Here is a 72,089-nt window from a genome sequence, read left to right as displayed (position 1 = left end):
TAAATGAAATCGTTCTTTTCTGTGACCTGGTTGCGGAAATGCATTCAAATAAAAACAAGAGTCTTTGTTCCAGGAGATTCAGACAGCCAATGGTAATTAAAGTGCATGCGTGGAAATTCATACACATGTTTCAGGAGTATCGGACGATTCGCTATAATTGAAGCGTATAAAGTAAAATGCTTTCTCATGTTCCAGGACAGGTAGAAGATCGATTGTAATTGAAGTGTATTCGGGGAAATTTACACCCACGTAAATCCATACAACCTTCAACAAAGGGGAAATGTTTTAACTTTAGTAACTCAATTTTTTTTCAAATTGATCACATGATTTTGAATTTCTACTGAAGTATTCAGCAAGTAAGTGAAAAATGTATTCATTAAGATAATTATCAGTATAAGTATCACGTTCTAATAAAAAACCACCAGTCAATTTCTTTTTATTTTCACCAGTCAATTTCTTTTTAGTTATTTATGTGCCCCCAGGAGAAAATATTTTCGAAGCGACAGCAACTTTAGACTAAATAATTGATGTTAGATCACCAGCTCGTAGAACTTCTCTGCTCTCCAAAATCAACCACTGTTTCCTATAAGCTTTATAATCATTTTAAAATGCCGCAATCATCTATTATTCGGTTGCAGAAAAAAGATTTTGCCGTAGTCATCTATTATTCAGTGACAGAAAAAGATTTTCCAATCCAAATCAACAGTTCTGCGGTCGAGGTCGTGACCCAGTGTGGAATAATTATTCCCCTGATATTTAACTGAGTCACGCACGGTTCACGCAATCATATATCCCACGATATTTAATTAGGAACTCATTCTTCTGTTCCTGTAAGGCAAAAAATCACGTTATTTCACGATAATAAATCTAAATATCATTGTAAGGAGAAATTTTTCATTTGAAAAACGATCCAAACAATTCATGATTCGACTGGTATAAATAGGTAAGTCAATAAACTGATATTTATGAAAAAGTTTTTATACTAATAATTGTATTATTATTATACTAGTAACCAAGAAAAAATTAATGCGAAAATAAAATTATACCATTATACTATCAATGATGATATTACATATTTTCATTAAATGTGTACTTATAATTGAAATTTTGAGATTGAAAAGTCATGCATGGAGAAACTTGGACTAAGGTTTAGACTTGGACTTCTTACATCAAACAGCAGCGCGCTAAAAAAATGTTAGAAAACACATCAATTCGTAATATATATATATGAAGATGAGAATGTGATTGCATGTTCGCGGCATCATAATTACGAACATTATGTAAAACTTCCGATTTTGACGTTTTTATTGGAAACAAGGAAAATATTACAATTTTTTTCTCTGAAAAATTAGAGGGCATATAACCTCCTGTGCGTTTACATTTCAGTTTAGTTATATAATCAAATTTTATAGTACTTCGCTCATTGACATATATGGTAACCGAATTAGCAGGATCGTGGTTCGCCGTGCAATAACAGCGAACGCAAGTTTATTCAACTGAGCCAATGACCAATAATAAATATATCGAACTGCTAGCAATCACCCTATATATCTGAATGATCTCTAGTCGCCAAGAAGGAATCATTCGACCGAACGCCAATCACCAATTAGTAATTATTCAACTGATCACCATCCACCAATGAGGAATAAACACTTGTGTTGAAGTTAAAAGTTGTTTACGGTGTAAACAGCGTGTAAATTAAAACCCTTAATCAGCAAGAAGCGTATTTCTGCGAGAGGCTTTCTTACTAATAAAATGTAACAAAAACTTTTTTCTTTAATAGAGACTAATTCTCTACAATCCTATATAGATTTGGATGGCAGAGAAAGTCCGAATGCTTCCGAATTGGAATGAAATACCTATTGTAAGTAATTTAAAATTGAATTCGTAATTTAGATGGAATCGTACCGTAATTTATACACTTTTAAAGTGAAAATCAATCAAAGTGTTATTTTTATAATTACCTTTATCTGGGACGTCATTGACAAAGAATTTTATTCGAGACCAAATCAAACAGGCTGCTTCTCTTTAAATAATTGTAAATCGGAGATACAAATTTGAAACTTTGTATGTTTTACATGTTCTTACGGGTCTGTTGGATTCAATGATATTTAATTCAAATTACCTTAAATTTTATTCTATTGCAATAAAATCGCCTAAGGGCTAATATGCCAATGTCTGACATGTTTACTCGCTGAAATTAACCATTCTTTTGAGTTAATTCCCATGTTCTTTCGAAGTAAAATGACTTTGAATATCCAATCTTGTTGAAAAAATTCTTCACTGCTTGGTTAAAAGTCGGCAGATCGGTAACTTATCGGTAGTCAGATACCGCGGTTCGTATGTAGCGTGAAATCATAATTTGAAATATATGTTTTGATTTTTTGAGTCGACATCTACGGTCCTTGGTGCGTAAGCCCAAGGGCGGAACTTTTACCTGAAATCTCTTACTTTTACTCGCCTGTGAAAGCAATCTGATACCCGAAAAAGTTTCGGCGCTACACTCAAGCCTGAATATCAAAGCCAGCTGCTGCAAGTTATCGGGTTTGACTGTTTGCATTCGTTTGACATCGCGGGATACAATTTTTCCACTATGAGTGGTCCTGACCCGATAACGACCTATGACCGATTTCTCTCAGTAAACCATGATTGGTGGCTGTGAGAACATATGTTCGAAATAAATAAATGAATGAACGATGCCAAATGTTTGATTTACATAATTATATTTCACGAGACTATCGCAATTGTTAATGATTTTCTAACAAGATAAAGGTACCAAAAGTATAACATTTAATGGCGTTGGCGTTAAGTCATCGCGAATGAAGGCGAGGTTGTCATATCCTTCATGAAAATAATCATTTGCTCCATGCCGATTTTCTGCCCAGTTTTGTCTTCAGTGCCGTCACTGCTTAGCAGCAGTCGGCTGCTAAACGTAGTCAGCTGGTTCCTGACAGGGTTTAAAAGTATCCAGCTTTGTTTCAGGATCCAGCTGTCTCTCAGGATCTAGCTAGTTCTCCAAGCCAGCTGGGTTGCAGGATCCAGTTGGGCTTCAGAATGCTGCTTGTTTTCAGGAACCAGTTGGGTCTCAGGATCCAGCTGGTTGTCCAAGCCAGCTGGTTCCCTAAGCAAGCTTAGTTTGCTAAGTTTCAGGATCCAGTAGGATTTCAAGATCCAGCTGGGTTTCAGAATGACGCTTGGTTTCAGTATCGATCCTGCTGGTTTTCAGGATCCAGCTGAGTTTCAGGATCCAGCTGTAATGTGTTTTAGAATCTCAGGGAAGGAAGGCTAACCGCCATCCGTCATGAGGGAAGGACGCCACCATGGCAAGAAGTTCCAGCTTTTTCCTTTTGCAGGCTCTGCAAGTGATGCATTGTTCCGTTCTGTTGTTCTTCCACAAAAATAAATGCAAACGTCATGGTAGAAAAAACCGGAAACCTCTCCCGCTTTCAATAAAAATCGAGGACGTTGCTAGGGTGCAGATGAAGGCCGTTCACTGCAAATTTTCAAAAGTGTGATTTTTCATTGCTGTTCCGAGGTCTGTTAAGGAAATATAGTAATTGAAATGAAATCCATCACTCGATTATTTTCCCTGAAGTTTTTTCAACGTGCTACAGGTTTGAAAATTTATGTCGTAACCTAACTAATTTCTTTCTGATATTAATATTAAATATTTCACTATAAACTTTCTAACATGTTTAACTAATGACAAACTACAGGAAATACAGGCTTTTTCTTTCAATCATATTAAATCCCATTAAATTTGAATATATAATTTCAACAAATTAATTAAGTAAAAGCATTGAGAAGTTTTAAGGTTTTACTCGTGCACCATATATTGCATTTTAAAAAAATAGATTAATTTATTACGTTTAATACTTGCATCATGTCCACATTACATAAACTGATGAGCAACAATAATTACTTAGGGGACCTAGCAGAACCTGCATAATTTCTGCAATGCTCGAAATGTGTCCGGCGAATTATTCTGCACGACACGCGCTGTCCTAATTTGAGGCTACCCTCACTTTTGTTTATTCTGGCCAGCCAGCTTATTTAATTAAAAGTATTGTCATGGCCGCATGCCGGCATCCGACTGCCATTGCACTGCTGTGCAACATATGCCAACATTGAGAATTGCTGTACGCAAACTCAAGCATTGCGAGCAAATGCATCCTGTGAAGTTTGGCCGGTAAGTTTTATTTTCTTTGCCTCATTATAGGGATGTTGCATTATCCGATTTTACTGAATAATAAGATATGAGGTGAATAAGCCATATTTGTAGACAGTTATGATAGAGCCTGATTTTATGGTATTCTTTCAGTCAACTCATTGCTCATCTCAATATATTAACAGGATTTTAGTAATATATATTATATCTAGAATAATTAATTAATTGAATTATAATAATCATTGTAAAAATAAAAATGATTGAACAAGAAAGTTTTAGGTATGCTAAATAATAAAATTTCTACCATCTAAGCGAGGGTTAAGCGTTAACTACAACAATAAATTCACGTGCAAGGAAGAAAATGATATAATTTACTGATAATAACCACTTTAATGTTGACATTTGTAAGCCCTATTGCAATGAAATCCGTATGATCAATTATTTATCAATGACATTCTTGGAAACGGTTTGATCAGATGATGAGTAATCTAAATTTTAATAGCACAATAATAAATTAACTGATCTACCATATAATCAGACTTTTTCTCCTCTAAAATGTTAACCAGATCAGTTATCAGCACCATGATCAGAAGAGACGTTATTTGTGTTACTGGAGCACATAGGATTTCCCAACATCAATGTTCCAGCGAAAATTCATGTACACAAAATTAAATTTTTAATGCATGCATCTCCATGAGTAATATCCTAATATTCAAATAGCTCTTCTCACAAATATGGATTAACCGTCGCATTTGTTGATTACGTTTATAGCCAATCGGATGATAATTCAATCTCAACTTTACGATACTTGATGACATAAAGTTACCTTTGATCTCTCTGTGATGCGTTCAGCTTACATGTTTTTTTCAATAGCAGTATTTCATTAGCGTAGTAGGCTGCTTCATTCATCACAGCTCCGCCGTCTCCATTCAGCTCGATTCTGGCGTGTTTCTTTCCTCTGGATTTTCAAGAACCGTTCTCCATGGAGTAGCTCACTTACGACTAATTAAAGAGCATTCCTCCGAGACCGCGCTCAAGCCCATCAATTACTTTCCAGATGCCTCATCAGTTACGCCCGCGATTAAACTTTCTTCCATCCATCCTTCTCGCAACCAGGCTCCGTGAGCAGGGCTTTAGTTGCATGCATCTGTGCTGCTCAATTCTGATGCACAACAACAAGAATGGGGGTAAATCAGGGGAAACTGCTGCTTAATTTGAAGCAGCGACACTGCAAGATAATCTAATGAACGTCGTTTGTATATATATGCAATTGTTCAACTGTGCAACTACCGTCATGGGATAAAACTAAGTGGGAAGCAACACTGAATTACACAATAGGACACTAAATGAGAAGGCGGCTGTACTTGAATCTGAAATATTAATTATAACGGTTCCCTGGAAGATGCTGGAATGCACATGTTTTAACGAATAATCGAACGGGTAGTTTATTAATAGTCAAGAGTTTTCATTAATAATTTGGTTAATACTCGTAATAAACTCGCTATAAACTAACCACCAATTATTCACGTGGCTTATTCCAAGAAATTCGCTTATTTCAATCGTCATCCTACCTCGAATATATGAACACTTGCATGACCAAATAATTTCTTGGGTGAATCAAAAGTTGTAAAAATACGCCTTTCGTGTGTCGTGGCCCAGCTAATTCAATCGTAGCTCGCTATTGCCGGATATTAAAGCCCGGTCATAAACTCAGGGTATCGACAAGTTGACGCACGCTATCAGGCCAGCGCTGTCGATTCCGTCCCTCCAATAAGGTGACTACGATCTTGCGCGGACGCAGCGAGCCGCTTTTGCAATGTTTGCTGTGACATCGTCAAGTCGTTTATGTCGTACGTAATGTTCACTGTACCTCATTCCTGTTAATTTTATTTTTCATGTCCAGAATTTGGCTTGAAATCTTTTCAGTGTACTCTCGAAGTCACACTCACATAAATGTAAAAAATATGGTATATATGAAAACTTTTTACATTGATGTATGTTCAAACCATATATTTTGAAATTACATATCAGTAAATAAGAAATTCTACTTACTTTATGTTCCATGTAGAAGAAGAATACATGCTTTTACTATTTATATTATCTATGCTAATTAACATTCACTGCATGATTTTAGTTGTAGTTGAAGAAAAAATATGTTTTTCTCGATGCAATCGATCAAATTGAAGTTTTAACAAGAAATTGTTTATACCATGGAAACATATTCATGCATTTTTAGCGCATTTTCTCATTTATGGAAAAATGCACTATTGTGCTCGCCATGTCCGTCTGTCTGTCTGTCCGTCTGTCCGTCCGTCCGTGACTTCAAGTTTTCGTCGACGAGCAAATGCGCTCTCTGTCACTCACTGCAGTGAGTACTGAGTTATATTTTTTTCCAATATTACAACATTAGTTTTGAAATTAGACTAAGTTAGATGGGGAAGACGCGTGTTAGAGCCTAATATACTGAAGGTTTAATGGTCAGACCTTAAGAGCTCCTAGTCATCAGTTGAACATAACGATGTAACTTCGGTGGGCTGCCCAGACTGATGAGCCTTGTCTCAGACACTCTGCATCACGTTGTCCCGTTTTATTCAACAATGAAACATGAAGTTCCTACTGGAGTATGTTGAAAAATCAATTTTGATGAATAATATTTGATAGACAGCTTCGAAAGAACATCTTTTAGCTTGAAAACTAATATAAGTGCAGAATTCCGTCTACGAATAAATCTGTTACCTTCAATTGAAAAATGGTGAGTATTGGATATTCAGGATACATTGAAAAGATTCACTGGTAGCGAGCATATCTCTGAAGTTATTGTGACGCCATTAGGCGTAGTCGAGAAATCTGGTTATTTTGAACAGCAAATCAAGACCATAGCACAGTTTTCAAATTCAATACGAAGAGTATTGGGTATAATATTTATAAAGACACCTGTAGAGGTCCTAAGTGGAAAAGAAATGAACACATGAACAAACTGAACTTTCAAAATTTGATAACAAAAAATTTTCTTTCTCAAAAATGGTTAAAGTTTGTGTTATAAAATGTTTCACATAAAAAAAGAGATTTCTGGCATTGGAGCCTAATTTTTAAAACGTCCGTAGCATGCCACTCGTGGTACTCACCCAGCCGACAAAATAAGCTTCAAACTTTTATACTGTAGTTGAAACTTTTGCGCGAGTGTCATTTCCTTTCCAAAGTAAGAGTTACATTTTACTTCGGCCAAGGGAAAACTGTCCAAAACGTGCCTCATAACCCAGCGCTTCAAAATATAAAAGGAGCTTTAAAAGTAGGACTTTTTTTCTTCCTTCTGGCGCACGAGGGCGAGAAATGAGCGCCAACTCAAACGCCGTTCAATTTCTCAGAGGATTTTCATCTCTCAATCTATCTGATGATATCAATAACCACTGAATAATATCTCGCTCTGACGAGTTAAAATATATTGCAAGGTATTTGTTAGAACTTCGCTTAATAAATACTATGAATAATTGTTCATATTTATCTACTTGATGAACAGTTCAGTTCTTAGTTCTCTTGTTGTATTATCCATTTTATTTCAGAGCTCATCGGGGAAGTTAGGCAAAAACAGAAATTTAAATTACTTATCCTGGTGAAGATTTGTAAAAATTATATGTTATCGGAAAAATATTCTGTTTATATTGTTTTGAAGATTGTGTGGTTATTTGAATTCTATTTTCTGATTTAGAGCCAAATCAACTTAACAATGTTTAACGACAAGTTAAATGCATTATTATCAGAATAAAATATAGCCAGAACTTTCATTGCTAAGATGGCTTTCATCATCTTCTCTGAATAACCAATTCAAATAGGATAATGCCAAATTTCACCATGGAATAAAAAGTCTCAGAACAAAGCTCTGTGTAAAGGGTATCGAAAACTTTAAATCTAATTGCAACCAAGACCAACGAATAAATTGTCCTCATTGGAACTCGCAGAGAACAGCGTAGATTCAGGGGTATAACACAGTGCATTCTCGGCTACTCCAGCATTGGATTCACATTGAAGATTGTCCTGGGAAAATTGAGCTGGATAAATTCTGACCGTCATTTTCTCAAATGCGGGGACCTGATAGCATCGCGGGACGCGGCTCCCTGGTAAATGCAGACTTCCACAAAACCCCCTCAGTTTCCCCTGACTTTGTGGAACTCGGAGGAACTGGGGCCTGAACTCTTTATATAGTTCTGGCGCCGACCTCTGCAAATAGGAGAAAGTTAAATTAAAGCAAGGTTCTTATAAAAATCAGACTGCATTTTTCAGATCGTGCTATTGATTCTTCAATTATAGAAGAAAGGTTTCGATATTGGTTCAGTCAACCAGAAAAAAAAACATTTAAGTCGACAGACACGAGGAAGATAGCCACAAAGCATATATATGGCTGTCACTAGAAATATTTTTTCGTCATACATTTAACAATCTGCAAACAATATCAGATCAATATATCAGATCAAGAGAGAAGTTAATAATCCATAATCTTTCGCTGACGATCAGGTCATCAGTCATCAACAGGCAGGAGTTAATGTCGTCGAAAATAAAAAAAATCTTCTTATTTTAAATAGTGTTCCTTCTAAGACAACTTATGAGTGAATTATGGAGTGATTGGCTCTCGTTCCTCCCATGATCGTTAATTTAGTCTGCGTTTACTTTCCAAATATGTGGAAAGCTGTATTTTATCAGGTGTGTTGGAACCCCTTGCAGCCTTCTAAACACTTAGTATGTAACTAAAGTTCTTAATAACTCTTCTGGAGGAAAGTACAACCTTAATAAGCTAGTGTATTTGAAAAAATTTCAAAAACTTCCTGACTCGAATTTAAGCTTGATTTTTTTCGGAATTCTCAAGGAAATCATCCAAGCAAGCAGAGCTGGTAATTGGTAGACACAAGCATTAGTGAGGATTAAAGTGCCGGTATAGTGGCAAGCAGAAAAGAAACGTGAAGTGAAATGATGTGCTATACGTGTAGTGAACTAATCTGTAATCCGTGAAATAAATATTTTTTGCTATACGTGAAAAAATTAACGTGCTATACGTGAAATAAAGTAATGTGCTACCTATACGTAAAGTTAAGTAATGTGTTAAAAGTGAAATAAGTAATGCGCTGTGCGTGACCTAAAGTAATGTGCTATACGTGACTTAAGTAATGTGCTACACGTGAAATAAAGTAATGCGCGATACGTGAAATAAAAAAATGTGCTGCACGCGAAATAAAGTAATGTGCTTCCTTGAACTGAAATAATGTGCTATACGTGAAGTGAAGTAATATGTTATATATAACGTGTTATTTGCATACCTAGCTGGAGCCTTACAACTAATTTCTAATGAAAAATTAGCAGCATAAAAAGTTGCGGAAGAAGGAAACTTTCGTCCTACCATATAGTTTATTGGGAAATGAAGCAAACGTAGCTCGTAATTGCTAAAAAATAGTTAATTTAAGAAAAGCACTGCAAGATCAATGAAATCTTCGTCGTCCTATATGCAGTTCATTATGTGTCCCAACCACCCCTCCTCCTGCTCCCAAGTCCTCGTCATGTTCAGAGCTCTAAGGCACGTCGGCTGTCTTTACCATCAGAGGATTTATTTTACCAGAATCAACCATTTACCATCAGAGATTAATCCACGCCGTCATTATTTTTCCAGCACGCTTATGCAAAGCAGCCCTTAATTTGGTGCGAGCTGCACAACCATTTCAGCTAAGGAAATTCAAAGTAATTTCGGGAGCAAGCATCATTCAGGTTCAGGTTTAAGCTCGTTCCTATGGGTTTGGCAGCAATTGCTTCTATTCTCACCCCACGGGTGAGAAATTCATGAATAATTATGTTCCCAAACCAAACCACTGTAATGAATAGAAAAAATACAGCCGCCGCAATTTGTATGCATTCATTACATTCCTCCTCGACTGAAAGGAACTCCAAACAAAAGACATCCCTAGAATAGTCTTCCAATTTTTTTTCTAAATTCTGAATTTGAAATGCCAGCCAGCTGTAATTCCGAGCGGTCGGCCAGAAAGTTTTTTCGTCATCTCTGAGAAAAGACGAATAAAGGAGATTCTTGATGGCTGTGTTGGCTTTACATTTCTTATTGCACTGAATTCCTATGCATTGAATGGCATTCGTAACACCAAGGCTTATATCATGATTCTCCTGCCTTTCAATGTGTTCAATAATAATCAATGGTAAAAGCATGAAACTTCGTTTAGAAAAATTCTGTTCAATTAATTAATTTTATAAAGTGCCTGTATAAATCTTTTTCTGTTTCATTTCGCTTCGGTTATGAAAAATATGTATAATTCAGTAACGTTAATTGCAATCCTGAACACGAGTCTTCTTGCACTTGGAAGTTCATCTAAATATTTAAAAAATCGCATCTTTCCATAAAAAAACACTAGCGTTATTTAATGAATTATATAACACTCTCCCGGCGCAAGATTCACTCCGCAGATGACAGTGACATATCAGCGTTGAATTATTCTTCAACGCCTACATCCATCAATGCGTCCACTTTGATGCTGCGATGAACTTTAATCAGAATTTATGCGCTAAAATCGTTTTCTCTGGCAAGCAGGTTGATCTGGTCAGTGAAATTTTCTAGAATTCAGGGGATTTATCCAGAAGAGATATAATGCAGTTCCTTATGCTTTTCTCTCGAAGTATATAATACTAAACCAGCTCATTGCAGCCTAAAAATATTGTATGGCTTTTTGTGCAGTCATGTGTTGTGGAAAATACGTACAGCGCTTATTAAAGTTTGAAAATACGCGTTTATAATTATCAGATCCTCCGTTGGGCGATTAAAGAGAGGACGATGGAAAAATAACGGCTGACTTGATTGCATAAATCGAGCTACGTTTCATCGAATATAAAGTGCGTCTCCAGCCCAGACGCACTATTGTAATCATCTGAGAAAAAAAGTCCGTTAGACGCACTGATTTTACTCATCAGAAGGAAAACTTAGTCGGAGCTCATGTGAATCATTAAAGAGCTAAGCTGATTGCCATCGCAAATTTTCTCTTTCAAACAACCGGAATCTCGGCAACCGGAATTGCAACTTGTAACAAGAATGAAAAATGAACACGAGCTTTGAGCAAGCCACGTTTTCGTCGTTCCTGAGAGAAAAATTAAATGAGTATGTATGCTTGATTCTGCATAACTAGATGTAATGTTTCGATGTAGTTAAATCACTCGTAAAAATGTTTGTCTGATTTTTATTGCATGGTATCAACTCGGATTCAGATGCTTCCACCAACTCTATGATGCACATATGTTCAAAATTAATTTCAAAATATTTTGATACCGAGATTTTATTGTGTGAGCAGTCAAATTCAGTGTGTGAAGAATATGTTCCAGAAAATTGTTTCCGCAAACTATGAAATATGAGAACTTCATATTAAATGAGAACGTTACATGAAATGAGAACGTTATATTAATTGAGGACGTTATATGAAATGAGAACGTTATATTAAATGAGAACGTTATATGAAATGAGAACGTTAAATGAAATGAGAACGTTATATCAAATGGGAACGTTATATGAAATGAGAACGTTATATGAAATGATAGCGTTATATGAAATGCATTTGCTGCATTTAAGATACATTTTTCGAAGAAATGCATTTAGTGCGATGGAGTTCAATTTAGAAAACTACTATAATTAGGTTAATTCGAGCCTCGTAAACGAATGAAAACATATAAGTAATTAACGATTCACTTGTCTGACATCGACGAAAAACGAGTGAGCTTTCTGATCACTTGTTATTTGAACTGAAACATTGTGGAGAAATTTTTTACAATAGAAAGCAAGTGAGTATCCGAGAAAATTACGTAAATTTTCGACCATAGTTATAAAAATTAAATATTTTCCTTACTCAAGTACATTCTTGGACAGGACCTCAAAAGTGTGCTTAAGTGAATATAATCTGATGGTTATATTCGCTCAGAAGCACCAAACCGAGCCTATACCACGAGGATGCTAAGGACTTTGGGTTTTCTGGCATTAAAATCCTCTCACTGTAATCTGTTCGCTGCTAGTCCCGTGAAATCCTACTCTTTCAGAAGCGCCGCTCTGGATCGCCTGCCATCGTTAGAAAACTCCCAAGAAAAAATTCCATCTCCTCGATGTGGAAAAAAAACAGCAGTCGCTGAGCGAAACTTTTCGAAGGGCTGTTTGTCCAAGGGAGAGTTTACTGAGGCTACAGTCAGAGATAGGGAAGCAAAACTATATAATTAAAAAGTCAATTCAGCCTTTAAAAAATGAATTGACTGAAATGTGTGCCCAGAATACGCATGAGAGGGTTTTAAATTTTCAGTTGATATGAATTAAAAGCATTATCGAAAAAAAAACTATTCTCTTTCCTTCATGCATGACATCTTTTATTAGGAATTAATATTGGTTATCTGGAAGAAAAAGTCAATAATTGTTTTATCGTGTGCCTTATTAGGATTTTCTCCATTGAACTCTCTGGAAAGCGAATTTTTAGTTATGTTCTCAGTTTTGTAACGTTTTTGTGGACTGTGTAGTGATGAACTGAAAATTTAAACCGATTAGTAATTTTAAATAAGTTAAATCCCTGCAAATGTATCCTTACATGTTATCACTGCGCTTATTATCTTGATTTTTTGAAAGGATTCTAAAGTTTATGGATTTTAAGGATTCTTCAAGGTTTACTATCATAAACCATAACTCCTGGTATAGTTTGAATACTTGTTCTAATATTCTAGAAAACTCAGCTGTGGGAAAGTTCGCCTTCTTCAAACAAAGAAGCTTTGTCCCGAAACCTTCCATGATCCATTAGATTTTCCCGACTACAAGAACAATGTCGCTGCGAAACATTTTAGTGGATTATTCCACGTCCATATTGAAGCGAAAACAGCGGACCTCGCGTTATGTTTTATATGCTCCTTCCTTCAGTAAAGCCGCAATCTGGCACATGCAGATAGCGACACATTCTTCGTGTTTGCGCGGCCCGTCAAGACGATGAGGGCCTCAGGAAAAAATGTCCCCAGTTTTCCAAGGCTTCTTCATTTGGCCGTCACCTCCACACCGTCGAATGAACCGTCACAAGGCGCTGCCACTCAACTTTAAAGACGAGACCTCATTTGCTCCACGTAAAGTGTTGAGCAGTCAGCTCACTCCGCTTAGCTGGAGAATAACCTGCAAGTGACGCAAAATTTTTCGAAGAAAGGATCAAAGTACGACTCAAAGGAGAGTCTGCGTCGTGAAGTAACCGAATTTGAGCGTCCCGAATATATTTTCACGCTGATATAAATTGCATCTGTAGTTTTTGATGAGTATTCGATGTGAATTTGGAAAATTGATCTATTGTATAGTATTTATCTATTTGGGTGATAAACAAATTATCGAAGGCGATGACTTAAAAATCCCGTTAAAAATATATCGGAAAATTCTCGAGTAAAAGCAATAAGTGCTCTACTATTGTCATGCATGAAATAGCTTATTCATGAGAAGCCGACCAAAATTGAGAGAACATTGACCCGACCGAGTGAACTGTTACCGCGGGCAGCCTTTCTGAATGCAGTGCGCAACCGCAGAATAAAATATGCAGCGCATGCACTAGGAGCCATGGCCCCACAGCATCAGTATAAGTCGTGCATTCGAGAGGTCTCTGTGTCTCACTTCTCTTACTGCAGTCTCGAAATCGTACGAAATGAAGCATTTTTTCCTATTATAGAGAAAGTCGATTGACTGACACTGATCATGGTATTTACACTAGATCTATTTATGTTCGATTTGAACTGCAGAGTGAAACAAATTCGACTTGAACCTTTCCGACTGCTGGAACATTTACAGCGATCTTAAGACACTACTATTAAGATGCTATTACGCTATACTACCATAAGATACTATTACGCTAAACTACCATAAGATACTACCTACTCAATACTACTATTTTGAGCGATAAAATTGACCACCTTTATTCACCGAATATAAATCCATGCCTATTGACATCTACGTAAATCGTAACTTATCATTTTAGTGAGCACCAAGTTCACGGATCTTTATTTTCTTATTCTGCAGCATCCGAAATCAGAACAAGAAATGTTCATTGACTCTTTCAGTTCCAATCCAGTTGGAAGAGTGATTAAATTATTACAGAATAACTTCAATTCTAAGTTGATTCCACATGCAGAGGATTAATATGAGCACGGGTCTCTTTCATTGATATTATTATTATGAAGCTCAGCGTTCTGACTGATCAACGTAATAAAACCTGGCCAACGTAATGAAATCGCAAGGAATAACTACATTGTGATCCCCTTACAGCCAGCGTGTTTGCCACCCTCAGAACCCGAGTGGCGAGGCCACGATGCGCATGGCAGCTTTAAGTTCAATACTTTCAAGGAACATTAAGTAAGACATAATTTTAAATGTTCACGCTCAAATCCCCGACTTAGGAAAAGCATGTTAATATATTATTCAACGTACAATCGTCACGCTAACTCCAGAGCTCAAGAATGCAGACCAGAAACTACAGTTCAATGTATTCAACGACGCATCACCCGGAATAAAAATTCTGATGCGTGTTCTCGTCTGAAAGCCTTTTTGAATTCACATTCTGCGAAAAATTTGCTGCAAAAATAAGACTTTTTGCTTGGCAGCGACTGAAATTTACACAGAGTTCTGGAGAATATTGCGTATACGATAGCGTGCTACCAAGATTCATACGTCATACATTCCTTGATTCTCAATTACTTCATTCGTTGCGAGCCTTAGTACTGAAGCGCTAAAGATTATTTCTATTTATGAAATATCATCTAATATAAAAAATGTATAATCAGGGAAGAGAAATTAGGGAATATACTACAAAATCAGAAGCAGTAAATTTCTGTTATCCTCTATCACCCGTGACATTTTTCTCCCTTGAAAGTCGGATGTGTTCTTTCAAACCAAAGCCAAAAGCTTTACCCAAAAAATGGACTTTTCGTGTATTGAAGGCTCAGCTGTTCCGGCGCGCAAATTAGCTCCATAAGCAAGGTAATTATGGTTTATAGGAGCATTTGCACAATTCCGCTTGTAAGATAATCATGGTTGGTATTTATCGGTTCTGTACGACTCGTATAAGATAGCAAATAAAAATTAAACCAGACGTACTTTGCAAAATGGAACGGGAATGTATTGTAAGCTAATGGCGAATAATTAATTCAACGGGTTCTTCCGAGTATAGATTTAGAATAATAAGTATTTGGGAATGGCTATCGTATTCATTTTTAAAAGCAAACGAACAATTAAACTTCTCCGAGCTGTCAGCTTTCAACAACATATTTGAATAAATTGAAATCAGTTCAATGAATTTTCTCCGTAATTTTAAAAACGAAATGAGCAGAGAAATCTCGCCAATAACGATTGACTTTAAATTTCGTGAGTAAAAATTCATTCATCTCACAATTAAACTTAGAAATGAAAATTTAACTTATTTTTAACTTTTCTTATTTATGAGCAGAGCTGGGCAGCGCTACTTTGAAATGTAGCGGCGCTACCGCTACCGCTACATGCTCTAAATGAAGCGGGTGCTACCGCTACACCCACTAGATTGTAGCGAGCAATATCGCTACCGCTACAGTAGAATGTAGCGCCGCTACATTAGCCGCTACAATGGCCTAACTTACTGGAAGTCTCTAAATATTTATTATTCTGATATTGGGATTTACTCATAAACATTTAATGATAATAAAACATTTTCATTTTACCTAACCGAACAAGTAAGAGTTAGATACAGTAAATAAAAGTTACAGTTATTTTTATGTTTTACCTTCCCTACATGGATGTGTACTTTAATCTACCAATCTAAAAAATTATCCACACATACATATAAAAAATCAGTCTTTTATTTGTATATATATGTGGATTACATTTGAGATTGGTAGATTAAAGTAGACATCCATGTAGGGAAGGTGAAACATAAAAATAACTGTAAAAATAACTGTAAGTGGTAACTGGTAACAACTTAACAAGTAACAACTAACATGTTGACTCTAGTAACAGGCTGAGGTTGACAACATTACACCGAAATCTTTCGTACAGTTTTATTCTGTAATTTATATTATGTATGTATCATGCTGGTTTTTAAATAATATTTAATACTATCAAGTAAAATCTAAAGGCTTTATCTACAAATGTAGCGGTAGCGCTGTAGCGGCAAAACCTCGTATCGCTACTTGAATATGTAGCGGGCGCTACCGCTATATTGCCTTAAATGTAGCGCCGCTACCGCTACCGCTACAGAAAATGTAGCGGCCGCTACATGTAGCGCGCTACTGCCCACCTTTGTTTTATGAGACAGCACTCACATTCATTGTTTAAAACAAGCGTTCCGCCTCAGAGGCGCTTGGGTGTCAAAACAATCATGAATACGTTAGATCCGTTCATTGAACGTCGGATGTAAGAAGTTTGTTAGAAATTTCAGTTAATCAGATTGTTTTTTTCTGTCCGAGACCAGCTGTTTATTAATTCATATCGTTCAATGAGAGAAATTTTCCCCCTGTTACCACATTTATAGGAGTTTCGAGGCCTCCTCCACCAACTCAATTTCACGATTGTGAAACTGCGTGCTACCTAGGCGTGTCATTGAGGAGATGAAACACGTGATGTCGATAATCTTTCTTTCCGTGCTGTTATTGAGTGTTTAGTACAATTTTTAGTGCACACTGAAAAAAAAAAACAATATTTGTCAAAAAAAATCCCGATACACCACATCAGATTCAATGTATGTTGAACATGAATTTTTTTCATTAATTTTTCCCGAGAAATTGCCTCAGTCAAAACGGCATCTAAACCGTTTCAAGTATTCAAAACTGTAGCGACGTTTTAGCCAGTCTTGTAAGTTTAACGTCGAACTTGAGTCTTACGCCGGCCAATTAAGATTGTTTTTCGGTTGTTATCTTGTTTTGACCTCCCGCAATAGCAAGAAAAGTTGGTTAGTTAGGCATCATTCTTGCGTAACAGATTAGAAGCAATAAATAAAGTCTTGCGGCGGAGGGCACACTCTTTCTACAAACATCGCATCGCACTCATCACGATAACAAGTATAGTTTATAATAAAGTTGTATTATTTGCAATACTATATGATGCTTGCTGTTTATAAGTTAAGCCTTCCTAAATTACAAGGACATCAATTCGAAAGAGAAGCTTATTCATTCTGAAGGCCTTGGTTGTCTCGCGTAGCCATGCAATCATCGCGATAAATGATTGTCTGAAAATAAGACCCGTTCTCAGTTCTGCTGAAGAACATTTACGGGCGGGAACTTCACATAGGAAACCCCCTGAAAAAGGAGCAAGAACAAAAGAAAATGTGTTTTGTCTATGCAACTTATTCTGAATTCGCAAAATGCTGCGGCAGATTTGTCAAAGCTCTAACCTAGATATGATGCGTAAAACGTATCAAAATATAACGTACTGTATGAAATCGCTAAGTTGAAAAATTCTGAAACTAGTCTTTGTTTCGATTTAAATAAAATTGACTTTAAATATGATAATTGAATGTAAAATAGTTTCAAATTGCAGGCATCGCAAGGTTGAACGAAAAACAATGTCGAGCAAGACATATTCCCTACATGGACGCGAAGTTCGGCCGATGCATAAAGATATAAAAATTACACCAGATTGTTGATCTTCATACATTTGCTCAACGTTCAGCTACGAATATATTTCGTAACAGTGGCTGGCGTTATTCAGAGGAACAAAGACACATTAGGCGAGTGTTTAATCTTTAATACACAACCACACTAAATAATCAGATGAAATTCAACATTAATCATTTCAATTCGATTTTCGTTTTGTACTTAGCTCGCAGCAGTGCAACATAGAGCAAGGTGTAAAATCACAAAATCATAACACCAAAACACAAAATTTTGTGCAACTCTGCTTCCATTGTTTAGAAGAGCATTCCACTCCACCCGCTCCGTGGGAAAAAAACCCGAGTGGTCTATTATTGGAAAAATAAATACCGCAACTTTTTTTTTTGTTCCTGCAAGCTTCCGAATTTCATTTAGAGGATAAGAAACGGGTGATGCGTGCCAAGACCGTAAATCATTCGACATATAATTAGGTCAGCAGAACTTGGCCTAAGAACCGGCGTTGTTGGAAGCCAGGGGCCGCATTATCAAAACTTCGTTACTTTTTGTACTTCCGACAAAAAAGTTACGTGTTACGTAAGTAAACCCTAATTTTGGCATTATCAAAACATTCGTACGTAAGGCTTAGCTAAAAGCGTACTATCAAAACCATCTGGCCAACTGACCAATCAGAGGCTTGGGATTTGTTTACATTCTGTGAACTTCGATGGCGGGAATCGATGCCTTCGATGCTAATGCTATCGACTATCGAATGCTGTCTGTCGGTATTACTCCTTGTTGGCTCAGATAAAGCCGTTCTAAAATAGTTGTTAACACTTTTTAATAAACAGCGTGAGTTGAAGAAGAAATCTGTGTCCGGAGCTAAAAATTATGGTTGGCAGAGATATAAAGTACCGACTAGAAGGAATGAATGATGAGAGTTGGGCGCGAAAGCTTGAGAGTTGCTTTTGCGCTTGTAAAATATAACGTAATATGCATTTGCTTGTAAAATATAACGTAAAAGGTAAACAAAAATCAGTTTCTGGCATTAACTCAATTGAATTTTTTTTTCAATAGCACTGTTTAGCACGATCACATATTTTGATCGTGCAAATGTTGCACGATAAAGTAGTGGAGATATCACAAGTAGAGCCATCATTCTATGCGTTTATAATCCGCGCTGTCGGATTATTGACAAAATTCTATCACAAGTCAAGGTGTTGCTACTTGCTAGTAAATCAATAGTTTCCTATCGCTTCCGCAGACACTCTAAACTTGTGGGGAACTTCACTTACGACATCTCCGAGCAGGCGTACAGTTACGTTACGTATCTTCCCGCGCAAATGTTTTGATAATACCACCTCTAGAGTTACGTCATAAAGTCAGCACTTACGCCACTCGTAGGTCGATTTTGAGTACTTACGAAGTTTTGATAATACGGCCCCAGGCGCCCAGCACTTACGATCGTGAGCCAAGAAGCCACGCTGTGAGCAAAATCAAATAAAGAATCACAATGATATATTATTAATTAATCATCATTTCACTATCAATTATAGGTTAAAAAATCAAGTAACAGAAGTGCAAACACAATTATAAACTTTACAGAACGTTGAACAAGAGCCGATTTTCATTGCGTCCGAGTCTCAAACGCATAAACTACAATTTAAAAACCCCAAAAAATTCGCTCGTTATTCAATTTTGCATTTGAGACTTGTGTAATTAGATTATTTATTTACGAATATTTGGATAGAGGTTTGGATATGGATAAGGATATTTGTATACCATAAATTTAAGAGCATGGCTGAATACCATAAATTTAAGAGCATGGCGGGATACCATAAATTCAAGAGCATGACTGGATACCATAGATTTGAGAGATGACTGAATGCCATAAATTCAAGAGCATGACTGGGATCCGACTTGATCTTCATCTACAATCACATTTTTTTAACGAATACGTCACAAAAAAACACTGATGTTATAATTGACATTTAACTATCAAGCCAAGTAATCATGAACAGCCGCAGAGTACCAGAATGCTCTTAAATAAATTATTGGCATAAAAACAATAAACAGCAACATTGTTTACAAAAACATCAGAGTAACTTTCTCAAACCCGGCATTAACAAACATCAGCTATAAACACAAAATTAAATGCTACGGAATCATCAGAATTCGTTGTTTTTTTTTTTCAAACAGGAACTACAGTAAGGATTACAACACATCAACTTTCTGATCACAGTTTTAGCTTTAAAAACACGGAATATAATATGAGCAATTAGGCTGAATGTATTTGGACGCAAGTGCACATAAACTTTGTGACATTTTCTAGAAATAAACTAATAATACTTTAACATCTGGACATATTGAGCCAAATGTATTATTTTTGGGATGTGAATAGATGAAGTAGTCGATTATAATCTACGTGAGCTGCAACGTGCTTTAGAAAAAAATCTTTTGAGAAAAATTCAGAACGTGTCGTAGTGCAAGATGAATAGCAAGTTATACGGAACAAAAATTAGTAATTCAATCCTCGTTGTATCTCCGACACACAATAAAATCTGGTAATACGCCGCACTTACAAATAATGGATACCTGAAAACACTAATTAAAAGTTCCGCTGAATGAATTAGGTGGCTAAATATTAAATGTATTACCGGAAAATAATTGAGAATTTTCTGAAACAACGAAAAGGACTAGGTAGTTGTTTTTGGAGCTGATAAATTGTACAGATGAATTATTAGAGGAACAAAATATCCAATAGTAAAAGGGAGGAAATAAGTGAACGAGAACACTGAAGAGGGGAACCCCAAATATCAAATAGATAATTCGTTGAGGACAAATAAATAAACCTGTCACTAAAGAAAAATTATCCACCTCAGCTCGTAAAAAGGACTAAAGGACTAATACTAGTCCTTTAAGACTTGTAAAGGACTAATGACGTCTTTTCTTGTGTTGTTTATACACGCCTCCGACAAAGGTCATTATATATCGCATCAACTCAGCACAATAGAGCGAGATGCTGTCTCCAGCTGCACACGAAACTATTACCTATATATAATCCCTGCGTTTGTTTTCCTGCCTTATCTAAAGTATGAGGCACAATAAGCAGCGCTACATCGTTTTCTATTTGACAAGCAATTAACGTCCTAACTTCGTCGTTCATCGAGACAGTGTATGAACTATATACACAATTTCATTATAAAACTATTCCTCTTGTATACAATTTAAGTGACCTGATTCGTGCAGTCAGCATATCACTTTAAAAATGAATGAGAATGGAACTCATAATGGAAAAGAATAATAAATATGCTGATTAATCGCCAAATAATACATACCTACATTGATAACATGAAACTTGCAGATGAGATCCAAATTGAACAAGGAGAGAAATGCTGATAAAGAAGGATAGGTTGTGGTAGGTATATCTCGCAAGCCCACCAAGTCAATGGATGCACTGTGCGGTATTAATAAATTTTTCGCTAAATTCGTAAAATTCATAAGCTAATGATCAATCAGTGCGGTGCATACTTGTCGTGATAATCGAGTATTTTTAATAGAAATTCTTTGGAAAACATAGAGCTCCTCGAAAAAAATCTTGATGAGAATCCTCATTTTGATATAAAATTGAGATCAACGTAAGATATAATGTTAAAAATCATTACGTTATAAATAAATTCTTCAAATCAACAGCATCAAACTTCATGAAATTTGCGACATGCTCAAGTCGAGCAACCAAAAACTGCTGACTAGAAACTTTGAAATTATTACCTTTATTACAATGGAATCAATATCACAGAGACACAACCAGCTGTTGAATATTTAAGACGAAGCCTCTGACGGCTCTTGCGTTAAAAAGTGCCACGTTGCATGATGCAGCACACGTGTTATCATTACGCTTATAATAATAATATATAATAATAGCGGTTTCAGCGTTTAGTAGGACGTAGGCCTGTCGCCAATTCTTAACATCGCAGAACGTTCACAGCATTTTGCGGTCTCGAGCTTGCAACTCACTGCTACAATTCTGCTGTGCTTAACCGCCCGGCCTCCTTGCAGATTCTGACCAGAAACTGGCGCACAGAGCTGTGATCGAACCCGTGCTTCTCTGCTCCAATCCTGGTACTCTGAACCGTAACAACTGGGCCACCTTGCCCTTATTAAGCAACTCCTAGCTTCCCATAAGTAAAAAACTGTTGCTTAGTCAGAGATAAAACTATAGACAATAATCATTGACTTCAATATCTCATCACCGATAATTTCACCAGATAAAACCCTAAATAAAGACCATTGGTAGGAGGAAAATCTCGTTTGAGCAGAATATCTGAGCATGAACTGTATGTATCATTCTTTTGAATGCAAGGTCTTTTTGTACCACTGCTTTCACTCAAGTAATGTATTATTTATTCAAGTGTAAAATTCAAATTCTGTTGAGCGCAAGGTTGGTTTTGCACTAATGCTGACTGCTTCAGTTATGCAGTATTTGTTCGAGCATTTACGGTTACATTCTGTTAGGCGCAAGCTTCATATTGTTGGCGTTGTCAATGAGCTCATCAATTTGGTCATCAGTGAGGATTCCAATTGAGAAGAGTGCCATGATGAGCTCCTGCTTAGCACATCCAATGAAGCGGTTGTTCAGGAACGCTGGCAGTCCCCCATACTTGTTGTTCATTGTGTACAGCGGCACGCGCACTGTCCCGAATACCTGATGAAAACGTACAGGTTTTTGACTACTATAGCTGATAGGTAATGCAGCTCTTATTCATGAGTAAGCCACAGAAATGTATAAAATACAATTAAATTCTTATTACAGCCCTATTCTGAATTGTGCACAGTAACATATATGCAAGTTTGATTGAAGACCAGAGCATGCTTTTTATTAACAATCTTCTTGTTCGTTTTTTCAATGAGTCGAACCAAATTTCTTGCTGGCGTCGGGAGATCAAAAAGTAACATATATATATACAGGCATGAATTAGGGACTAATAATGCAGAATGAACCATAGATAAATTATTAAAAGACGACAGAAACCTGATTCATAATATAGAGCATTTTGATAGCAACCCAATACCAGATGATACACGGAAAAAGTGCATTAACAGAGAGTACAGCAAATATTTTTGTTGATATTGTATTTTATGTTTATACAGGTATTTCATATTTTTGTTTATTTTCATATTAACTTTCATTGCTTTTCCATGGCAAAAATTCGTTTTTTGAAGAAGCCTAAAATTTTATTTTCTATCCATGCAAGGACAAAAAATACATGATATTAATTCTTTCCATTAGGAAACAGGAGCATTGTTCTAATGCTTAGAAAATACCTACCTATGCAATAAATTGAGCACATGTAATTTTTGTTGAAGAAGTATGGTTTCAATTAAAGCAACATTAATGAGAATTTTTAATAAATTGAGGTGAAATTCCATCCACAAGCAAATACTTCAAGTTAATTCAAATCAAGTGAAAAGTTCAATCATGGTCAAGTTAATTATAACAAGTTTAAAATCTCCTGCACCCTATAAGACGTCGACTACGAAGTGGTACATATGCGTACCACGAAATGTATTTCTCCAGGACGTAGTGATACATAATTAAGGTTGCCTAAAATTGGCCAAATCCGAGAAGAAAAAAGGCCAAAAAAGGCCGATAACTCAATATATACCAGTTTAATTCTAGCTTTTGCTATAAGAATTCTATTTATTTTCTTTTTTCAGTATTTAAAATTCAATTAGGAAGTACCCCCAATCATAAATTTTAGCCGGCCAACACAATTGAGGGAAACTAAATCACGAAATTTGTCCGGAAAAAATGACCGTCTGGCAAAAATGTTTTAAACTGGTACTAAAAATGAAATAATAGCACAAGATGAAGCAATCGTAGTCAACGTGTTAAGAAACCAAACACTGAATGGCATGCTTTGTAATGCAACTCACCTCAACGCCATACTCTTCAGCAGACGTAGCGTTCTTTTCAAGAGACACAAACTGATCCATGGACAGTTCAACAACAAATAAATGCAATACTAACAACTTATCCTCAACGATCTGTAAATAAATGGTATGAATCAATAACAATGTACAGTAAAAATAAAATTACAATAAAACTTAAACTGGGATAATGAAGCAAAATTGTATGCCATGAATTTATTCATCATGTTTAAAAAAATATAATTCAGTACTCACTGCAGTGAGTGACAGAGAGCGCATTTTCTCATCGACAAAAACATGAAGTCACAGACGGACAGACAGACAGATGGACGGACAGATGGACATGGCAAACACAATAGTGCATTTTTTTCCATAAATGGGAAAATGCGCTAAAAAAATGAGTTTTTGCACCAAGAAATGAAAGTTTAATGCAAGGTAAAATACATAAGCTAGCAACATGAGGCTCATAAATATGATGAAATTGCCAAGAAACCAATCTATGTGATGCCCTGTTTTTCATAGCTGTCTGAAATTGAATTCTTAAGAAATCTCGGGTAAACCATAAATTAAACAATTGCCAAAAGTGGTGTTTGCTTCTCACCCTGGAGCTGTGATAGTCATCGTAAGTGATGGGCTTGTGCACTGCAGGATTATAAGCAAGCTCTTCCTTCAATTCTCTTGTTAGGCCATCAAGAATGTCCTCACCACGATTTATTAGCCCCCCAGGGAATCCAAAAGTTCCATCAAATCTCAAATGCATCTGAAAAAAAACTATGAATAAACAAGAATCAAATATATTGATATTACAGAATATTTCAACAATATATTAATGCTTGCTACAGTTTGTTTGTGTGCATTTATTTGCAGAAATAAATAGATCCGCAATACTGATGTGGAGTGATGTGGTCCTCAATTGGGCATTACCCAAGAATATAATTTTTCAGCAGTGAAATTGTGCTAAAATCATTGGAGGGAGGGTGGAGTCAGATTGAAAAGAGAAATGGTACATTTACTTTGGTAATTGTAAATTTTATTTACACAATTGGAGGTTTCTTATTGTAATAAAATTTATTGTAAATGTTAGAATGTGAATTAACATAGAGTTCTATGCTGAAAAGTTCAAATTAGTCTTTCATTAATAACCAGTACCTAAGCAAAAAAAAATTTTATGGGATTAGGGGGAAAAAATTATTCAGGCAAACATGAACATTGAACAAGATTCACAAATCTTGCACATTATTCAGCCCAATCAATGCTAGGTTATGCTGTTAATAACATGAAAAAATTTTTCCCACTTGTTCCAAATTTATTGAACAATTCAAGTAGAAGCAACCTGCTCTCCCTCTATATGTACGGTATATAAATATTCAACACATACAACACAACACATATTGAAATCTCAAAAAATTATTTCATGATCAGTAATAATGACAACAATAATTCATTATAACCAGATTTCTACTTAAAATTTCAATCAATATCTCAAGTATAATATGACTGGTAATATCCATGATACTTACTGGTCTACTTATAGGGCTCAAAAATGAACTTGAGCTTAAGGAAGGGCAACAAAAAAAATGCTCTCTGTGGCCAGAATGGCTACCATGATTAGTTTCTTACCATAACAGCTGCATTGTAAGTTCCAAACATTGTATTTTTATAACATGGAGCCCAGAAACAAACATGAGCAGCAGGTTTATAGAAACTCAATGCTGAAGCTTCTGCAAATGTCTTCATTTCTCGTTTGACTGATCGAACATTTAAACTCCGAGGAATCTGTAAAAGCCTTGGCATTATAAACAGGAAATATAATTTTTCTGATACATTATTAAATCTCACAACCAATTTAGTAAACAATTGTCACTTTTATAGTAGTTTCTGAACAGAATTAATGATATAAATAAATTATTTGATAAATAATTAATCATATCAATCAAATAATTAATCATATAGGCCTAAATCAAACACAACATTTATTATTCTTTAACAATACAAAACACACACAGGAAAATTTGAATGACAACATTATAATGTAAATGAGTATTGGGACTGTTCAACTATTCTTCCTCTAGGCTCTAGGCTCTAACCTTTTCTTTGTAGGCTACACCACTTAGTAGCTAACTTATTCTGTAAAATAACTCACTGAAGGTAGTGGATGTGATTTAAGATCATCCATGCAGCTGTAACCGCTTCTACCATTGGCAGTCATTTTGGGTTTTGGCTAGGTATTTTCTAGGCAGTTGGGGTAAATCCTGTTAAAGTGAAAAATCAATACTACAATTTTCACAATGATGCATTTTTATTGATTGGCATTTTCATTTTTACAGCATTTTCATTGATTAGCAGCAAATTCAGTGTAGCAGAATTTGCAGAAACTTCAATCAGTTGAATGATAAGTTAAATGCAAAATCAGCTTAGTCACTACTCACTAAAAGTAAAAGTCACTAGGTATTGATTGCTATTGCCAGTAATAAACCCCTGCAGATTGCTATTGCGATTTGCGAGTATTGGTGACTCATGCCGTCATGCGTCATTCACTCATGTCATTGACAGTTCAACTTCAGCATAAATCTCGGAAAAAGACAACGTTCTGAGCACCATTTAGGTAGGTATTATCAACTAACTTCCTATATTTCAAGGTAGAACAGCACTAATTTTCAAGGCACTGGTGGCAGTGTTATTGATAATAAAACAGTAACATACTATTGTATGAAGCCTCTTGGTGAGTTTGTGTCTGCAAGTGCAACGGGAACGGGTGACCTTCCTAAGCCGGAATTTGTCAATGGGTACTCACGAGTCATTGATCCAACTATCAGGCGCAACGTCAGGTGACCTCACACAACGTAAACATAGTAGGTTTCGATTCCAACTGGTTGAAGATGAGCATGAAAAATGAGTTTGTGTTGTCGTGATACATATGTATGAGGCACTGATATAATGTCATTTGTATGCTATAATATTGAATAGTGTTGTTGACGAGACGAAGGTGAAGTCGACACGGAATGAGAGCACTTGAAAAGTTGAAATACCTTGCCACGACCCTGCAATGACTGTTATTTGTTTGAGTTAACTTTCTGTATTTGTTTCATACTTTTATTGACAGCTGTTCGCCTAATAACTTACAAGTAATCAACGATCTCAGGTGACGTAAATTAACACGAATCAGGTGCAATAATGGAATAAAAGTGAATTGGCAACAAGCCAAAGCGTCTGTTTTTCAGCGCCGACACTAATATATAATACAGTAGTAACAGTATATATACTAAGTGAGCTTATCTACGTAAATAGAATATAGACTTTCAGTTCGAGTGAGATGGGCTGCTGTCGTTAGCATTGTGGAGGGGTCAGTTGGGGACGCAGACATGGAACACAAATTTACTCTTGAATTAGCCCTGGCACGAAAGTCTGGCCTGGGTCGCCTGCCGAAGACCACGGGACGACTGAAATAATTCAGCATTGCCCAATACCAGCATAATTTTCATACTTCACCCCGTGCGCAAGCATGCTGCAGAGCAAATTAGCCAACATGATTACTTGCTGAAAGCCATAGGGACTAAATTCCTTCATGGATGTAAACCAGCGAGCCAATGACCTGCAAGCCGCCAAAACAATGGTCGTAACCCACACGCTAAACCCCAAAATAGTTCTATTCCATGCAGCCTAGCCCCTTCCCCACTTTCGATAAAGAACGCCCTGCGCCACACTGCTACCTCTCCAGCCTGTCCGTTCTTCTGGAGGCTAAACCTCCACGCTTACCCCCTGCTCCCCCTCCTTTCGGTACGCCCTGCGCCACACTGCTACCTCTCCAGCCTGTCCGTTCTTCTGGAGGCTAAACCTCCACGCTTACCCCCTGCTCCCCCTCCTTTCGGTACCAGCTTGCGGAATAAATTTAACCAAACCTAACCTAACCTAACCCCTTCGCGGTATCGCGGAAAGGTGGAGAGAATGGGGTAAGTGTGGAGGTAGAAGATGCTGGTGAGCGTTAGGGCTGGGCTTACGCCTGCGAAGTGGGTAAGGTGATGCGACAGTCCGGTGCGGTCTGCGGACCCTGTGGCTTACGGCATTTGTAAGAAGTGATGGTATGGGCTTAAATTATTGGTGTATGAGCTATTGGGCGTAATCCGTTTGTAGTATCAGTTTGTGGGATGATGCATTGCTTGTTTCAAGCTGGTGTGGCGAGATGAGGCAAGTAAGAACAGCTGCATAGGTATTAGACTGACTATTTCTATTGCATGTAGAGGGTTGGCATTGGCTTTTGGGCTGATTTAAGAGTCAAATTTTTGGGCTACGGCAGCGCTCCCAAGACCACCACTGCCCTGGATGTAATGGACTATCATGATTCCTGCCTTCCGGAACGTAGCCTTCAACACTTCAAGCCGTCCGTATCTAGGCCGTGGGTCGAACCAGCCGTCGGTCGAACGGCCACTTGTCGAAGGACGATAAATTTTGGAACAGAACTATGCTATCTGAAACCTAACCTCAGATGCGGTGAACGTAAAATTACGTAATTTAACGATGCCCAGAAGTCAGATTCGATCCGCGGCCTGGTGGTGCACGGCAGGTGGTGGTCAAGGCCGGATGGGGACAAAGCCGAGTGGTGCACGGCTGATTGGTGGATGGATATCCGGAGAGATCTAAGGCGTTCGATTCAGGGCTTATTGGTGCCCAAAATTGGTGGTGCACGGCTGCGCTCACGTCTGGCCTCAGCATGCAATAACTACAACACAACCTCACATGTCACAGCTACCTAGAAGCGGCAGACAGTGCTAGGCAGCTGGAACACCGTAATCCTGACCGGTGATAGCGCTTCCAGATAATACTGCCGTAGGCTTAGCTAACATAAAGCAACACTTGAGCATGCTCACTCATAAAAGACAGTTCAGCATGCAGCTCCACCAACTCCGTCTTTACTTCTTTTGCCTTCTTTTTACGGTGCCCAGAGTCGCGACCGGGAGCGCAGCCGTGCACCACAAATTTTGTGCACCAATAAGCCCTGAATCGAACGCCTTGGATCTCTCCGGATATCGACCAATCAGCCGTGCACCACTCGGCTTTGTCCTCCTCCGGCCTTGACCACCACCTGCCGTGCACCTCCAGGCCGCGGATCGAATCTGACTTCCGGGCATCGTTAAATTAAAAATAAAGGTTTCAGATAGCATAGTTCTGTTCCAAAATTTATCGTCCTTCGACTAGTGGCCGTTCGACCGAGGGCTGGTTCGACCCACGGCCTAGATACGAACGGCTTGAAGTGTTGAAGGCTACGTTCCGGAAGGCAGGAATCATGATGGTCCATTACATCCAGAGCGTTGTGGTCTTCGGCAGGCGACCCGTCGCAACCTTCTTGCAGCCGATAACTGGCTCATTGGGCTCGTCTCTACTTCCTGCAGCCGATGGGTTTAGGTTAGGTGCGCTCAGGTTATTGTTGGGCGGAGAAATGTTGCAAACGTGAGTAGGCAAGGCCGGATGCTAAATGACAATGAAGGTCCTACTCGAGCGGTGGCAGTAGACATACCGCACAATGACCATAAACATCTTGCTTCGTAAGCTGCTACGACCTCTAGCGTGCCTGGGCAAAGCTGTCCTCCATTTTCTAGGTCGAGCCCCACACGCACAGATATGACGCCCTAAGCATACATGCTTGATTTTACCGCTTATGGCTCCAAATAATTCTGGACGTACCCATGGATAAGGTGTTCCATCGTCTTCGATCTCTCAGTGGAAATGTCGGCCGAAACCGACAAAAAGAACAAGTCCCGGCATGAACCTGATGAGGAAGACTTACGAAGAATAGAGCCATTGCAACACGATGAGAATGGCTAGCAGTCAACGGAAGTGGAGACAAACATCAGCTAAGAGAAAAAAATTCTCATCCAATGAATAGCTTTTTTAAAATTATCTACATCAAATGATTAATTATGAACATCATTTCCCTAAAAATTCAAACAGACTTTCATTTGCAAATTATTCAATTCATCAGTATCTTCATTCCTTATTTAATTTTTTTCTTCGTCTTTAGGTCAATAATAACCTTGAATACGAGTGATTTTAATCATTGAACAGATGCAAGATGACGTCAGTCTGATTTAGTTTTTAATGCCTCTAGTTCAAATGCGCCTTCCAACTTAATCTTCCACCTTGCTTGATTCAATAAGGACACGTATTTGAATTCAAACGAGGACAACTTCCCATATACGCTACATGGAAAGGTAGAGGGAAATAACAAGATTCGTATTGCTTAAAAAAATTCCAACTGAAAAATATTGAACATTTAGCTTTACCAGTGTAAATAAAACAGAGAGCATATGCAACCCTCTTTAAATAAATTAAGACAAGATGACACCAGTAAGAATACGAGTCGACCGAAAATAAAGATAAAGTTACGTCATTCTTTGTTTTTTTTTTAATATTACAATCTCATTTTAGGTAAATGTGCTTGACCTCTATAAATTGCTAGCTCGAAGAACATGGTGGGTGGAGATTCTAGTTCAGCACGAGTAAATGTCCGGCCGAAAATCCGTACAAACCTACATCGGCTATAATAAATTATGGGTGTCAAAATTCCATACTTCACAGGCAAACCTATACAATTATCCACAATATTCATTCAGAACATAGTTTTCAGATAAGGTCGAACACTCTCATACACTTCACAACAATTGAATGAAGAAAGCCCACTCATTTCCACGAATAAAAAAGCAGCTGTGGTAATATAAGCACGGAACGGATAAAATCTAAAAATCCAAATTTATTTTTTGAGTACAATAGTTCACCTTCATTCTTCATCAAAGGAGGAAAATTATATGATTCCTCCATGTTCAACAGTTCATATGTTTTATTTCAACATACAAATCACACAAGCATGAACAGGACTTGCGTTACTCCTGTCAACGTAAGATCACAGGAATACTAGAAAATTTTCAACAGACAAGATATGGTTTTCACGCGAGAAGATATGACAGACAACACATTTCAACAGACAAGATACGGTTTTCACAGCGGTTTGGCATAAAAACCTTCGGACATTAATAAGCCAACACGAAATTATGTGGCCTAAAGTGCGTCAGACAAATACAACCATAAATACATACAGCAAACTTGACAAGTAGCAGTTGTGGTAGTAGTAGTAGTAGTAGTAGTAGAGTAGTAGAAGTAGTAGTATAATGGTTTGCTAGCGCTTCAGCTATCAACCTATTTCGCACCGAAGACCAAAATATAACATCGCCAGTGAGGCGGAAGGGCTCAATTATTCAAAATCTCAAGTTGTCAAGTCAAAGACATCATCACCCACAAGAGGCCAAAGGTCTCAATTTTCCAGCCCGCTGAAGCTGGCTCGAAAGAAGCAGCGTTAGCATCTCTAAGAGACGAAATTACAAGGAGGGACAGGTGAAAAGCAACAGAAACGAAGACACTCGAACAAGAGGTCGCTTACACGGGATGTTGGCCGCACGCACGAGAGAGACAGAGAAGGGAAATGTAAGGAATCTTACCTACATTATAACTTAATGTAAGGAGGAATCCTACCTACATAATAACTTAATATAAGGAGGAATCCTACCTACATAATAATCTAACCCCACAACTGAGAGCCGCAGTCAGACACCGCGAGCTCAGCGGTAGGGCTCTCAGGAACAATCCCTCTAGGAGAGTGAAATCCCATAGGACTTCTGACGAGCACAGACACGCGTCAGAAGTCCGCCCCCCCCCCCCCTGAGGGGCTAACTTGACAACTAAATCCGCGATTAGAAACCGATGAGCATTGGAAATAAATATGATCAATGATACATCATATTTGTAAATGATATTACAGTCAAGATTTATAACAAACAAACAAATCTGATCATTCTAACGTAAACCTAAGAGAGATTGCTAGAAAATCTCAGTCGTACTGAAAAAGGTCAAGATACAAGACTAGATGGGAGCTTCTACAATATGAATAGATGAGCAGCAGTACAGTAAGTAAACCGTAGCTGAAGGCACGAAAAATGTATCAATTAATAAATACATTTCAATGTATTAATTTTCATCAATACAAATTAACGTAACTCATACAGCGTGAACAACATTAAAAAATATAACTCAGTACTCACTGCAGTGAGTGACAGAGAGCGCATTTTCTCATCGACGAAAACGTGGTCACGGACGGACATGACGAGCACACTAGCGCCTTTTTTCCATAAATGAGAAAATGCGCTAAAACGTAAGTAGCATTAGGGAGGGGAGAATGTCCAATTGGAGTTAAAATCACCTAGGTTGAACACCAATACAGAAAAAAAGACTCAAGATATAGTGGAATCATTGAAAATAATTCAGCTACCAGCACGTCTTCCTAAGTGCAACTCGAACAGAAAATCCTATTCACTAAATGTTTTTTTTCAGGAATTGAAATCCTGGATTTACAATCATTCTTTACACACAAAGAACATATTAAAATGTAATGAGCGTTGAAGTCCATACAAGACCACCCAAGTCATTAGTATTAAAGAAAAATTGAGGAAATCTTTCTCAAAATACATCTCAAATAAAAAATTATGATAATACTAATCATATCACTGCAACTAATGTTATACTACTAAGAAAACCTAAGCTGGCAAGAACAGTACTAGCGAGTCCCGCAGAGGTAGCAATTATTTTAAGCACTATTCAACTTTAGGAGCGTAATAAAATATAACCACACTTAAAATTTAAGTTTTCGGGTCCTGGTACGCATGATCTGGACTGCACCAACACTATCATAATGAGACACAATTAAATTGAATTCCACATGAGGAATTAAATGAGATGTTCTTCACTCCGAGGATCACCACCACAACACCAAGACAATGCTGTAAGGTAAACAAGAACATTTTCTGAGCGCAAGCAGGTCTGCTCGCACCATGCAGAATTTCATCAAAAGTGCAACCTCAAACAATACCCACAGAAAATGTCTCAATTGAAGAGACTATGGAAAACAAGGAAGAGGCTTATCTAAAGAATAACGTTGCGAGAAATGAATCTACTGCGAGAGTTTTACATTCTACTTGTAGAAGTAGATTGCAGAAGAGCTATTATTACTAGGACTACTTATTGTGAACACAGATCACATGTTTGCTGAAGTATATACAAGATTTAACCTAATGTTCATACCGGAAAATATATGATTGTGGTACTAAAAACAATTCACAATCAGCACGTTCAACCTTACCACAGCTAAAACTAGACATCATCAAAATTAAAAGACACGACAAAGCATAAGACAACTAATACAGTCCAGCCAGAAGCAATAGGTAACAGGTCTACCTTAATAGAAGATCTTTATCACACGTGTTTATTTTGCATCAGTTCGAGAAATTCATTTCACAAATTTTTTATACAGTTTATTTTTTATACAGTTAATACTCATTTTATACTCAATATTGCCAATCAATCTTGAAATCTATATAAAGAAACCTATATCATTTAAAAAATTTTCCTGCTTGAAAGAAGGTTGTAAACTTCTCTAAAATCTTAATTGCATCGGTTTGACCAGCACGACCTTGAGCTGCAGACTAACATGCCATCTGCAAGCTGGAGGACCAAAGAATCATATGCGGGAGGCCCACAACGAGACCATCACCCACGCCACGTTAAAGGCCTGCACCAGCATCGTCATGCGGTTCCCCGACGCTACGAGACTGTTGATAGCGGAGGCTCTCATCATCAAGGACGAGCCTCCTGCTATCAATTAGCAAACCACCGGATTTGTCAGGACGTTGAAATTGTCCTCATGCAAATTAATGTTTCAATTTTTAACTGTATCTATGATATCCTTTGTAGTACGTACTTATGTCATTTCCAAATTTCAATTTTAAGCATTGGAAATGAAGTGATATATACATATGTACCTTATGCAATTAATCTTTACCTAGTAATCTGCATTTGCTCAGAAATTGCATGATCCTGGATCATAGCTAAACTTCAAACGAGCACAAAATAATTCCCATTAAGAGAAAATCCACAAATTTAGCGTACAATTAACTAAATCGGATCCAGAGAAACACGCACAACTCTATATTGAAAATAGAAGCTTACAGAAAGCAATCCTGAAAGTTCTACCCGCATACGTTAATAAAAAATTAAACATTGAAGGACACAGCAGAAAAAAAGATATATTTGATTCGTGCATTCAACATTCAGATTGATGTATGAAAAAAGAATACCAAAGTTTGAATTAAAGCAAAAATATTTAGAACGCAATATTGATTTACTATAAAGAGCACATTTGAAACTTATAGAATAGTTCATCTCTCACAGTGTGATAGGAAATCAAGACTACTTCAAACCATAACATTGAACAATTTGCTAATTTACCTGGAAGGTTTGAAAGAAAAATTACCTGCTAGAATATATCAGCATTCAGCACCCCAACAATAATTTACTCAGTCACTCATAATACTTTCAAAGAAATCTCAAACAACAATGTCATTTTAAAGGGACTTTTCATGTTGAAAGCTTGACTTTTCAAATTAAAGCAAAATCGAATAATTCAAAAAATTGTTTGAAAAGCAACAATTATAATTTTAAAAATGTTTCAAATATATTAATATACATATAGCATTATACAATTATACTTGTATAATAGTTCCTAGGAAGAAATTTTACGAAATCTGGAGTAAAACCCTGCAAAAACATGGATTTTGGAGTGCACACGAGAAGTGAATAATGACATTGGGGTATAGAAATAAATCTGGAACCAATGTTAACTGTTATGAGCGGATAAGTAGACCGACAGCTAAGTTTGAAACCCTTGGAAAATGACAACAGACAACCAGCTCACAATGAAAAGTGGATTCAATTAAATTCCATTTTTAAATGAATGACAATAATAAGTTATAAGGAATGTTGAGCACAGCCTTAGACTTCACTTAGGAGCAATGGGCCTCCGCCAAGTGCACATTTCACCCTAATGCACTTTGATAATAAGCACCAGCAATACAAAATGCACCAGAACTCGATAATATTAAGCCAACTATTAATTCCCAAAAGATATCTGTCGTCCTAGAAGCATCGTCTCACTGCCCAAAAAATTCAGTTTGGAATACCATCTCCCTCGTCACCAACACGCTCAATATTCTCATGTCCAACGGCAGCGAGAGCAACCTCTTGCTCGTCCACGATGACAACATGGCCGCCCTCGTCTTCACCTTCTGGTTCTGCCGGAGAATCAAGTCCAGAATCCGCACGACCATCGCCAGGATTAGGAGAGCTCAATGTGGATGGAGGAGAAGAATCAAGGGCTTCGTCTACATCACTGTCGGCGCCTGCAGCATGACCAACCAAGGCACGAGCTGCAGGAACGGGAGCTTCAGCTGGCGGTGCAGCATTAACCAAATCTCCTTCAGGTATAGGATCAGGAACTGGTTGAGGAACCTCCACGCCTTCGGGATCTTCTCGAGGAGCCGCTGGAGCGTCGCCGTCTAGGGCAGCCAAAGCAGCATCAAGTGATTGCCCAAATGAAGAATCCGTTTCCCTCAGTGATGTCAGAAGCTTAGCGCGTTCCTCGGCGCTCCATCCGCCGACCCAATCGTGGAAAAGCTTTACCTGTGCAATACATAAAGCACATAATACAAGCACAAAGTGAGATATTTTCTCTCACCCGTTTAATTAGCAACAATATTTATGATATTCAATAACAAATTAGGAAAAGCTACCAACTCAATACTCAAGTGCTACAAGAAATAATCTTAATACAAGGAGCAGAATTCCAAGGTCTTCCCAAATTTGTCCATGAAACTGTACAGATACGAAATATTTTGGGTATTGGAATGAATATCAGGTCATCAAACAACTGACAATAAAAAATGCAAGAAAACATACGGTACATCAGAAAAATACAACGACTTTAGACAAATGGCAAAAAAATTAAGCAATGTTCCTAGATCCTTTTCTTCTGTCATGCCTCTTAACCTCAAACATCAATTTAAAGAAAATAGTACAAGTTAAGTAAAACAATTAATTCCTTAAAAACTATTTGTATGGTGGAACCCTATTCTTGAATAGATATGAATGAATTCACCCTCAAGTTTTGATACATTTTCAAACATTCGTGCCAACAACATGTGTTTTTGGATGTACACAAGCTCAACAATCCATTCATAATCCCAAATAGATACAGTGCACACAAGACTAAAATATTTGAACCTCAAGCATAAAGATTAACTAACCTGACAGTTGAAAATGGAAGGAGGTCTTGATGATGATGCTGAGGCAGGAGCAGCAATAGCAAGGTGGCCAAGGCGCTCAGGGAGGCCGCCATTGATGTGATGTGAGGGCCGAAGCTCCTGCAGCAGTGAGGTCAGGAAGTCACTCCTCTGCAGCTCTGACCAACTGCTGAACCACTCGCCCACAAACTGGACCTATAAAATTTTTAGTTGATAAGAAACAAGTGGGGAAAATTTTATTTCTATAGAAATGGGACAAAAATTGAATAATAAATTAAATTATTAAAAAATTATATAATACTTGACAGAAAATAAATTACCGGTACTATATTTCAATCATAAAAATGCTAATGACACAGTAAATTAATAATAAAACCAGACCATAGAGCCAAATGTCTAAAAAACATGAAAATTTACTTGTTAATTTGAATGGTAAATATACATAGCATTTGTGCCTTGCATAAAAGTCAAAGTTTTAGGATTATGGCTCCCAACTAGAACATCAAGAAGGCTTCCAAGTTGGAGTAGGTAACATATTAAATTAAAATGGTCAAAGTTAATGAGGAATGGAAGTATTCACTGACCTGATCACCCGTAGTGTGGTGCTGAGGCATTATTATCAAGATCTTCTAGTTTGCAGAAAAAATTATTTAGTTGAGCACTGCAAGCAAGAACATGTAAATAGACACAATAAATAAATAAGCTGTAAATGTACATACCTATGTATACAGCATTCAACTAATTCAATAACTATACAGAGTAATAAAGTAGAGGATTGATTAGAAGTCAAGGAAGTAAGAATTCCCAAAATTTAAAAATTCCTATCATCATAATCTGTATTGATGAACCCATAACCTAAGCATAGCTGCATTTTATATTTAAAATCTATATAAAAATTTATGGTATTGACAGCCATGATTGTCTATGAATAATTCAATATACTTTCATGAATTTTCAATTTACTTTATGAGAAGATGAAAATTTACTATGTATAATAGTTAATATATATAAATGTGACATGTTTTACACAATTGAAACAAAGATATATATAATATGCATTTAAAAATTACTTTTAAAGTCAACACTTCAAAAGAATCAGTGTCTCTGATGTTACACATGTACAATGAATTTCTAATTTTATTTTCAATTATTAAAAAAATTAATTTTAATCTTTTTTAATATTTAATAACAATTTAAAATTTCAAAGTTATTTATTCTGTCAATTGAGTGGAGCATTGTCTCCAACTTTACGCAAGCGCGCAAAATTTCAGATCAATTGGACAGGTAGAAGTGTTTTAAATATAAATTAAAAGATTTGTAGCAGACAAAATTATTTTTTTAATTTTATTTCAATATTAAAAAATAATTTAATTTTTAAAATTATTTATTCCCTCAATTGATTCATGCGTTGTCTCAAACTTTAAGCAAGTTTACAAAATTTCTGATCAATTGGAAAGGTAGAAGAGTGTTAAATATAAGATAAGATATAAGATTTATTGCAGACAAACAAACAACAAGAAGTGAAGTTAAAGAGAAGTGTTGTAAAAGTGAAGCATTTCCTAACAGTCAATAACTTTCCAGCTAATTTATTGCTCTTTCACAGTAGAGTTTACTACTATGACAACATTGTGAAATAAAATGAATTGATTGAATATTAATTCAACCAATTTTTTGTTGTTTGAATAAATGTGACATAAACATAATACATGTGCAAGATGTTAAAAACAACTCATGCCAATTCAAGTTGCCAAAGGAACCCATCCATTAACATTTTTAATTTCATCACTAGGTCCCATAACTTGCTCTACAGTCAGTCAGGTCCAATCATGACATGAAATAAAAAAAGTGACCCCCAGATATCTCCAGATCAAAATTTATTTGGAGAGTTTTGCAATTTTGCCCCCATTCCTGGGCACAGTTTTAGCAATTTTTGTCATTGTTGCTAGGGAAATAAACTTTACACATATTTTTGTAACTATCTTATGTTAGCCCTACCTAAACTTTAGGTTTGATATTAATTTTATCTTTTGTTTAATATAAAATGTTAATTTAACATGTTTTTTTAAATTTAGCATGATTTAGCTTCCTAGTTAAAAACAACTAGCAATACATGCCTGTCAATTTTTGAGCATTAACAATAGTAGAAGCATTAAAGTTTAGTATAAATTTCAAGCCAAGGCAATTTTTCCAAAATTTGGGAAAAAAAACTGAAAATTAGGTTGTTTAGAGGCCTCTATAGGTGACTTACATGGAATAGAATTTAGTAGTGGGTGTTTGCCAGAGCCTGTAAATTTGCCACAAATGAGCTATCTAATTGTCCAAGATTGAAGATCAGTAAATTCCTTTCAGCAGCACACCAGTTGTCATAATAACGTGAAAATAAATTGAGTTGACACTCAAACACAGACAGTGAGAGACCATGTAAAGTCATCTGCTGGGTCAACTCCTGCAAGAAAAAGCATGAATTAAACTAATGAAAAAACATATGCAAAGTACATATTTGTTAAAGATATGTGAATTTGAAAGCTAGAAGAATATGATAGATATCATGGTTTGAGCTGCAGTATGCATGTTTTGTTAACTTATTATGAAGTTCCAGCAAGAGAAGTGTGAGTATGAAAAGCTTTTTATCAGGAACATATACGTAGCACATTAGAGACAAAATTTTGAATTAAGGGCCAAGTTTAACCAGAGGAACATCATGAAATATTTATTTGCCTGTTGCAAAATAAAATGTTTAGGATTTTATAGCAAGATTCATATATTGATATCAAATTTATAAATGCACAAGTAAATTAATTTTAAATAAAAATATTCAAATTTTGTAAAATAACTCATTCACTGTTTACCACTACCTTTGAAAATGCATACTACCATGCACAATTGATGAGTCTTAATTTGTAAGCATCTTTCAGCCAAATAATGTCTAAAATTAGTAAAATATATAATTAAAAAATAAATGAATGTGCATGTCAGGAATGATTTAATAAAACTAATAAGGAATGTTCAGTTTCAGTTAAGCCTTATTGAATGGAATCCATAACTTTTATTCTGAAAACTTTTTTTATAAATTTCAAGATAAATACAAATCAGACATATACCAGAAATGACCTGGTTCTGCACATAATGTCTTTGAGAGTCTTCTAAGTCAATTTCTAATTCTAGTTACAAAGTACAACTTTTACAATTTCCTCTGTCCTGCAATAAATCAAATCTCCACAGTGACTTGCAATGCAAAGGCCCATAGAAATATTCTTTTGAAATATGAGCTATGGCAGAATAATGAAACTCTGATTTCATTAATTTTATATCTATATATACTGATCAAAATGGGTGGAAAATACCAATCTATACAATGTTAATTGATCAATCAATTTTTTTTGGGGACCACCAGAGTCCCGGACCACTATGCCTACTAATTTAATATCAAGATGTCTTGATGGGAAGCTTGAAATTTGAATAGATGCCAATATCTTAATTGAAAAATTCCAGCTGACTAGCAATTCTTCATATAGTGAGTCTTGGTAGAATTTATGAAAAAAAACTTTCAGAGATATTTAGAAAATTACAGAAATACATAATATTAAAAAATTTCTACTAATTACAGAAATTCTGCATATCTAAAATTATCTATTTTCATAATTTTGTAATCTTGCAGCTTGATGAAGTACAGTTGTAAATTTTTAACAATTGTAAAGAAGATAATTAATTTGGAAGGAATCTTGTGGCTCCAAATATGGCAGGAGACTGAGGAGAGCTCTGTAACAGCTGAGACTGAAACTAGATACATTCCTGAATCCTGATTCCATGCCTACAATAATGATGCCTGTGACACAGTGGCAGTAATACACAATAAATTATCCAAAACACATATTTACAGTTAACTGATCAGGGAAGAACTCAAGGCTTAATGCCTGATGCCTGTCTTTTATTGCCTGAGGGCTTAGGACGGTGATTTATATATTCATTAGCAGTTCAGCCTGGTCTCTTACTAAGTTGCTCAATGAGTCAATATAAAAGTAGTTGATTATTAAACAGAGGTCTGCTTAGACTTTAGAATACTTTTATCAAATGTAATACAGGCGCATCAAAGTGGCAAAGCAGGTATTTTAGAGTCTCCCTTAAGTTCATTTTTGAGTCCTATAAGTAGACCAGTAAAGTATCATGGATACCATTATACCAGCATTATCATACATAAGAAATTGGTTTAAATCTTGCATAAATGAGGAAATTAAAAATAAATTTATTCTAAAAAAACTGTGGTTTGTCACTATGATGCGATCATGTGCATAGGACATGATAGGTAGCACAGGTGAGAAAAATACCAATCTTCTTTCTAAGTCATGACTCAACTCTTACTACCAACTTTAGATCTTAAAAATTCATCTAAAATTTTAAATAAACTATATATACCATACCCAATACCAATTCCCTATCTGTCAACCAAAAAGAAAAATTTGCCAATTCCAAAAGCTACCTCCTGCTCCTAGGTAGGTACCTGAGGCTGTAAAGTGTAATCCTATAGGTATTTGAAATGAAAGCACCCATTCAATGATATTTCAATTGCATATTTTTGGCCATATTTAATAAAAATCACCCATGGGATGATGGGGCCATTTACAATTATTCTGTAATTTATTCGTCCATTACGGGCCAAGCCATAGGCTATACTGATCTTTTTCCATTCAAGTTGTAATTTTTTAAAAATTCTGCAAGATATTCCAGGTTGAATTGATATTAATATTTCACAATTCAGCAGAAAGGTTTCATTGAGAAATTTGCATTTTTATTGTTTAATAGGGATTTAAGCCTACCTACTCTGCATTTTTTTCCAGTCACAACACGACATGTCTTGCTTTATTTTACAGTTACACAATAGGCTACACAGGTCACAGTAGGTACCTAGCCTAATCTGTAATGACAGTATATCAAGTACAGTTTATCTTTATGGAACAGATATTTGCCACACAATCGACAACAATGGTTAGGTAAACGCCACTAAACGGTTAAAACAACCCAGAACTAGGCCCCCTAATTGATCACAAAGTTTGAAATTTCCACCATAAATGATTCATGATAGACTATTATACTATATAACTCAGAAATTACTATGGTACAATAGTCACTTCAAAGTTCGAACACAAACAAGAAACAACTTACCAATAACAGAGCGTCAGGATTTTGAGGATTCAACTTTGCTGACAATAAAGTAAGAAACCTATCTCTTTGGACTGGAGTCCATAGGCGAAACCAATTTACTACGCACCTAACCTCTTCCTCAGAGCCCATGAGATGGCTTACCTACTCAAATGAGTGAATTTCCTGTTCCTCTCAATGATTTGACGGTGTTTTGTGATACAGCACAAACTTGACGCGCATCAGCAGTGCAGCACAAACGCGACTGCCACGAGCTTGCGTACGTCGCTCTCTTAACTCCAAGTGTCAAACGACTCAAAATACCTACATAGCAATACTAACTAGAGCGTATCCACGATTGGCTTACTAAGAACTAAGAAATACGGTTGTCGTCCGGAGCATCGCTCGTACGGAAGACATGCTAACTTTAATATTACAACAGGGATATTGCCTCGTGAATTCATGGTTGCGTGAATTGTAGCACTCACAGATCGCTGGCTTTAATAACAATTTAGAATATTGTGTCGTTAATTTCGTTGTCGCCTTCTAAATTAGGTTAGCTAATGCTATCCTTCAACGCCGACACTTCTATTCTATTCTCATCCATGCGACAACATTTCTTCTCGCTTCGAGTCACCGACATGTGGAACAGCCTCCCTGATAGCATCGTTGAAGCTCCGAGTATGAACATCTTCAAAAACAGACTAGACGAAGCTATGCAGGAGCATATGTTCAGTCTTAAAATGCCTAGCAAATTACGGAGCAGGCAATAAGTCCAGCAGCTATCTCAATCAATCGTCAGTTATGGAAAGATCGGGTTCCAAAGGCCGGATCCCTTGTGAATCAAGTCACGAAAAGTTCAAGAATCGGCAACAGGCCATGGGCCTATGTCTTCAACGCCGACACTTCTATTCTATTCTATGTGTTTGCAGCAAGACTCGCTCGGATCGGTAATAACACAAATTGTGAATCGGCACATGCTGTAAGTGAGTGAGTGTAACACATGACCGAGTTTCGAGCTCGCAGGCGAGTTCGCTGAAGTGTCGATTCGATTAACACATGCCTCCATTGATGGATGGATTAATCGAAAATGATCAATCAAATTGATCATTTGGTTCAGTGATTGTTTTAGTTGCGGGGAACCATCACGGAGCAGCTCTGGCTGCAATGGTTGGGTATGAGTCGCACAATTTCTGACAATACATAGACTAAGTATGTCTTGAGGAAACAGAGTCCACTGCATAAAAATATTAGCTTGCTTATTGCTCTTTATCCAAAGTCAAAGCAACAGTCACTTGACTGTGGAACTGGCTCTTGACGGGACATCGCGCCAATTGCCTGCTTTTTGCTGTGTGAGAACAAAACCTACAGCATTTTCTTGTTGGATGCTCAATATTTGTCGGAAACTCAGCATCACCCTGACGTCGATAACGTAGACTAGTGCATTATTATATCGTTACCTTTTTTCGTAACCCTAAGTCAAATTAAGATCATGAATATTGCTGCGCGATCGGCGTGGAACAGTCATGGTGGAACTCAGGAAGCGTGGACAAGGCAATGAGAGTTCCACGTTTCCGAAGTTTATATAATAATAAAAAAAAACATTTCATATACTAAGATCTCTTAAGCTATAAGAAGACGCAGATAATGTGATAATTAAAAATGAAAACCCGGTAGCCAACTAGCCTTATTTTAAGATACATTGCAACCCCGATTATGGAAGAGGTTGTTAAAAATTTGCCGACGTGGGCTACAGCCCACGCTCCTAGCGGTTTGAAGAGGAGACAGTTGTGGCAGCGAGGTACTAGGTGCTTGGCGAATCTAAAGCCAGTTTTGCTGGTGAAAGTCGATCACATAATGACCAGCTGTTCTTGACATAACCCACCATGATTGCGCTTGTAGCGGTTAAACAGCAGAAATAAGGCTCAAAAGACTTAGAGTACGGTCACGGATCAACACGTGTCGCGAGGGTTTATATATCGCATCAGCATCGTTGGAAGACGTCACTAGGCCACACATCAACGCAGTAGAATGTTGGCTACTTTCGACAACAGCATCTTACTGCCGCATGTCGGCTAGAGACCTTACTTTTAAAAAAAGCGGGAAAGTAGTTCTAATTTGTAATGTCAAGCAATACATAAATTATACCATAAAATTTACATTTCTCATCAAAACATGACGCCCACAGATAAGACTTAAACTAAAAGGAGCATGTTATCCTGATTCAGGGTACGATAGCTTTATTTCATTTTTATTTGCCGGTTTGATCCTGTTCTTAATCCTTCTGGCCGTTATTTCCGTGTGTTTAATCGCCGCAATGAATATTCGTTCCTGGCAAATGGCAGAACCATCCGAACACGAAGTCATCAACAACGTGGGGTTAGCACGCAGAACGATCTAGTCTTATACGCTCATATAAATTACGAGGCATACATACCGCTCGGGCAAAGCAATGAGCATGTGAAACCATATATTTAATTCCATAATTATTGATTACGAATTCAGGTAATGAAACGTGGCTAAAGGGAGAGCAGGTATAAGGCCGGTTCAGGGCCGGGCTGGCCCACGCTGTTAACCCACGCTAACGCTCACGCGCTTTTGTCCGACCGGTGGCATACATGTACATTGTTCTAATAGTATCAAACAAATAATACTCATAAAAATGAATGTGACACATTGTCCAAATAATGACACACTTTGTTACCAACTGCTCGAGCAGAGAGCAAACGTAGCACCGAACGGCACATTATCGGGTCATCCAAACTACGTCAGGATGACCCACACAAGGGCAGAAAGTGCATCGCTTTTTGGACAAGTCTCACTCATTCCTCTAAGTCTAAGTGTACACGCAGTTAGTTACCTAGAAATATAAACTATGTTCTGAGCACTAAACATTTAGGGTTGACATTACGCCACTTTGCCGTGAATTATAAATTAAATTATCGATTAATTATAATATATATGGAAATATTATTCGATACATTATATTTGTATTATATACCATTATTCATATTTGTATTATTTGACAGACCAACTTGAAACTGCAGCGGTGATCGTGATAATATGAAAAATGTGGGAAATAACAGTAACATATGACATGACATGACTTGATGAGGTCGAATGCGTGCGCCCGTAGGATGGCAGCAAAATTCTTGTTTCAATTTTACATTAAAATAATATACGTTTAAAAATTACTTTTTAAAGACAACACTTCCAAAGAATCCAGTGTCTCCAATCTTACAGATGTAGAATGAATTTCTCATCTAATTTTCAAAAATTAAAAAAATTACCTTTTCAATTTTTTAAATATATCTAAATTTTTTTAATATAAAATTTTTTTTCAAAATTATTTATTCTGTTAATTGATTCGTGCATTGCCTCTGATTTCACACCAGTATGCAAATTTTCAGATCAATTAGACAGGTAAAAGTCTATCAAATATCAGGTATAAGATTTGTAGCTGACACAATTATTTTTCAATTTTTTTAATATTGAAAAAAAAAATTTCATTCCTAATATCATTTATTTTGACATTTGATTCATGCATTGTCTCCAACTTTACACAAGTGGGCAAAATTTCAGATCGATTGGATAAGTAGAAGTGTATTAAATTTTGATTACAAGATTTGTAGCAGACAGACAAACAAGAAGTGAAGTTAAAGAGAAGTGTTGTAATGAGAATTATTTAATTTGAAATCCTTCTCTACACAAAACCTTACAAATTACACGGCTAATCAAAATGAAGTTACATTGTTACATTTTACCCCATTTTGGCTGCAGGATGGTTAGATAAATCAATTAGTACGGAAATTTAACTAGCTATATATGGTGCCTATACAATATTCTGACTAGAAGGAATCCTATATGGCATTCAAGTTTTGTAGAATATGGTAACTTAACGTAATCTAAATAAATATAGTAAATAACGTAATTGAAATCACAATCCAGATAAAAATGTTAAATCGTTAAATCGACGTCTGCGTGGGGACCTCATTGAAGTATACAAGTATACTCATGGCTTATACAAGGTCCCAGAAGGATTACTAGAATTTGAAACAAGAACCAACACCAGGGGCCACGGCTATAAACTAAAAAAACAGCGTTGGAACACATCCATGCGACAACATTTCTTCTCGCTTCGAGTCACCGACATGTGGAACAGCTTCCCTGATAGCATCGTTGAAGCTCCGAGTGTGAACATCTTCAAAAACAGACTAGACGAAGCTATGCAGGAGCATATGTTCAGTCTTAAAATGCCGTGCAAATTACGGATCAGGCAATAAGTCCAGCAGCTATCTCAATCAATCGTCAGCTATAGAAAGATCGGGTTCCAAAGGCCGGATCCCTTGTGAATCAAGTCACGAAAAGTTCAAGAATCGGCAACAGGCCATGGGCCTATTTCTTCAACGCCGACACTTCTATTCTATTCTATTCTAACTCGATCGAAGACGCGTTCTCAAATATCGCGCCGATTTACCAATTACTTTAAGCAAACACCGAAAGAATAAGGGTATTTCCGGAGCTGAACCACACGTGATGGCGCATTCATAGACCATTTTGCCGATTGAAAAGGAAAATGTTGTGACACCATTTTTCGAGTTCTTATTTTTCGGCGACTAATTTATTTGGTCGGCCTTTGGGATTATTAACGCTTTAGTGTGCTGTGTCCAAGAAAGAAACTCCTTTTTTAGGAAGAACTCCATAGAATATAAATCGAGGCTATGACCATACACTACCCTACACGGTGACCCAGTTGCGCAATGCATTTCAGATGTCTCATCTCTAACACTATATAATGGTGGTTCCATAGAATTCAAAGTCTACCTGATAACCACAATGGTGGCGAACTTGGCGACTGTATCCTCTTTCTTTCTTGAATATGTTGAAAACCTCGTAAACTCCTGCAAGTCTCTAATAAGATGGACAGTAGTTTGGAAGAAAGTAGGACAGTAATTTCTTGACCTTATGCCCCAAATCTAAAAAACCTAATAGGCTAAGCAGATATATTGCTGCTTGAAAGTACCGAGCCCCAAGACCGCAGTCACCTATTGAGGGCGGATCCGCTCGTGATAGGCTGAGCCGCATTGATGACATGAAACAATTTGCAATCATGTCGGTCTTTGTGAGCCCGCTTCTATACCTGAACAGGCTACATTATACATTAATCTCCTTCGTTCCTTGCACGAAAATGGCAAAATATTATATGGTTTTAATTAAAATCCCTTTAATTTATTTGTGATAGCGTCAGCATCGATAGATCGGTCAAAAGATCAGCTTTTAGAGCTGTTAGCAATACACAAACATACTTAGCAAAAATCTGCCCCAGGGAGCTCATCTTCAAATTTCCCGATCGTGTCGAGACCACAACCATAAGCACAAAACCAACGGTTTATTCATCAGGCTTTTGTGTTCATCATGAATATTAGTGAGCGCTTGATGTGTCTTTTGAGTCTACAAATCGTACTGGCATCTGGCGCAGGTGTGTGGTAAATAAAAATATTTATACTTTGTTCCTGATACGCCAGTGACCCATTTATATTGATACAGAAAAATTGAATTCAAGTATTTTAACGAAGAAAATACCATGTAATCGCATCTAATTGTACCATTACGTAGACCCAGACCTAGGATAACCATTTATGATATTTGACTTAATTCCAATCCAAAGCCAATCCTTTTTTGTATATATACTAGCTGTCATCGCCAGCAATGCGTTCTCTCTGCTGCAGACTTCCACGACTACCAGAAATCGTTCATGGAGGATGCAATAGCAAACGACTACTCCATGAACGGGGATTTTTCGAAATTCGCGATGACAAAACAACAATTACTTCACAATCTACCTCTGCAGTTTCAAGCTTCATTGTTACACCTGGGACAAGCGGTCGATAAATTTCTTTCAAATCATCGTCAACGTGGCTGGATATTTGATCCCGGATCGAAGAACTTTGGAAAATCTGTTAGAGATTCGCTTCAGGTTCTTGGAAGTTTCACAAGATCTCATAGTTTAGATCACCTTCGTGATTCTCTACCAAGGTGTACGGTGATCGACGACTACATCGACGGTGAGATTCGAACCTAGATGTATTTCCCCCAATTTTTTTGTTATTCTTGTATGATTTGAAAGGAATTTAAGAATCGATTCGCAACATTGGTAAGTAAATAGACAATTAGCTGGTTGATTAAGTCCGGCTTTGCCTGGTATTTTAACTCGAAGGAACAACGTCATACTGAACTCAGTCATCTTGTAATATGTAAATTTAGGAACTTTAGTTAGCTTATCAGGAGACTCTTTCAAACCTACATTCAGCAAAGAGTTCCCCACGTTTGGCAATTTAACGGAAAACTAAACTTTTTAATTTTGAACATTTATTTGTCGAATAAAAATCGCTTTCAAATATTCTAAATCATTCAGCTCCCTCCATTTTGTCTCATTATTCCTCAAGATTGAATATTTTATTCTCGGCTACAATCCCGACACGGTATGTAGGTAACGTGTATACGCGCCCTAACTGCCCCCTACACGTTTATGGTGTCACACAAACTTCGACTGATATATGTTCAATTAGAACCGTTTTATACGCTTTTAATCATTGTTTCGTTTTTGGAAATTGTTCTATAACTCATGTGAATAATTATACATAATACAAGTTATATTTGATTTTTAAAATGTATCTCCATAATTTGGCGTTATTCAACCCGCTGCTTTTCAGTTTCAGAAAAAACGGATAATGAACGATGTTACAACTACGTACATCGTTCTGAGACAGAATTGGAACCAGGTAAAAATGAAACTCGATTACTTTCCCAACAAACTTGAATATGTATTACAGTATTACGTAATGTAGATGATTGTAAATTACGTCAATTTTCGTCGAGTATTGCATATGCCACAATTATCAACTCCGTACTGAATTATCAGTCTCCGTACTGATTTCAGTATTTTTCTTCCGTGTTTAATATCCAGTCATTTCTCTCGTCAGCCTCAATAAACAAGACGCTCTTAATTATTACGGGAATAATATTTTGCTATCTTCTGCGCGTGCTGGTGGCTTGGCATCTCGAAAGTCTGCACACTACGCCCCCTGAACATTTCCGTTATAAAACTGAAATGCTTCACAGGAGCCCCAGCAGTAAAATGAAGATTTGTGAACGTCGTTTCGATCGAAAAGCTGGAAAGCAGGCTAGTAAGAGTAATACTTCGGGGGCCCAACCAGTGCCTCTGCAAGTTTTGGCGTCTGACGTTGTAAAGCGCATGCACGATTCCTCATTACCCAGTTTTGGCAAAGCTTTTGAAGTTATGCACACAGACTCGCGAGAAATTGATACCTACAATTCAAAAAGAATCAACTGCGCCGGGAAAGCTTTTTTCACTCATCACTCTGCTCAAAGAAGTTGCGAAACGATACAACTTTCACCCAAAATCCTTCCTCGCTCTTTACCGTTAAGAGACCAAATGCAGAAGCAAATCCCTACGGAAAAGAGAAATAAAATTTTGCCACATCTTTTAGATAATGAGGTGCCAAAAGAAAGCTGGAAGCGGCTGTTAGATCATGAGGTGCCAGAAAAATGCTTGCCACTGCCGTCAGATCATGAGGTGCCTGAAAAATGCTTGCCACTGCCGTCAAATCATGAGGTGCCAAGAGAATGCTTGCCACGGTCGTTAGTTCATGAGGTGCCAGAAAAATACTTGCCAATGACGTTACATAGCAAGGTGAATGAAAAAAATTTGCCACGGCCGTTATATAGCAAGGTGCCAGAAAAAAGCTTGCCGCTCTCGTCGGATGAGATGCCCGACAGCTACTTGCTACCGCAGTCAGATAATGTGGCGGCAGACAGAAGCTCACCCCTGCAGTCAGATAATGTGGCGGCAGACAGAAGCTCACCACCGCAGTCAGATAATGTGGCGGCAGACAGAAGCTCACAACTGCAGTCAGATAATGTGGCGGCAGACAGAAGCTCACCACCGCAGTCAGATAATGTGGCGGCAGACAGAAGCTCACCACCGCAGTCAGATAATGTGGCGGCAGACAGAAGCTCACCAGCGCAGTCAGATAATGTGGCGGCAGACAGAAGCTCACCACCGCAGTCAGATAATGTGGCTGCAGACAGAAGCTCACCACCGCAGTCAGATAATGTGGCTGCAGGAAGGAGCTTGCCGCCTTCAGGCATTAACGTGTCAGCACCGGATCCATTGAAGTCTTCCTGGAAAAACGTCGCGCCACCTGCATCCTTAGAGGCATCAGTGGGAAGCATGTCACCACCGACTTCTTTCGAGGTGACCTCAAGAAGCGTGTCACCACTTGAACCATTCGAGGTACCGGTAACCGAAAGAAGCGTTTCACCACAAGCTTCATTAGAAGTATTCGAGAGAAGCGTGTCACCACCAGCTTCATTCGATGCATCCGAGAAGGGCGTAACAACTACGACGTCATTCAAGGAAGGTGAGAGAAGCGTGTCACCACCAGCTTCAGTCGAGGTAGCTGAGAGAAGCGTGTCACCACCAGCTTCAGTCGAGNGCCCGAGAGAAGCGCGTCACCACCGGCTGACTGTTCGGCGCCCGAGAGAAGCGCGTCACCACCGGCTGACTGTTCGGCGCCCGAGAGAAGCGCGTCACCACCGGCTGACTGTTCGGCGCCCGAGAGAAGCGCGTCACCACCGGCTGACTGTTCGGCGCCCGAGAGAAGCGCGTCACCACCGGCTGACTGTTCGGCGCCCGAGAGAAGCGCGTCACCACCGGCTGACTGTTCGGCGCCCGAGAGAAGCGCGTCACCACCGGCTGACTGTTCGGCGCCCGAGAGAAGCGCGTCACCACCGGCTGACTGTTCGGCGCCCGAGAGAAGCGCGTCACCACCGGCTGACTGTTCGGCGCCCGAGAGAAGCGCGTCACCACCGGCTGACTGTTCGGCGCCCGAGAGAAGCGCGTCACCACCGGCTGACTGTTCGGCGCCCGAGAGAAGCGCGTCACCACCGGCTGACTGTTCGGCGCCCGAGAGAAGCGCGTCACCACCGGCTGACTGTTCGGCGCCCGAGAGAAGCGCGTCACCACCGGCTGACTGTTCGGCGCCCGAGAGAAGCGCGTCACCACCGGCTGACTGTTCGGCGCCCGAGAGAAGCGCGTCACCACCGGCTGACTGTTCGGCGCCCGAGAGAAGCGCGTCACCACCGGCTGACTGTTCGGCGCCCGAGAGAAGCGCGTCACCACCGGCTGACTGTTCGGCGCCCGAGAGAAGCGCGTCACCACCGGCTGACTGTTCGGCGCCCGAGAGAAGCGCGTCACCACCGGCTGACTGTTCGGCGCCCGAGAGAAGCGCGTCACCACCGGCTGACTGTTCGGCGCCCGAGAGAAGCGCGTCACCACCGGCTGACTGTTCGGCGCCCGAGAGAAGCGCGTCACCACCGGCTGACTGTTCGGCGCCCGAGAGAAGCGCGTCACCACCGGCTGACTGTTCGGCGCCCGAGAGAAGCGCGTCACCACCGGCTGACTGTTCGGCGCCCGAGAGAAGCGCGTCACCACCGGCTGACTGTTCGGCGCCCGAGAGAAGCGCGTCACCAACGGCTGACTGTGCGGCGCCCGAGAGACACAGTGTGAACGAGGCTGACTGTGCGGCGCCCGAGAGACACAATGAGAACGAGGCTGACTGTACGGCGACCGAGAGAGACAGTGTGACCGAGGCTGACAGTGTGACAGCCGGGAGACGCAGCCGTTCAAAATCACCTAAAGGAATGTCAAATGCTGATTCCTTAGCAGCTGCACGTGAAGATATACACCATTCCAAGACTTTAGAAAGCCATTATGCATTTAATGAAAATATGAGTAAATCAAATGCAAGAATAATTGCTAACCTGAATGAGCTCGGACATAGTGAAGCTGGCAGCGTAGCGACAGACGATACAGCAGAGAGCAGTACTGGAATGTCATCGGTTGATTCAATTTCAGAAGGCAATGAAAGCGAAACTACTATCGTGAATAAACCCCAGAGAAATAATTCTGATGGAATCCTGATCAAAAGTTCATCTAATACCTTCGAAGCTGCAAGCGATCCATCTGTGAAAATAAATGATAATCCCACGAACGATGGAGGACGCCGGATGAAGAATAAGCGCAAACACAAGTCGAAGACTCGGCGCTAAGGTTATATTGGGTTATGATTTATCTAATTTTGCTTAAATTCATATGTTGGACAATATTTTCACAAACCAATGCCCACGCATTAAATCTTACATTTATGATTCATCGTGCGTTTGCCTTTACCGAGTGTAAATTTACGCGACCGTTTGAAACTAAGAAAATTTTTGTTCCATTTTCCTTGGTGTGCTAGTAGATTTTTATCTCCGAAAATAGGTAAAAAAGGCCTCAATAAATTGACGTAATTGATTGCATTTATTTATTGCAGAATTTAGTAGTTAGCTGGAAGCGTCGTTTATTCGCTTGGATAATTATACAAATTCAGTAGAAATTTTAATTTGATCGTTCATGTCGCCTTCTAACAAGGAACCACGAACTTAAGAAATTATTCATTTAAATTCCGTAGTTGATAGCACAAATATTCAGATTCCGGACGAGTTTGAGTAAACAAGAACTAAATTTTAAGCAAATACTCTATCATCTTAAGCAGGAATGCTAGAATCAAACTAGGCAATATCAATGTTCACAAGCACTATTGGTAAGTAACAATAATTAATCGCGTTCAAATCTAGAAATCATGATCGAAATTTATTTTGCGGTCCGTAACTTCACCAATTTATAAACTCACTCCATCTTACTGCCGATAGTCGAACCAATTGTTCAGTTACGTCTCTTCCGACTGCACAGGGTGCTTGTGCACTGCAGCTCCCTCCGTGGCAATGAGTGAGACTTCCAGGAACGAACTTACGAAGTGTGGCCTTCCCATGTGGGGCGAGGGTGGAGGGGTGGCTGTCGATTCGTGAGACACAGCCCGAGGCATGAGCAGACTAGCTTCATCTCTCTTTGCGTGCTGGTTTATGCAGCTTCGCTCTATTAATCACGTAGCAATGTATTGCGTAGTAATAGTTAACTTACTGACACTTTTCCATTAGTGAACTTCTTAATAGTTGAGTGTGTTAAATCAAGTTCAAATATGACGTGTCACCGTGTGATACTCAATTACGAAAAAGTGGTAGATATCATTCAGGATATTGTCAGGTACCAAAGCAATTCGCACGGTAGTTTGTAAAATCTTGCCCTGAAGGGTTCAATTCTACCCCGAGGAAGTCATGGGACAGGCTGTTCCTGAATGTTACAACTCGCTCCTCGATCAGTTAGGACGTGTCGAGGTTGTCGTCATTCCCACCCCGCACAGCGGTGCTGACACTGGATGTGAGACGTGGGTGGTGTCATCCTCCGCGTAATATTGATCGATAGATACCGGCCCACTTCAGCCACGGAGTTTTGATACACAGTTATACAGCAGACCAGTGATTTTCTGTAATTAGTTTATTAGAAACCTTGATTTTTGTATTGTGATTACAGCTACGTGTGTGCGTGTGACTAGTTAACCAAATTCTACTTATTGTTATTGTGACGCAAACATGTCAAGCATTGCTGTGATAGGACAGAGGTTGTCAATATAGTTATCATTATTTTGAACGGTGAAAATAATTAACTTGGGAATTTCATTTTATTCTCAGTCGCAGAAAAGGACTAAAATTTGAGCTCCAGTCTCCAATATTATGGCTCTCCCTCCGACTACTTATAACCTGACCCTTATAGGTGCGCCCATGATGGGACAGCCTAATGTTTTTCACAGTATTCCTGATTTTATTCAGTTTTCCAACACAACCAGAGTTCAGTTCTCAGAACACTTGATCACCTCGGTCTTAAATTCGACTGAAGAAACCAATTTGCAGTCTATCATCGCACCTATTCAATCCCGAATCTTCAACATTTCTACAAAACATTCGAATATTGTTAGTCGAAGAAGCTCACGAGGACATCATAAGCAGTCATCAATCACTAAGAGGTCACACAATTCAAGGAAAGGTCGACCTAAGCCAGAGACGAGCTCAAAGGTTGCAACAACTTCAGCAGCGTTTACCACAGAGAGTACGACAGATGCAGCAACGACTGAAGAATTGGCCGCAGCTCTTGACTTAGATGCCGGCCATTTTCAACTGCCCATTGATAACAATAATTCAGTCCACCTTGGAGGACACGTGCCGATCATGGACACCCGCAGCCCGGAGCACGCAGATCCTTTCGAGTCGAGTCGCGTGCGCGGTCCCATAGCAGTTAAAATTCTGAACGACTCAGAGCCTCCCGTGGTGGTGCATCCGCGGATGACTTTACATAGCCCTTCTCCGGACGCCATCATGCAACTTCCGGTAAGTCCAGTATCTGGTGGGGTGTGGCAGTTTTTGATTTTGCTCACATGACGTTCGAGAAACTTTGTCTTGACAAAATTCTGAATTTATCAATTTAAGTAAACTTCACGGCTTAATTTTAAGTTCATTATCTTTTAGGATGCATAGTTGCTAATTAGCTATGTTCTTGAATATTAGTCATTATTATATAAGCCTTTATAATTTTTTACTAATTGATTTCACTGCTCAAAATTCAAAGGTAGAGTATGCCTGTAAATTTTTCCACCTTACGACATTCCTTTATCATTCGGGGAATATTTTTTACCGATTGCGACGCCAGACTTCAATTAAAGCCGCGCTGGCGCTCGAGTGTAAATGTCAGGGGTAAACAGTGACTAGCGCCACGCCATTATAACTGTACTGTAATTTCGGATTTGGTCTCTTTTAATATTTCTTTCTGTGCTTCAAGGCTTCCCACTCACTAATCCACGACTAACCATCAATCCTGCGAGAGTATTAATTTATTAAATGTTCTAAAATAAATAAATAAAGAAGTAGTGTGCAGTATCTATTAACGTGGGTTAGATTTTTCGCTTAAATAGTAAAAATACCGTACTTCATTGATGGATCAAGGCAATCACCTCTCACCTCATCATGTACAGATTCACACAATAGCTGCCGGACTTTGATGTGACTTATGATGGAGAGGCCCTAATAATATGTACAATCAATACATGTTTAATTCATGCACGATTTAGCATGAAAGCTAATCCATAATTTTGATAATGAAGAAAATTGTTATTACAAGTGCCAAATTTTCGGCTGGATGTAAATGAGGCAGCGTTAGTTTACAAATCATCTTCCCCACGAAATAAAAATATTCGTGACCACATTACGTTGTTCATATTTTAATTTAGTAAAGAGTTTAACGATAAAGGTGACAGCGGTGCGCAACAGCCGTTACCTTGTCCTGCAGCGGAACTGACTATCGCTTCAATCTACTGCCATTTGAGAATGATAGGAACATGATATCAATATGAGCCCGCGTTATCGCTTAATACAACCTTGCTTATCCTAGATACTAGAACACCATCCTGGAGAGCTCCTCACTTGGGAGCGTCTGAATTTTTAAAACAGATAATTTTCACTTTTAGACATTCCATAGGCTAGGTAAGTTTACCTCATCCTGATATAATAAATTTAAATTAACAATTCAGCACTCATCCAATCATAATCGCCTTATTTCGGTAAAAATATTAAATTCTCAACCACGCCCGAGCTGCTCAATTGCGAAAGTGAGTGAACTGCCATATTTTTTTGCCTTTTAATTTTTTCTACAAACGATTGCAGGACTTCTCCTACTTGAGTTAGTCTCCAGAAATGGTAACCTTTCCGACGCGATATCACGGATTTTACGGCTTGATATTCTGGCGCCACTTTTTTTGTGCTCTTTAGGAATGCTTCAGACTCACAGTCTGCTTGCTTGCCGCAATGGCTCAAGAATTTCCCATTGCCACATGATTCGTCTCCAAACGCCGCTGTATGGATATTTACTCATTTCACACTACGACAGATAAAGTTTTAAATAACTCTTAACCAAGAGGCTCAGTGTAGTACGAGCCACCAACAGTCAGACGCAATAATCTGTGCTAACAACTAGGTACATAGTTTGATGAAATTTTATGAGAGTTTTGAAATTTTATTAGCGTGTTGGATGCGCTATTAATTTCCAAGCATCGTATATACATGAAAAGAAGACCAGTGAATATCTATTATTAGGAATTACTTCAGAATCCATGATCAGTAAATTAGGATTCATCCGATAGTTCAAGAACTTATGCTGTTGCCATCTGTATTATTCATTGCTCGCTATACCCTCCGACTAATCGGTACTGAGACTTAATACTTAACAAATTCTATAAACTAATCGATTATTTAAACTGATGTAAGTAGCCAACATCGTGGTTGAACTCCCAACATCTACGATTATTGATTAATTCAATGAGTAACAGTCTTGAATTTAATTGATGTCGTTTGTCAACCATCGGAGTTGACGGTTTGTGCGTAAGGACTAAGGACAGCGCGACTCCATACCTTTGCATAATAATGCATAGCAGCCGCGGGATGCCGGGTGAATTCATCCCGTCTCGTCCAACCACTGAACTTTGACTGACCTTCACAAGCTCCCATGCCGACCCGTATAGAGATACCAACGATATCATAAGTCCAGAATTCTTGCTAAGACTTCCCCTATCCTTCCATTTTTATTTCCTCGATAGAGGAGCATATTTAAACATAGTAAACATATCCTTACACAATTATTAAGCAAATTTAGACGTGATGAGGTAACGTTGAGCGATAGGTGCAACATGGGAGCTGCGGCCCGCTGTGTCCGGACTCCTTGACACGTAGATGAGAAAATCAAAATTATGAGAACTTTCTGACACTTTACCCTAAAAAAATTTAATTGCGATCGTCAGTTGTCGCATATATAATATTCTCCAGGCGTTAACTGGCAGGTTAAGTGTAAAATCTAAATGTTAATTGTTTGGTGGAGGCATGATTTCAGCTATTTGTTAGTGATTCCTGCACAAGCAGATCTTTCAGAAATGATCTATAGTATTAAAAGTTCGCGAGAAAGTCTCAATATTTATTTATTCACTTGACCTAGAGAACAATTTCATTTCAAGAAGAAATACCAAGCATGAATAGCTTAAATAGACACCATATGAAATTGCCAATTACTTAATTTATTTTGTCGTATTTTCGTCATTTGAGTTCCAATGGAGACAGCGCTGCTTCTTTGCTTCTTGCCTATTCTTGTAACCAATTAGTATGATAAGGTGATGCTTGGAAGGTTGCAGCCACTGAGATCGGAATCAATCATACACGTGGTTGACGTTATGGCATACTTGTTTTTCCCCAGTTTTAATTTCTCGCTTTATGGTACAACTATTTGTTCAATGGCGATGGTGTGATGTGCTTTAGCGCAAAGTTTTAGCTTATTAGCGCATTTTCTCATTTATGGAAAAAATGCACTATTGTGCTCGCCATGTCCGTCCGTCCGTCTGTCTGTCTGTCCGTCTGTCCGTCCGTCTGTCCGTGACCTCAAGTTTTCGTAGACTAGAAAATGCGCTCTCTGTGACTCACTGCAGTGAGTACCGAGTTATATTTTTTCTCTTTATACGGCAGTCGGTTCTTATTAAAGTGATTAATTGAACTCTAATACTTTCATCAGTAGCGCAAAAAAAAAAAAACAATGCGCCCTACAAAAGCCTTTTGTCGTTGATTGAGATTATAAAAGTTTACATAGAATCTTGTACTTTAAATTGAGTTTTCTTTTTAAATTCAATTAAATGAAGCAGATATTGTAATCGTTCAGATGTGATGACGTACAACGTTAGTTTTCGAACAATCGATGAGAGGAGAAATTAAGTCTCCAAGACGCTGACTTGGGTTCCATGCACTGGGTAACAACTGGCGTCGTAGGAGGAACTTGCCTACTCAGCCTAGTCTTCACTCTTCAGTGCGCGACTGGAGTCAAGCGTGAGAGGTGATAAATGGTCGTTGTATGGCGCATTGCTTCCCGGCTGCTAAAGAGCATTGCCGGTGTTTACGTCTGTGGACGTCTATTGTAGGCAGTGATGGTAGAGTTAATAGAGGAAAAGAATTCTATAAGTGTTTCGTATCTGTAGTCGTGCATTGACTGTTTTATTCAACTTTAATGTTCTACCCTAAATGGTTACTAGTTTGATTTTTGGATTATTTAAATCGAAATTGATTCATTGTATCATTACATTAACAGAATTAAAAACACGACGATGTATAAATGAGTTATTTTTTTTAAACCGAGGTTTTTTCGAGGATCCCATCATTTTTATACTATTACTTTATTTTTATCCTCATAAGTCATGTATTCCGATCACAAGCAAAAAGTCCGAGTAAAATCTTAGTTCAACATTATAAACTGTAAATCCCCTGATTTTAAACACAAACTCCGCTTGAGTTGTTTGAGTTAACGTAGGTAATTAACTACGGTAAATATCTCCTTGTGTAAGTTTATTAGCGTTTTCTGTCGATTTAGTTTCATTATTATTACCGTTATCAACTTACCATGGTTTATGTGTATTTATTTTCAATTACAAGAGACTTTTTGATATCAGTGTCAGTAAATTGAGCGTCGAAATTTAGCATTCTGTTTTCTTTTTCGTTAATCTTTAATCTCAGCCACACCAAGGCTAAGGTGCTCAACCGCTCATATCTTTGAGGCTGCCTCTAACGGTTGAATTTCAAACTGAAATTATCATGATAATTAATAGTATATATTTTTCCTAAACGTTACAATAAATATTTCAACAAAATTAACCATCAATTTTGTCGCTTGAGAATAGACCGCATTATTAGAGGATTAATTTTTGTTTGTTTCGGCTTGAATAAAAGTACAGCGTCCATGTCATTTGCGAGTGCCACCTTCAAGGTCGTCCGTCGGCTTATCGTTTTTCTACCACAACTTTTATTTTTCTTTAAACTTGGCCTATGCTCTATGATGAATGTTTGCCTTTATTCACTTAACAAATTACTTCGCTGACTTGATAAATTATGTATGGACGTGCAGCTGCGGGAATTGATTGGTGTGAAGTAACAACTGAATGAAATCGTTGAGAATCAGCGTTTGCAACTGTGTGTACTGAAGCAAGAATTTCGTCAATTGTACTCTGTATAATTTTCTTTTTGCGGGAGCAAATTAATAGACAATAGGTACTATGCCATTCAGGACGGCGATGACTCTGCCGCTACAGCAAAGATTCACCAAAATTGCAATTTACTTACCGTACATCCCACTCAAATTTCAAACTGCCTGATTTCTCTGGGCAACAAAGGATTTATTAGGCATGTTAGCTCGGAGAATTTATCAATTAAAAGATATTTTTAAAAGATGAGGCATGGACATAAATAAATGAGGGACCCCCATTAGTTTCTTTGTATCAATATATTTTTTAACATAACATACCAATTTATTTTTTCGAGGACATAGGATCTACCGTAAATGCAATTATTAATGAATGAAATTACTCATTTATTTTAATAATAGTTTGCCAATTTATTTCTTAGAGGACTCAGAATCTACCTTAAATGCAAATAATAGTTATTGAAGTATGAATATTAAGCTCTACTTTTGGCCATTTGTCATTGATAAATGTTTTTATTAAAAATAATTTGCTTTCTGATATTCTGCGTAGCCTATGTAACTATTGGTTAAACATTGAAAAATATACCTACATAAAACATCACCTGGAGCAGTTCTAAAACTTATTTATCTTAGAAATTGTTTGCTAATACTTCATTGCGATTTTTCAAACATAACGTCTGCAAGAAAAATCTTTCAATTCTTAGTTTTTCTGATCGACAAATTATCACTGATCATCATGCCTCGTTTCTGCCATTATTTATAGCTCACAGTGAACTGTGCTGATGGCATGTATAAAAGCGATCGAGAACACGTTTGGAAGCTCCAAGAGCTGCACTTCCTAGTCCGTTCAGACCGTTTAGTTGCCGTTGCTGAAGGTCACGTCGACTTCAACAACAGTTCGTCTCTATTTCACCTTGCAGGGTATCGGGGACAGGCATTAATTTTTTTATTCTACAAGGCAAGTGATAATTATATTCGTTGGCCTCCTTATGCTTGCCTCGGCTTCAACAACAGCTCGTCTCTGTTGCACCTCGCATGGGATCGGGGGGAGGCATTAAGTTTTTTATTCTACAAGACAAGTGATAATTATATTTTGTTGGCATCCTTATGCTTGTCAGTTGTCTATATATGTATATGCTCGATGAGCATACTATTTTTGGTCTTCTTTGTTTTACTCGCAGTGTGTTTTCGAGAATTTTTCATTGGAAGTCAAAAACATTTTTGAAGCGACTAATCATCCATGATCCATGGTAGTAGAGAATGCTATTTTTTATATTCCCTCTATATTATCTGTTTTCCGTCTGTGATTATTTCTTTTGTTTTTAAAGTTGAATGATTTATTACTTCGACAAATCGTTGCACCGATGTTATTTTATCCTTTCAAGAGTCAACATCACCTGAGTTTGAATCTTTTTTTCTAGTTCATCAGCAAGTCGTACCCTACGTTATGCAATCAAGTGAAAGTTTCTGACTGGGAGCTGAGATCGAAATATCTCAAGGCAACATTCAAGTGATATAATCAATGTCGTAAAGCAGCTAACATAGCCGGATTAAAATGCTACACATTCCATCTTTTATCTGTGCAGTGAAAGCAATGTTCTGAATATTACACTCGATTTGAGACATTAGCAAACCGGTTGTGGTTTAGCACATACTAACATGAGATAGGCAATAGGAGGTGAGGCCAATCCTCGGCTATGCGCAAAAAGTCGTGCTTTCTAAGCCAGTTTCCACCGCGGGACTACGCTTGCCACACCTAAATAATCGACCAGAGAAATTCTAAAGCAATTCACTTCTCGTGAAAGTGTTGCTTTCGGAAGATCATTGTTTTGATTTCACACTTCGCAAATCAAAATTTATATCCTTGATGAATTGGGTAATCAAAAAAATTTAAATTTTCAGCCGTTTGTCTGTTATTGTCATAATCTTCAAGAATAACTGAAATTAAATTGTTTACAAAGTAGTGGAGCTAGATTAGGGTTTGTTGGAACTTGGCAAATTTTATTGAGAACATGTAAGATTTCAGAAACACTTTAATTTGTGCTGCTTATTGGATTTCGATTTGATTCGCGATTCATTTTATTAGAAATCAAGCGTTAGTATCACCAACGAATTAAGATGATATATTAAAGATATAAATGTTCTAACACTATTAACATTCTCTCGTCAGTTAACCTGGGTGACTCTTTGTAGTTAAAGGTTGGCATCCTAATGTATCTCTGTGTTATTTTTTCGTATTATATTAAATTTTGCTCAGTTAATATTGCATCATTTCAAAATCGGGTTCAGAAAACCTGTCCTTGTAAACATACCCCCAAACTTGCTTTGAATACTCTGCGCCCGAATTTCGGGGTGTTGCTAAGCTTGTTGGTCGGTCTCTGTCAAATCATGGTGAATGTATTTCCAGAAATCCGACAAGTTGACATGTTTTGAATGTCGTAGATAATTTCTCAATTTCCGTATTCCATCAACGAAAAACATTTCGTTTTAAAATGAGACTTACATTACTTAGAGCGTCTGCTCATCGTTATGGCTTTGACGATGAACAATGCTTCTAAAATCGAACACAGCGACGGCCCCGACGATGGTTCGCTTCATTAAGGCTCCATTGAAGCAGAAATCTTGTTTACCAGTCGTGTGTGATTCAATTAGACATTTGTGTGCGGTGATCCTTAAAGCGGTTCAGTGGGAAGATAATATAGTGTTGTGGCTCTCAACTGCAACGAAAACACGTTGCTTGTGTTGCAGTGTGGGCTCGTTGGAGCAAAAAAGGTGTAGGCTTTAGGTAGGCTCTCTCGCATAGTTACATAGCTGCATGGCGAGATGTGTGGAGGGTTTCTAAGCGAACCAGGAAAACTTCGAGCTATTCGTGGTCCCAGTATTAAAACTTCTTCTAATGCATGCAATTGTAGTTATATTTATTTTTAAATAGTTGTATTACAACTTGATAATACTTTACTTAATAATTTGAAATATTCCTGGCTAGAGTCTTATTATTCGCATGAATGTTCTGATACACAAATATTTTCCGAGCTGAAGTACTCGACGGCTTTGCCGAATGTGAGCTGAATATCATTTTGTCATGCTCGGTTGCCAAGGTCAGCTGTAGCTATGCCTGTTCTAGTGTTCTACATCTATGTGCGCATAGAATAATTTAAAAGTGTATATCATGCAATGCTGTTAGCTTAAAATATTTAGCAACATTTTTAGATGTACTTTTTAGTTGGTTACTCCCATGGTTCTATTATACTATGATTTCAGCGGTTCAGTGTGAAAATACCTAATCTTGTTCTCGAAACTTGGAATATTATAAATAACTTTAAAATATAATAGCGTGTGACAAATGATCCACATATATTAAAATATTTCTACGCAATTCCAAGATCATGCAACTGGTATAGAACTAATATTCAACTAATTCGTTACTTGCTTCGACTTGCTACGATAACTTCTGATCTGCCGATGAAATATCTTGGTGGCAATCGGAAAGAAACTGTTGGACAACTGATACTCTAGTTTCGAAGTCAATAAATATGCGTCATATATAATGAATAAAGCAATTGGTTACCAGAAGTTCTTACAATTTCTTCCTCCTGTTTGTGCAATATCGCTGCAATATCTCCACCAACATTTATCGATCCAATTCAAAATCTAATTAATTGAATTGGAATTGAATCTATAGCTTAAAGTTTGCCTCTGATTCTGCTGTGATGTATTATTTGTTCATTTCTTGAACTGCCGTAGATATTCATGAGCTCAGAGAGACTGCATTAAATAATTCTTTTTATTAAGATCATAATTGTACACAAAATCACATACGAGTTATTGTTTTCAGTTAATGAAAGTGCTGGCTTACTGAATTTTTGTAGCTGTTGATTTTTAGGCCTTTTATTATTGGGTAATTGGTTTTTAACGTTATCGCTAAAATGAGAATGTGTTGAATTAAAAAATATCGTATGTATGAAATTGCATAGCAGCCAACCTATTTGGATGTGTCGATAGCGCAGTTGAAATCATGACCATGAAATCGAACAAAATTAAATTCCTGCATTTTCCGGCCTGCTCGATTACGGTGAGTTACTTTTTTTATTTTATTTTTTAGATCATATTTCTTAGATTTTAATTATATATAATATCATTCTACAGCATGTGACTTTCAGTTTTGTTTCATGGGCTTTCAGTTTTGTTTCATGGGCTTTCAGTTTTGTTTCATGCGGCTTCATGAATGTACAATTTAATGTAAAGATGCTTGTTTTGATTTTCAACTTTTGCAAGGGCCAATTAACAGGAAAGACTGTTATTTCTCTCTCACAGGTTCCAAGTACTTCGCTGTATAAACATGGTTAAAAAAGCTTATATCAGACCCCCGACTAATAAACCGTTATTTGAATGAATAAATTATGAACTTAGAATCAAGTGTTCTATTAGTGGAACTTTTATTCTAATGGAATTATTTTTAAAACTTGAATACTCGTCTCACTTTGATTTTAGCAGTTGATGCTTGTTCATTAGTGATTTTCCTCACGTTTTGAGACTGTTGAGGATTTGAGACTGTTGAGTATTTGAGACTTTTGAGTATTTGAGACTGTTGAGGATTTGAGACTGTTGAGGATTTGAGACTGTTGAGTATTTGAGACTGTTGAGTATTTGAGACTGTTGATGATTTGAGACTGTTGAGTATTTGACTGTTGGGTATTTGAGACTGTTGACGATTTGAGACTGTTGAGGATTTGAGACTGTTGAGGATTTGAGACTGTTGAGGATTTGAGACTGTTGATTAATTAATGTGTCTTTCTTTGAGGGCGCTCGCCATACAGCTGCCCTCTTCTGAATTGTTAAGCCTGGCTCACTCTTCAATGTCACACGTATGCTAGGCCCTGATCGTAACGGCCTATCATGTCTACGTGCCTACCGCTCTGTAACTGGAAATTCCCCGAGCTTCACAACTCAGCTTCTTAATTGATTGAAATCTACGCTATGGCAACGATAAATGAGTTAATTCGAGCTTTTTTATTGTTTTTTTACTGTTAGCGTAAAATTCGATCGTAAACTTATTCAACATATTATAATCGATCCTGTTACATTTCAAGGCATACTGATCTTTTATAGCTTGACAGGCTTAGAGATTGATGAATGGTGTATATGAAATCCATTTAACGACACTTATTGTAACTTATCAAAATCTATTTTGCGGTGCCTCTCACATAAATAGTGAGCGCCTGAAGCACTCATTAAAAGAAGAAACGGTGAAAATGGGAAGTCACCATCGTTTTTTTCTTTTCAAGTGTTTTTTTTTATTTCACACAAACATGCGTAATAAAAAATCTCCGATCGGTAACTGGATATTTAGGAAAGATGGTCTACTCCTCCCGGAAGACTGAATTATCAAAAATAAATAATTATAAAGTCATAACCCCGTGAAACATTCAATAGCACTTAAGTTGCTAGCTAAGTCCACCATTGACAATATGACCTTTAACGTACGAAAATGCGGCTCAAATTGCTGATTGTTTGTTATGTTTTATTCCACATGGACAATAGTGCGCCGTCTTGAACATTTTTTCAATCATACGTGCGATTTTTCCTCATCCTTAATTACTTTTTCAAGCAAAGGCAATAGTATTTATTCTTTTAAGAGTTACATCTCTCACAAGCTAATCAACAAAAATGCTCTCTAACGCCACCGACTGCCTTAGGAAATTGTTATTGATTCTTGACGGTCGTACAGGTGTGTGTGTGTTTATTGGCCATCCTTGTAGTGGCCAAAATGGGGCCTTGATGGCCCCATTTTTGATAGATCGTTTAGATGTTTTCTTTCTATCGCTCATGTGTTGTTGGGAAGTGAGTGGGTTATGGATGGTCCCATTTTTGATGGAACGTTCGGGTGTTTTTGATGGTTCAGGTGTTGTTGGGAAGTGAGTGGGTAATGAATGGCCCCATTTTTGATAGATCGTCTAAATGTTTTTTTTTATCGCTCATGTGTTGTTGGGAAGTGAGAGGGTTATGGATGGCCCCATTTTTGATGAAACTTCAACTGTTTCTGATGGTTCAGGCGTTGTTGGGAAGTGAGTGGTAATGGATTGATCGTCTTTTGATAGATCGTCTAAATGTTTTTTTTTTATCTCTCATGTGTTGTTGGGAAGTGAGTGGGTTATTGATGGTCCCATTTTTTATGGAACATTTAGAAGTTTTTGATGGTTCAGGTGTTGTGGACAGCGCTGAGTCTTGCTCTGGGCGTGGAGGTGCAGGGCGAGATCGTGCGTGGACTGCCGTGCATCAAGCGTCTAAACCAGCTCTTCTGCCGCAACGCCGGCACCTCTTATCCTTCGTTAGTAGCGCCCTTTGTTTGTAATACCTACATTGTATTTAAAATACGTTAACTGAAATAGATAAAATTTTGTGCCATATTCCTGAATTTTTGTTGTCCCCTGTAGCTAATTTTTGTTGAACTCCATAAGGTCTTCTTTCAATTCATTCTGTATGGATTTATGTGGTCTGGGCTTTTTTATTCCTCTGGTTCTTCTTATGTTTCAGTTGACCTTGATTCTACAGGATGATTAACTTCCATCCTGTTCGAGGAACTTATACTTCGTAACCAAAACTTTTACGTTGTCACTTTTAGTGGCAAAAATTTAACGTTCAAAGTTATTTTTCGAGTAAGTGAATATACTATCAATCGTCTTTTCTCCTCGCAAAAAGTCCGCAGTCACATTTTGCGTCAATTAGGAGTTTTTTCAATTCATATAAAATATTACGGGAGCATAAATTCAGACTCCTGATTACGTTCCTATAATATAACCTACGTCTAATCACGATTTTCTCTCAATTTTCTCATCCAGCGAAAACATTGAAAGTTTCATCGATGAGAACAAAGCCCTCACTCGCAGGATGTACGGTGACTTCCAGAGCGAATTGGGACTGGGCGAGGTCAGTTTCATGTATAAGAAAATTCAATTTATTCAGTCGCATCCTCATGATTCACCGTTTTTGCTTGAACATAATAACAATGGAATTAGTCTTATGTGCAATCACACTTTGAATTTTTAATTAAGTGACTTGTCAGATTTTCAAAGCCACTTACGTAATTTTGTACGCGATAAATTTATCGAACTAATTGTGCAGCGACGGATAAACTGAGAATCCCCGTCTTGTTACCCCGTCTTGTTATTAATTTCGATAATTTTTCAGATCGTTGAGAGTGCTATTCGATCCTTCCGCATGGGAAGGTCTGTCGGGGACGAACCTTTACCGGCTCCACAAAACTCCACTGGCATCTTCGCTAGTAACTTGAACGACATTCTACTGAACCTCGAAGAGAATATTGAAGATTTTCCTGGAGCTGACACCATCTCGACGTACCTGGGTCCTGGTTTCTACAGCACCTTCTATGACGAGGTCGTCAACAGGACACGTCGTCAGGCAGCTCCTGCAGGAGGCAATAGAAGACCTAGTGTACCTAGTGTTCCTAACCCTCCCACCAGCACATCTAACAGCAACAGGTGGGCTTTTTTTCGTCAGTACAGTCGAAATATCTCGGTGGGTTTTATTTCGTCGGTACAGTCGAAATATCTCGGTGGGCTTTATTTCGTCGGTACTTTCTTGGTAGTTTGTTTATGAGCTTCCTTCTCTGGTACCTACAGTTTTATTTGTGATCTCCTATTTCTTAGAGTTCATTGATAGTATTTTTCTCATTAAATCATATTCGTTGCATTCGTTTTCTTCATAGACAAATTGACTATTTGAAATGAAGCTACAAAATTTCTGGAAAAGCATTCTGTATTAAAATAGTTTAGTGTTAATACTAAAAAATGGCTCTTTGTCCAGAAAAATAGGAAATTGAAAATTGAATCCCCATGAAAATAACTCCTTTCTGGCTCTAACGAAGGATTTTCAGCGTATTAATCGATTTTATTTGTTTTATTCTGCAGACTTGACTCTTGTTTTACAGACTAGACTCGAAATTGTTTTATTTGACTTTCAAGACTCAAAATTTTCTTATATGACTTGACTCAAAATTGTTTTATTTGATTTTACTTTTTGCTAACTTGACTCAACATTTTTTTATTTGACTTGACTTTTTTGCAGACTTGACTCAAAATTGTTTGGTTTGACATGATTTTTTTACAGACTTGACTCAAAATTGTTTTATTTTATCGACTTGACTCGAAATTGTTTTATTATGCAGACTTGACTCGTGCAACAGCAAGATGGAGATCGTCACCCCCTACTGGGCCAGCAACTCTGCTGGCAAGATCCTCGCCATCGTCAACCTCAGCGAGTTTTCTCAAGTCATCCACCAGGAAGTTTGCACGTGAGATGTGATTTAGTTAGAGCAAATTAAGGAGAATATATGAATTGTGGTGTCTTTTTTTTCGTAGCCTCACCCTCTGTTCTAATTTCCATTTCTTTATAGTAAGCCTCTATGCTGTTGATAATTTTTTATTAATGCGCAAAGTATGTGGAATTATTCTGTTTTAAAATTATGAAAAATGTAATAAAAAATATTGTTTTGCTAAAACACAAGGGATTTACGTTTATAATTTTCAATTAATGTGAAATAATATTACGTAAGTGAGCACTTTCAGCTAGATACTTATTTCCGTAAATTTTTGGAATTAATGAGTACAAGATGATGATTCTTAATTCGATAGTACGCATCGCATTCCTTGTAAAGAAATTTAAACTTTATGGAATTCTTATAAATAATTCGTATAGGTATCCGATTTAGTAGTGTATGTGAAACAAAATCTTACAAGACATCAAATTTATTTAAATTTCTACCACTTTTTTATATTTTTCTATTTCACGACCATTTCTGAATACTTTCTAAGAAAAATTTATTCCTTGCATTTTCTGAATACTTTGAATTTTTATCTCTTGCTTGTAACTCGATAAGTTATCTCCGTACAGGAGATCGTCAACGAAGCGTTGCAACGGCGACTGCGGTTGCGAGCAGAAGTACAAGTGGCATCGAATGCTCGCCTATGATCTGGAGAACGAGTGCAAAGGCATCTTTGTCGACTGGTTCTTATTCCCGTCTTGCTGCGTTTGTCGATGTGACCCTTAGAATCCCTGACGTCTTGACCCTTAGAATTCCTGGCGTCTTGACCCTTAGAATCCCTGGCGTCTTGACCCTTAGAATCCCTGGCGTCTTGACCCTTAGAATACTTGGCGTTTTGACCCTTAGAATCCCTGACGTCTTGACCCTTAGAATCCCTGACGTCTTGACCCTTAGAATCCCTGACGTCTTGACCCTTAGTATCCCTGGCGTCTTGACCCTTAGAATCCCTGGCGTCTTGACCCTTAGAATACTTGGCGTTTTGACCCTTAGAATCCCTGGCGTCTTTACCCTTTAACCCCTTCTTTCTTGCCCCTTAGAATCACTGGCGTCTTGACCCTTAGAATCCCTGGCGTCTTGACCCTTAGAACCCCTTCTGTCTTGACCCTTAGAATCCCTGGCGTCTTGACCCTTAGAATCCCTTACGACTCGACCCTTAGAATGCCTGACGTCTTGACCCTTAGAATACCTGGCGTTTTGACCCTTAGAATCCCTGGCGTCTTGACCCTTAGAACCCCTTCTGTCTTGACCCTTAGAATCCCTGGCGTCTTGACCCTTAGAATCTCTTACGACTCGACCCTTAGAATCCCTTACGACTCGACCCATAGAATGCCTGACGTCTTGACCCTTAGAATACCTGACGTCTTAACCGTTGTGTCTCTATCCTCGCCCCGCTGACAGTTTCAATTTTAATGAAAAAATTGTCTATTGATAAGTTAACCATTATAATGATGTTCGGATCTGGTAACTAGAGTTACCATCTGCAGACAACGTATAATAAGTAATAACGCATAAAATTTCCAATATTAGGTAGGTACTCTTTACATTGGATTTTAATTGAATACTTAAGCCATAAGAGTTAATAATTGTTAAAATTTATTATATTTTCATGACATTGAGACGAATTCACATTTGCCGAATAGAATTCATAGTGAACATTAGTATGTAGTTTTTCTTTTTAAATTGTTAATTCCAATTTGCCAAAAATTGAGCGACTATAAACTTACAATTACGAAATGGAATAGACTTCAGATTTCTTGTGCCTAATTTTTTAAAACTTTCTGCTCTATAAGTAACGGTTGCTTTTTGAGGTTTCTGATCACTTGTGTAGTGTTTTCCTTTTGTCATTCATTCAACGCATCGAATAATGCTTCTTTAAGTTGAGGTTCAAAGACTAATTTGTATCGAAATGATCTATGCAACTTGTTCACTTCTATGTGATTGAAAGCAGTTCATAAGTTTATGGTTATCACTGATTTTCATTCTTTAATGAGATTGGGTCTTATTTCTTGAGATTTAAATAGAAATTTAGATGTGACTCAGATTAAATCGTTTTTATTGTGATCTAGAGAAAATTCTATGAATTCCAGTTAAATATGATTAAACTTCCACGTTATTTACAGAGAATTACTTATCAAAATTAGCAAAGTTATTTTAATGTAGCTTTAGAATCGATTTAATTGCGAGTTACCTACTAGGGTATTACCTACTTGACACTAGTTATTTTATGTTGCTTCTTCTGACAATGCGTGTGGGTGTTTATCAGGTATATAACTTTTTATTTACTTAGAAGTTCCCAAAAATATTTGTATCTTTTCAATGTTGGTGTAACGAGTGCTGAATTCATTATTTGAAATTTCTGATCAATGTGTAGTTATTGGAATGATTCGTTGAAAATTCATAAAGATTGTGCAGAGTGTAAAAAGCTTGTTCTATTAATAATTGAAAGCAATAGAAAAATTCTATTAACTCGTTGTCTACCAACAAGTTACCATAGATTTAAGTTAAAATTAGTTTATTCACTTTCAACGAGGAAGGTATTGATAAATCAAGCGTACTGTAAATAACGATCAAAGCTACAGTATATCCCCATATAGGTATACACTGACTTCACTTGAAAGTCTCACAAGCACATGAAGAACAATCTTGTAGGACAACATTAGCAACATAGTGATTCGCCAGATTTGATAACGTATAATTTTTTTAATTTTTTTATTTTTGTGACTGATGAAAGCATTGCATCAATGTGACTTGTTGAATAAAAGAAAACTTTCCATGTGCATATATATAAGAATTTAGACGACGGTGGTAGGTTGTCTGAATTGTCTACTAATTAAGTAAGATGTTATAGGCCTGCGCGGACACCATTGAGTGAGGAACAATGTTACCGTTTTTATGATTGTTTCAACAGTAGAATTGGTCACTGGTTAATTTTTTGTTGTTCAAACTTCAAAATCTGTAATTTACTTGCCGGAGACCTATGAATATATACGCTGTGTATTTTTTACTCTTATACAATAAAGGGACTAAATTGAAACTTTAACGTGTACTCATATTGAACCTTGAAATTGCACTCGTGTAAAAAAATCAACGGCGCTTATCATTTGGCTTCAGTATATATTACCTCGAACGCCTTTCGAGCTTTGTGAATAACATTTGGAAAGTTTACATTACATTATACCATCTAAAAATCATCACTTGCGCGCTTGACACTAATATTTCAATTGAAATATGGTACGTGAGTAATGTGTATTGCTCATGAGGGTCTGTATTGGTCATGCAGGTCATAATTTCACCGCTTGCGGTCATTTTCTTAACTTGGTTATTAACTTGTATGTCATTACCTTCCCTGCTATTTTCCCAAGCTGGACCTCATTTGTTGATGCCTCAGCACGAATCTATTTTTCACTCTACCTCACAATCAATTTTATTTTGGATTCTGATTCTTCGAACAGTTCACTAATGTGTGATCTTGCTCGTTCACTCCATTTCTAATCCGTAACCGTATGTCGCAAAATTTTTCATTCAGATCTATCAATTGTTCTCTGAATCATTCCAACACTCTGATGCATTTTCATTCGTGTGTATACTAGGTTTAAACTTGAGTCTTCTTGGTCGTTCATGACAGATATCGTTCATATTATCGCAAAATAGCGTTTTCTAATGTTCACTGAATTTTTTTATCCTGATACATATCCAACAGCCTTCCGATCAATGAAGGCTGCAATTTAAAATAGGCAATTCAGGCCGACTTCCCACGGAAAATATTTTTTTTTCAATGGGATATCGAGATTTCCCTTGGAAACGTAACGTTTTGATGTGTGAAATAAATTAGCTGTTACTGATGTCAAGATCATTTGTGGTCACGCTTTTTTTTTTGTCAAATTGGAGCAGTAACAGGGATTATATTTTTACTTTACCTATGAATATTAGAGAAGTTCTCTATTCGAGTGTGGTACGTACGTGAGTTAGTAAGCATTGCCATTTACGCGATCGATTTCCTGAAAATTTTGCTAATGTATTGAGAGTATTATTTAGAATTTTGGATTGCAGGAGCGACAATTCCTGCGAGTGCCGAGTGCCTTGGGGGGGGGGGGAATCCTTGTCACAGTAGATACTAATATCAAGAAGACAGAGAATTGCAAAAATAAATAATTTACTTACAGTATGTAGTACAAAAGAAAATAATTCGATTGACATAAATGAAAGCCGCCAATGAACGCTATACTTATATACTGGCTACTACGTTCAGACGCATGCACATCTTCAATGATAGTTTGTCAACGACTTGTCAATGAATACAGATAAGACTAACATTGGGTATCATCACCCATTGTTCTAATTGCCCCGCGAATCAATGAATTTAGTACGTCGCTCGCTATAAAACATTTCAACTTGCCCTCGCTTTTATCTAAATAACGCATTTTATTTATCTTTAACTAATAATCTAATTTACTGCTGCCTCTCTTAAGCTCGGGGTCGTACCATTACAATATAACAGATAATTGATTAAACATAATAATAGTTAAGACGCATCTGGTCAATAGCGATTACATTTATAATTTTAAAAACACGTCCCGGAATTCGTACTGGAATCGCATGAGCTGAAAGAAGCATTTAGCTTTCACGCTCTAATTGGTCTAATGATTGACGAGCTGCGTCGGTCGGAATTGGCATACGCTTGCGACTGTTCAAAAGTGATGGGAAATCTGTTAAATCTGTTGAGGCCGGACGCTTGTGAGCTCTCAAGGATACCAGATGCCGGACGAGCAGGCCTTTGACCATACAATGATGAAGGCTGTCCATATGCCGTGGGCCGAGAAAGGGCTGATGGAGACCGGTCGCGTCCAGCGTTCGACTGATAATAATGTGGGTTCTCCTCGCCCGCGTTCCTATTGCGGTCCTCCTGCAAGAGGTTCCAGTCGAAAATCTCTGCGTCGGACTCACTTGCCAGGGCTCCCATGCGGCCGCGGCCTTCCTGATAATTGACGCGGGTGTCGCCGCTGAGGTCCACAGCCACTGTACCAGGCAGTTTATGAGCCTCGACAGAATCCTCGGAGTCATCGGTCACGGAAATGTCGTTTGAGATTTGGGCGTCGGAGGCAAAGGCGGATTCGTTTGCGCGCTTTTGTGCGTGGTCCATAGCGGCGGAGTGGCTCAGCAACCAAGAAAGGATCCAACGTCGAGGTCGGACGAGAAATGCCTCGCTCTGGAAATGGAGGAATAACTATTACAAAAAAATTAAATAGCTGAATAGATAAACAAATTGTCTAAACTTTCACAGTAATTAAATTAAACCAAAACACACTCGAGGAGCTCATAGTGCTTGAAATTACATCCTCAAACAAGCATCATTTTATCCAAGCACTGCCGACTGCACGTCGAGCTGAGCGACGAGCGTGGGGGTTCACCTACGCATTAGGGGCCCTCTTATTGCCTGTGCCTCATCTGTAGCGGCAGGGCACCACAGACGTGATAACTGCTGCCTATTCTAGAAATATCGCTGCAAGATATATTCCGTTGTTGTATCAGACGATTAGATACTGCTGAAAATAAGTATGCAGGGCACCACAGACTTAGTAACTGCTGCAAATTCTAGAAATATAGCTGCAAAATATATTCCTTTGGTGCATCGGACGAAAAGATACTGCTGCAAATATACATCATTTTACGAGAACGACAGATGGGAATGGCCGAAATCCCCCTTTCAGTTATTTCAAAACGCTTTCATTTAAAGATTGGAGC

At 37.9% G+C, this 72,089-nt stretch overlaps 5 protein-coding genes across 10 annotated transcripts in view; 2 read left to right on the top strand and 3 right to left on the bottom strand.

The window, feature by feature from the left end:
* Positions 1 to 21,853: 21,853 nt before the first annotated feature.
* Positions 21,854 to 26,548, bottom strand: LOC108673432 (U8 snoRNA-decapping enzyme). 2 transcript variants are annotated; one of them, XM_018161261.2, is made up of 6 exons: positions 26,475 to 26,548; positions 25,824 to 25,932; positions 25,301 to 25,456; positions 24,282 to 24,440; positions 23,687 to 23,797; positions 21,854 to 22,454 (listed from the first exon to the last, which is right to left on the bottom strand). In XM_018161261.2, exons 2-6 carry the CDS (start codon positions 25,887 to 25,889, stop codon positions 22,251 to 22,253), a joined length of 696 nt encoding a protein of 231 aa, XP_018016750.1. In that variant the 5' UTR covers positions 25,890 to 25,932; positions 26,475 to 26,548; the 3' UTR covers positions 21,854 to 22,250. The 2 variants fall into 2 exon arrangements, with proteins under 2 accessions (XP_018016750.1, XP_018016749.1); XM_018161260.2 differs by lacking the exon at positions 26,475 to 26,548 and adding an exon at positions 26,384 to 26,467.
* Positions 26,549 to 33,621: 7,073 nt separating this feature from the next.
* On the bottom strand, positions 33,622 to 41,343 carry LOC108673436. Of its 4 annotated transcripts, none has more exons than XM_018161266.2 (5): positions 41,017 to 41,343; positions 38,105 to 38,302; positions 36,441 to 36,517; positions 35,860 to 36,051; positions 33,622 to 35,236 (listed from the first exon to the last, which is right to left on the bottom strand). In XM_018161266.2, the coding sequence occupies exons 3-5, from the start codon at positions 36,468 to 36,470 to the stop codon at positions 34,724 to 34,726; spliced, it is 735 nt and encodes a 244-aa protein (XP_018016755.1). In that variant the 5' UTR covers positions 36,471 to 36,517; positions 38,105 to 38,302; positions 41,017 to 41,343; the 3' UTR covers positions 33,622 to 34,723. The 4 variants fall into 4 exon arrangements, with proteins under 4 accessions (XP_018016755.1, XP_018016757.1, XP_047741395.1 ...); XM_018161268.2 differs by having other exon boundaries at positions 41,158 to 41,343; XM_047885439.1 differs by lacking the exon at positions 38,105 to 38,302.
* A 4,220-nt stretch (positions 41,344 to 45,563) lies between these two features.
* On the top strand, positions 45,564 to 52,365 carry LOC108673428 (uncharacterized protein KIAA0754). Its single transcript, XM_018161256.2, has 7 exons — positions 45,564 to 46,471; positions 46,722 to 47,057; positions 47,706 to 47,774; positions 47,976 to 49,548; positions 49,680 to 50,674; positions 51,809 to 51,920; positions 52,206 to 52,365. Exons 1-7 carry the CDS (start codon positions 46,408 to 46,410, stop codon positions 52,363 to 52,365), a joined length of 3,309 nt encoding a protein of 1,102 aa, XP_018016745.1. The 5' UTR covers positions 45,564 to 46,407.
* Positions 49,518 to 69,387, top strand: LOC108673435 (protein spaetzle 3). 2 transcript variants are annotated; one of them, XM_018161264.2, is made up of 6 exons: positions 49,518 to 53,337; positions 64,210 to 64,334; positions 64,846 to 64,933; positions 65,195 to 65,505; positions 66,192 to 66,317; positions 66,917 to 69,387. In XM_018161264.2, the coding sequence occupies exons 1-6, from the start codon at positions 52,687 to 52,689 to the stop codon at positions 67,071 to 67,073; spliced, it is 1,458 nt and encodes a 485-aa protein (XP_018016753.1). In that variant the 5' UTR covers positions 49,518 to 52,686; the 3' UTR covers positions 67,074 to 69,387. The 2 variants fall into 2 exon arrangements, with proteins under 2 accessions (XP_018016753.1, XP_018016754.1); XM_018161265.2 differs by lacking the exon at positions 49,518 to 53,337 and adding an exon at positions 61,738 to 62,078.
* A 1,104-nt stretch (positions 69,388 to 70,491) lies between these two features.
* Positions 70,492 to 72,089, bottom strand: part of LOC108673431 — a 3,673-nt gene continuing 2,075 nt past the window's right edge. The window contains exon 3 of the mRNA XM_018161259.2: positions 70,492 to 71,553. Within this exon, the coding sequence (XP_018016748.1) occupies positions 70,969 to 71,553 (585 nt within the window). The 3' untranslated portion in view covers positions 70,492 to 70,968. The remainder of the gene's footprint in view (positions 71,554 to 72,089) is intronic.

This window comes from Hyalella azteca, unplaced genomic scaffold, assembly GCF_000764305.2.
Source record: "Hyalella azteca isolate HAZT.00-mixed unplaced genomic scaffold, Hazt_2.0.2 contig17967, whole genome shotgun sequence".
NCBI lineage: Eukaryota > Metazoa > Arthropoda > Malacostraca > Amphipoda > Hyalellidae > Hyalella > Hyalella azteca.
Note: the sequence above shows the minus strand (reverse complement) of the source record. Positions and strands in the feature narration are given on the sequence as shown.

Bases quoted from the DNA above. Each gene is read 5' to 3' on its own strand.
- LOC108673436 (XM_018161266.2), bottom strand. From the start codon at position 36,470: ATGCCTCAGCACCACACTACGGGTGATCAG. The intron at 36,052-36,440 runs GTCAGTGAATAC...AAAATTTTATAG, and splicing joins ACCACACTACGGGTGATCAG to GTCCAGTTTGTGGGCGAGTG. The intron at 35,237-35,859 runs GTTAGTTAATCT...TGTATTGCACAG, and splicing joins CTTCCATTTTCAACTGTCAG to GTAAAGCTTTTCCACGATTG.
- LOC108673435 (XM_018161264.2), top strand. From the start codon at position 52,687: ATGGCTCTCCCTCCGACTACTTATAACCTGACCCTTATAGGTGCGCCC. The intron at 64,934-65,194 runs GTCAGTTTCATG...ATAATTTTTCAG, and splicing joins GCGAATTGGGACTGGGCGAG to ATCGTTGAGAGTGCTATTCG. The intron at 65,506-66,191 runs GTGGGCTTTTTT...TTTATTATGCAG, and splicing joins AGCACATCTAACAGCAACAG to ACTTGACTCGTGCAACAGCA.
- LOC108673432 (XM_018161261.2), bottom strand. From the start codon at position 25,889: ATGACTGCCAATGGTAGAAGCGGTTACAGCTGCATGGATGATCTTAAA. The intron at 24,441-25,300 runs GTAAGAAACTAA...GTTTTTTTTCAG, and splicing joins CTTACAATGCAGCTGTTATG to ATGCATTTGAGATTTGATGG. The intron at 22,455-23,686 runs GTGAGTTGCATT...CGTTTTCATCAG, and splicing joins CTGAAGAGTATGGCGTTGAG to GTATTCGGGACAGTGCGCGT.